At 39.7% G+C, this 53,712-nt stretch overlaps 4 protein-coding genes across 5 annotated transcripts; 1 reads left to right on the forward strand and 3 right to left on the reverse strand.

Moving 5' to 3' along the window:
* Positions 1-12,473: 12,473 nt before the first annotated feature.
* Positions 12,474-17,234, reverse strand: pdrg1 (p53 and DNA-damage regulated 1). The gene is made up of 5 exons (XM_046381819.1): positions 17,090-17,234; positions 15,845-15,920; positions 15,560-15,634; positions 15,328-15,408; positions 12,474-13,454 (listed from the first exon to the last, which is right to left on the reverse strand). Exons 1-5 carry the CDS (start codon positions 17,171-17,173, stop codon positions 13,372-13,374), a joined length of 399 nt encoding a protein of 132 aa, XP_046237775.1. The 5' UTR covers positions 17,174-17,234; the 3' UTR covers positions 12,474-13,371.
* A 561-nt stretch (positions 17,235-17,795) lies between these two features.
* Positions 17,796-20,820, reverse strand: LOC124055218. The gene is made up of 4 exons (XM_046381833.1): positions 20,465-20,820; positions 20,086-20,176; positions 19,642-19,709; positions 17,796-19,558 (listed from the first exon to the last, which is right to left on the reverse strand). Exons 1-4 carry the CDS (start codon positions 20,578-20,580, stop codon positions 18,238-18,240), a joined length of 1,596 nt encoding a protein of 531 aa, XP_046237789.1. The 5' UTR covers positions 20,581-20,820; the 3' UTR covers positions 17,796-18,237.
* An 892-nt stretch (positions 20,821-21,712) lies between these two features.
* Positions 21,713-46,993, reverse strand: aldh1l1 (aldehyde dehydrogenase 1 family, member L1). The gene is made up of 23 exons (XM_046381846.1): positions 46,844-46,993; positions 45,001-45,146; positions 43,657-43,891; positions 43,414-43,579; positions 42,363-42,464; positions 41,417-41,506; positions 39,747-39,884; positions 29,869-29,994; positions 29,676-29,767; positions 28,096-28,243; positions 27,862-27,981; positions 27,499-27,626; positions 26,777-26,927; positions 26,585-26,655; positions 26,267-26,372; positions 25,351-25,438; positions 25,143-25,236; positions 24,953-25,052; positions 24,741-24,839; positions 24,040-24,205; positions 23,845-23,950; positions 23,500-23,699; positions 21,713-22,202 (listed from the first exon to the last, which is right to left on the reverse strand). Exons 2-23 carry the CDS (start codon positions 45,125-45,127, stop codon positions 22,147-22,149), a joined length of 2,709 nt encoding a protein of 902 aa, XP_046237802.1. The 5' UTR covers positions 45,128-45,146; positions 46,844-46,993; the 3' UTR covers positions 21,713-22,146.
* LOC124055232 (oocyte zinc finger protein XlCOF19-like) lies at positions 30,656-37,577 on the forward strand. Of its 2 annotated transcripts, XM_046381865.1 has the most exons (3): positions 30,656-30,967; positions 33,866-34,613; positions 36,267-37,577. In XM_046381865.1, exons 2-3 carry the CDS (start codon positions 34,577-34,579, stop codon positions 37,049-37,051), a joined length of 822 nt encoding a protein of 273 aa, XP_046237821.1. In that variant the 5' UTR covers positions 30,656-30,967; positions 33,866-34,576; the 3' UTR covers positions 37,052-37,577. The 2 variants fall into 2 exon arrangements, with proteins under 2 accessions (XP_046237821.1, XP_046237813.1); XM_046381857.1 differs by lacking the exon at positions 33,866-34,613 and having other exon boundaries at positions 30,659-30,967.
* Positions 46,994-53,712: the final 6,719 nt, after the last annotated feature.

Here is a 53,712-nt window from a genome sequence, read left to right on the forward strand (position 1 = left end):
TTTGTGTGTTCCTTCTCCTTCTCTGCAATTCTTTTGTGAAAACCATTGAAGGACTGTGGAATGCCTTGTATCTTCACTACCAGAAAGGAGGACACAACTCTGAAAAGTAAAGTAGCTGTCACCAGAAAAGGCTGAATGCAGGCTGAATTACGTTTTGATCTTACCAATCAGCGGTGGTCATTCTACCGTTTAGTATCACCTCAGCTGGCTTGGAACCTGGACTGGAGTGAAGCCAAAAAACAATTGGTGTCTAGAAACCGATAGCAGGAATAGCATAGAAAAGGGTAAGCATAGGTAAGAATAGAAAAACAAAAATATTTTAAAGGAAATAAAAGACCGTTTAGATTTAGAATCAGAATCAGAATTCCTTTATTTATCCCAGAGGGCAAATTCTTTGTTTTTACAGACATTGCGATTTGCAATTTTGAATTGCTGAACGAGCTCCTGTAGCCGATCAGCACATTGTGGAGAGGGTGAGAGGGAAAGTCCAGTATAGTCCTTATTTTGGACAACATCCTCCTCTCAGACACCACTGTCAGAGAGTCCAGTTCCTCTCCCACAACATGGCTGGCCTTCTTGATGATGCTGTTGAGTCTGTTAGTGTCCCTCACCCTCAGGCAGCTGCCCCAGCAGGCAACAATGTATGTGATGACACTGGACACCACCGACTCGTAGAACATCCTCAGCATCGTCCTGCAGATGTTGAAGGATCTCAGCCTCTCAACCTCTGGCCCCTTCTGTACATCGTGTCCACGTTCTTGCACCAGTCCAGTTGGTGATCCAGGTACACCCCTAAGTACTTGCACTCTACCACCACCTCCACAGTGGACCTGTTGATGTTGATAGGGGTCACTGGAGCCTTAGTCCTCCTCAGGTCCACCACCAGTTCCTTGGTCTTTGTCACATTGAGCTGTAGGTGGTTTTTCCCGCTCCATGTGACAAAGTTGTCCACTACCGTCCTGTACTCTCTCTTATAGAGAGTGATGACTGTGACCACTGCAGAGTCATCAGAAAATTTCTGAAGATGGCAGGTCTCTGTCCAGTGCTTGAAGTCTGTGGTGTAAATGGTGAAGAGGAAGGGAGAGAGGACGGTCCCCTGTGGAGCCCCGGTGTTGTTGATCACTCTGTCTGACAAGCAGCACTTTAGGCGTACATACTGCGGTCTGCCAGTCAGATAGTCTGCGATCCAGGACACCAGTGGGGCATCTACCTGTAAGGAAATTAAATGTCAAGGTAAATCAGGAAATGTTTTACAACAAAAGTATGTTTTAATAATGGACTTAAAGAAGATCGCAGACTTAGCAGGCCTGATTTCTTTGGACAGATCATTCTAGAGCCTCTGGACCCTGAGTAATAGTCCACAGGATACCCAGAAGCACCACAATGACCTGGCTGTTCAGTAACGTGGCTGTTCATTTCCCTGAACTGGCCTGCTGTTCCCCTTCTCTTTTTCAATCACACATTTGAGCTGATCTTTGTAATAACATCATTCATTTATGATGCAGTACCAATGAAGTTAAAAGGACCATTGCTTTGTGTGGACAGTGAACAGGAGTTTCTGTCCTGCTTGCAGCCTGTGTCTGTGCTTGGACTCCACAGGAAGATTTATAATTAAAGACTTTCTGTCCTGAACCATAGCGGCAAGATAAATCCCCCATGAAGTCCAGACACTGGTGGGAGTAGTTTTTGATGGCTTTGATGAGGAGTGATTCACAAAGCTCATGAATGTGTGAAGGTTGAGAGATGGAGAGGTTGTGTTGTGTTTTTACATACTTAAGAAGCACATAGTAAATAGGATCACAAACAGCTGTCATACTATTTCTTATAGATTATCAGTGTCTGCCTAGATTCCAGTTCCACTTCTAAACCAAAGTAAAAGCTTTGGAATCTAGCTGTTGGGTACTAAGCAAACTGCAGTTTGATCTTTTCTTTTTTAACACGAGCCTATATTAGCTTCAGAGCATGTCTATCAAATAAATTTACATACAGCAGCAACACACATACACATACCGGCAAGGATCCCAGAGGAAAACAGGTTTCACTTAAAAGCAGCTAATGCAAACTGAGCTACACAGCAGTATAAATACAACATGAAAAAAACTGTTACCAGCATCGAATGCACTAAGAATTGAAGGTTGATATTCACCCAGTTTACCTGACTGTCTCTCAGTATTACAACATTAGTCCCAGTCCCAGACTGTGCCCCAGACATGCAGGGTCAGCAGGCTAACCTATGAAATAAACTGCAAAACAACATAAGCCATGGTAAAACGTACAGCTTCCATGTTTTCAGTGGAAGGGGACATCTCAGTCATATTTCCTTTAAAAAATTAAATCAATCAACAGAGTCTTGACATCCTCGGATGGGAGTAGATGAAGACTTTTGTGCTGGTTCTTGCAGTCAACAACAGAGAGTGTGCTTTGTACTCGACCTCAAAGCAGTCAGAACTAAAATGGTTTGGGGCACACGAGGTTTCCAATTATGGCGGGGACATTTCTATCAACATTAAAGTCTATCCACTGGATCTTGACATCCTCATATGGTGGGACAAGATTGAGACCTTTGTATTGGTTCTTGAAGACATGTGCTTGTAAGCAAAATGCCTTACAAACAAGGGCATTATTGTAGAGCAGATTCTTTGCTGGTAGTGCTAGAGGGACGCTCACAGGCTCAGGTCTGGACCTCACTACTACTATTACTATCAAAATTACTATTGCTAATACTGTTACTGTCATTGTCAATATTCCATCCATCCATCCATCCATCCATTTTCTATACCGCTTGTCCGTCAGGGTCGCGGGGGAGCTGGAGCCTATGTCATTATTTCAATACTTGCTGTTGTTATCGCTGTTACTATGCATCATCTATGCATGCATCTATGTAAGCCCCCTGTCCCACCCACGAACTCAAGCGAGGCAGATGGTTGTCCACATTGAGCCGGGGTCTCCTCTGAGGTTTCTGCCTCCTAAAAGGCAGTTTTTCCTCACCACTGTCACCAAGTGCTTGCACATGGAGGTTTTGTTGGGTTTCTCTAAAAATCAAATGAAAGAGTTTGGTCTAGACCTGCTCTAACTGGAAATTGTCATGAGACAACCGTTGTGTTGATTTGACGCTATATAAATAAATAGAACTGAATCGAATACGCGAGCAAAATGCTCACAATGTAGAGCCCTGCATTATGATCAAACATGCACAAATCTAGTGTTGTTTTTCTCCTGTGTTTTTAGTGCTGAAAACTCCCAAATCTGCAGTCAGAAATCATGATAATAATTTACTGTGACAGGTGTGGTGGATTATCTTCATTACATCATTATCATTCCGTGAGCAGAACACTATCCCAGAACAACCGCACTGGTATCACAACACCATCTATCATGAACACTTGAGGTTGTGGCTCCTTCGCCAAGTTCAAGAGTCAAGACAGAGTAAAAGAGGTGAGCAAAAGGGCCGTTATAAATCTCTGAGTTTGTAATAAATGTTATTATTGTTCTTTCAAAATACACAGATGTCAATCAGTTAGTATATTGTGTATTTTCAATCCACACATTGATCAAAACACCAAAAGCCTGTGCTTTAGGGCAAGTATTTGTTCTCACAATCACATTAAATGTGTGCCAGCACTGAGGTGAAAATAACATGTTTGTAACAGAAATGATGACTTCTGTCCTTCCTTCCCTACCTGTTTGTCATGCAATAAGGTTACAGAAAGGTAACTTTAGACAACTAAAATTGCGGTAATTATAGGGATTCTGAATCATTTTCTTTGGCTTTAGGGGCCTTCCACACCAACATCACTAACTATTAAAATTAGCAATGTTAGCATCCATGCTGTTTTGGCGTTGACTCGGCCATTTGAGTTAGAAGGATTTTTTTTTTTTTAAATGATGTATTGTAGTTTAACTTTTGTATAGCTTGTTGTGTGTATTGCTGCTGCACTGCAATTTCCCAGCCTGAGATCAATAAAGTATATCTGTCTATCTAGTTTAGGGTTGTCAAATGATATAAAAACAAAAATCAAATTAATTATGTGCTGTAATCAAATAATTGAAATTAATCGCATTTGCCTTAAGGTGATATGTCAGGCTTGAACTACTCCAAAGGTACAAAAATTCCTTACTGCAGAAACTGCAGAGAACGATGCTCTGCAGTTCCACCTGTGTGTTTTTTAAATGTAAATGTTTCATTCATGGGACCAAGCAGCATGTTCTTGTCTGCTTCCATCGTGTTACAAAGCCACTGTGGCCAAAACAGGTCAAAGGGCACCGGGATGCGATCAACAGTTAGTGTGTTTACCTGCACTTAAAGCTGTGTTAATCAATACTTTTATTAAGACTGTCAGTCATTTAAAAGTTTTAAAATCCCTAGTTTATTGCAAATTTATCCCAAAGTGATTGCAAAGTTTTTTACAAAGTGTGCCTTAAGGGGAATCTTTAGTGCTCTCATCAACATGGGAGTGGACAGATATGGCATCTTTATGCAAACGTGTTTAAATTTGGAATACCGAAATCCATTAACACAAAACAACGTATCTCAATCCACCAAACAACAGACATGTGCGTCGGTATCAAATTGGGAATGAAAAAAAGGATTATACAAAACAAAACAAACAATAAAGTGAGAATGAAACAGTGAAAAGGGAAAATAAGAAAGAAAATTGCAGAGGTAGGACTCTTAGATACAGCAGGATGGTTGTATTTCTTTGTTGCATGTAAAGCAGGCGAGCTTGCTGTGTACGACAGCTCCTGGGGAACGTCCCCCATGCCAAAAGTGGGCTCTGCATTGAAGCGCTCCATACATTTCTCAATAGTCCTCCTCTTCATGAATTTCAGAACTTTTCTCTTCTGACAAGTTCAGTTATGTGCCTGCAATAATAGAGGATAATTTCAGTACAGTGCAAACACCCCATAACAATGAATCAACCGGAGCAGATTGCACCAGTTCTAACCAAAACCAAACCACAAAGCTGTTGCACAAAGGAGCATGAGTGTGAGCATGTAGCTATATTTACAGAAATGGACAGAGTTTTAATGTGGAGGGACAGAATTTTGGGGAATAAAAAAAAAATGCCACTACAACCACAGCTCTCATGTTCTTTCACACACACACTTTGATACTAGTGTGATACCAATACCTTATACAAAAGTGTCTGTTTTGGACATGCTTTTGCCACAAAAGTGGTGAATCCTTATCTCATGGTATCAGTTTTTCCTCAGAGCAATGGTGCATTTCACTGTATACATTGTTGAGGGATGCAAGTCTTCTTGCTTTTCATTTCAGTGTCATGTGTGCTTCCCAAAACCGAAGCAGCAGACAGTAGGAGCCAGAAGCTTAATTGCTGGACAAAATCCAGCAGTTAAACTTGATGAAATAGCGAGGAAGAAAAGATGCCACTTTTACGTTAGCCATGACTGGAGGCATTACATCTCAGATTGTCCACCTTTTCCATCCTCGTGAATGTGATCTATCTGGAACATCTTGAGGAAATCTTCCCAAATTTAGCACAAATATCCATTTTGATGGATTGACAAAAAATTTTAGCCATAACTTAAATGCATATGCAGAGGGGCAGATTGTGTCCATATTTCACATTTGGTCTCATGCTGAATTGGTGACACTAATCTTGTCTCCACCTTGAAGCTGTGCTGATTGTTTAGATCTTCTGTCCTGCTGGCTGAAGATGTGTGTGAAGCAGCCACGTTTTAGAATCTGTAGCTTCTTTGCAGAAACATCCATATTTAAGCCATTGTGGTTCACCACAAGCTCATTGGCTTGGATGATACTGAGCTTCAGGTGACTGTTGTTTCACCATGTGATGAAGCTCTGCAAAAGTGGGGGTTGTGTGGTTTTAGCTAGCTATTGCTAGCAGTGTCTTGATAAGATAAGATAAACTTTAATTAGACCCACAGTTGGGAAATTCTTGTTTTTTTTATGATAAGATTAAATGTAGTATACCAGTTATTACAAGTGACATCCAACGAAAACTCAAACTGACATTATTTAAAGTAACCAGGTTACTACAGTGCATGTAAATGTATTCTTCCATTTCCCGTGGGGCCTGTTTTCTCCCAACAACTTGATTACTTTTGTGCTTGTAAAACTATTCGCAGAGGAAAAATGAACACTGCTAAAATAGGCTGGGACTGCAGCACCATGTTCAGAGGATCACTGAGACGTTTTAGATTACATTAAGTTTTTTTTTTGGTCATGGGTTAGATTGTTTTTAAATTTATAATTTACAGGAAAGTTTGAGTTTATTGCTACAGTTATTTGACATGGTTGTCAGCAAATTTCATTTAGTCTGTATCCTGTGAGACTAAAAGGGTCACTGGTGGGTCCACAGACCTTGAACTTGAAGACCTTGAAGTTTGCTCTGAGAAGAGCTGCTCTTTCCTACACAGACAGCTCCTGAGGGAAGGAAATGGTGAAATCAATAGACCTCACTCTGTCTTGTGTATTTCTCTCAAATTTGTTCTGGTTATTAGCTTGTTTTAACTGCAAGCGTCTCTGTTATGTTAATTGGTGCTGTTTGAACGACTGATGGTTAGATTTCACGAGCCATTGCTTGTTTTACATTTTCACAAAATCACCATGCAGTTTTTGGTGTACCAGAAGATATATAACCAAGTTATTATTCATTCCATCCAAAAAGTCAGCATTTCTGAGTTACGGTGGTGCAAATCATTGCTGCTGGCATGAGTTAAAACAATTTATGTTACAATAAAGATTTAAACCAAACTCTGTGACACACAGTGGTGCCACAGCCTGTGAGATGAAGTAATCACTGCAGCAGTCACATAACTCTGCACACAGCTCTCAAATTACGTTTGATTTTGGAAATCCAACCCAGCTGTGGTATTTTGAAAACAAGCTTCTGACTGTTGGAAAGGCAACAGCAGAGGGACAATGCTGCATTACACTGTACTGAGAACCCCGACCCCAGACACTGAAAGGTACCACGGAACTGTCACATAAGTCAAAACTCCAAATCGGAAACTCGGGCAACATCCTCCAAGCCTGATTTCACCAACATAACAACGCATACCACAGTGAACCGTTTCCTCTTCATTGGTGTCCTGGTGAAACCATGCGATAACATCTCTGTGACATTTTTATCCAGTTGATTTATGCTTGATAGACAAGTTGCTTGTGAAGTTCAGAGACATCTGTTTGCTGTGGGTGTCCATGTTTTCCAGAGGAGTCGCACTGGGACACGTTGCAGAACTATCGACTTCCAACTTGCAATGGATTGCAGGCTTAGGATCAGGCTAGCTGGGAGGTCTGAGGCAGGCTAGAGGTGCCCAAAATGAAACCTGATGCAAGATACAGTCATGTGTGCTCGTTGACTCCACTGAGACACGTTAATGCTGTCCTGCTACGCTTCAAAGCAAAGGTGTCTGTGGCTGTTCAGAACAAACAGCTATGACACCTGACAGTGCAAAGAGGGTCAAGATGCAGGAGTCATTCAAAAGGGAATAACAGCTCACTGATTTAATGGCGATGCCAAATCAGAGACGTTCTCAGTAGATCTGGTGACTTTTAAGACCCCTTTGGTGATGACTTTTTAAGTATGTGACGCATCTAGGAACTTATTGGTGGAATCTGACCTTGAAGAGAGTTGCCAGTATATTCCACTGAATTGTTCTCATGTGACTGTGGCTGTCCAAACTGTGTGCAGAGAAAACGCAGCAACACGCAGTACCTAACGTCCTTTGGTTTTCCTCAAGATAATTTAACTTGACCATTTTATTTATTTATTTATTTTTCTCAATATATTCAATTGTTTTGCTGCTTGTATAAAGTACATGATCCAATGACGCTGTTGGGCAACCATACTGGGTAAGAGCCCAGTATTGAAGATAGAGAAGATGACTAGTTTATAGGCAGGATCCTAACATAGTGTCAGTGAAACATTTGTCAATGGATTCAGCAATTCGGGCTGTAGGTGTGTGCAAGCAATGCGTGCTGTTGTGACACTGCACTACACAGGCACAGAGGAGCAGTGTGTAACTGTGCAGCCAACTTAGATCTGATCAGTTGTATTTCTTCCTGGAGGACATGTCATATTTGGCTGTGCTGTCAGTTCCATCAATTACTGTCACTGCCTTAAAGGAGCTTCTAGTAAATTTCTGTACAGTAGGACTCACACATCAGGTTTTTGATCTATAGATGAAGTTGTTAAGACTGTCCTGATATTCTGTTACAGGTTGACAGTGTTTACGTTACAGTGTGTGTCTACCTGCAGGACACATTCTGTTCTTCACAGGTAATACCTTCCACATGGAGTGAGGTCATATTCAGAACCCCAGTGTGCTATATTTTTGCCCTTATGTAGTTCACTGAGATACGACTGAAATTTTTGCCATATATCAGTTTCTGTTTTTCATATCAACTCAGTATTTTTGTTTAGGTGTAAAAAAAATTTCTTCAAACGATGCGTATGTTCTCAAAATTGTACAGAAATGACTCTGGATTTCACATGGTTATAATCAGGTTTATCTCTAATGGGACATTTTCTAAGTTGAAATATGAGAAAATTATGAATTCTGTGGATGACAGGCCTTGTTTGCCTTCATCTAAAATCATACAGGGATCCAAAGAAATTTCGGCTAAGTCTAAAGGAACCCCATCAGGCACAGAGGCAGTCCTACATTTGCTACGAATTGCTGTTTGTACAGGAAACATCTGAACATCTGGTCTGAAATGATGAAAAAAAAGAACAAAAAAAAAAAAACAAATAACAGTGGGATCTTCCTGGGATCTTATTTGTAGTTATAAGAAATAGAAAATGAAAATCAAACCAGTTTTTAAATTTCACTCATCTCTATGTCAGCATAAAAATTATTTTTTTTTATGGTTGTCATTTTTTTTTTCTAAAAAATGGATATCAACTTCATTTCTGTTTTTTAAATAAAAGTTTCTGAAAATAAACTATGTGTTGATTCTTTGTATGGTATTAATGATGCAATGGGTAAGATAAAATGAATGAATCATCTGCCATGAATGGGGCAGCCGTGTCCTAGAGGTTGGAGAAGCGGCTTGTGATCGGAGGGTCACCGGTTCGATTCCCCCACCGGACGGGCAGGAAAAATTTGGGTGTGGTGGATTACACATTAGCCAGCTGATGTGCCCTTGAGCAAGGCACTTAACCCCCCAGTATGCTCCTGCGTGTGTTTCACTGCATGTAATTTGCTGGGTGTTGCATGTGTGTGTTCAACTAAGGATGGGATAAATGCAATAGTCAAATTCAGTATGTGTGTATGTAAAAATATATATATATACTGCCAATAAAGTTGATTCTTCTTCTCTTTGTTTATTGAAGAAAATCATTGGAAATGACGAAATTAGATCAGATTACACAGTAAAACAAGTCAAATTTGATGCTTGATATGAAAAATAAACAGAATTAAAAAAATAAACAGAAGTTATATGAGGAGATGATGCACTTTGTGTAGGATTGTATTTGGGAAAACTATTCAGACGATTATTGGACTATATAATCACAGGAGGTGTATGAATTTAGAGAAATATATCTATACTTTATCATCAGCAGTGTGAGATTTTGCATGTTTAAATATGCCGTGTAAAAGTTTAGACAGACAGTACAAGTATCAGGTGTTCCCTAACTGTCTTGTTCGTGCAGGAAGTGTTGTAATACACAGCCTTCACTGTCCTGTAATTTAACTTGGTACAGGACATGTAGTTAGTCTAAATATGTTGGAAACTGCCAAAAAGGACAGAAGGTTTATCTGAAATGGAACCTAAAGGCAGCAAAGGGGATGACTAAGAATGTAGTAAACAGGGGGAGAGTTACATGTAACACCAGCAGTGTGGTTTTATCACAGCTGTCAGAGCACTGCTGGGTTGCCAGAGAATGAGAAGGATCTACAGGTAACACTGGCTGGCAGACAAGAAGCTCATCAGATAGACAAGTCATTTGATGTAAATCAGATTCTTGTTAGTTCCTATGTGAAACTCCAGTGTATCAGATAGGTGTCTAACAGTGCTGAGCACCACAAACAGAATTCACCTCCACCTGAGACTGTGGCAGAATAGGGATGTGTATTGTTTCAGTGCTTTTCTTCAACACCTCATGATGAAATCCTTTTTTTAAATCCATGTAACAAAACATGATAAAAAAAAGTTAACAAATGTTTGACCAGGCAGGCAGTATAAATACAGTCTCAAGTCGGTAGAACTGTGATTTAAAGCTGCACTAATATGGAGCCAAATCAGGGCCAAAAGTTTCATCAATTTGAAAGATTTGAACTTGAAAGTTAAAATTTAAATTTTGAACTTTGAAAACTATAACATTGTACTCAAACTAAAAATAAGTGTAGGAAAATTTTGTTCCCATTTAAAAATTTTAATAATTTTAATAATATTATCAAACATTTAACATAATAAAAATGAACTGGTGTATAATCACCTTATACTAAGAATAATTGTATTTCTGCCACCTTAGAACAAACCTATCTAAAGGGACCAGGTGCTCACCTCCTTGTTTAACCACCATGATTCCACAGCAGGCCAGGAAAGACAAACTGGTGAGGGCCTTTCATGTTTTTCACATTTTAGTGGCCACTGTACGGGAGGGTGAGACAAGCAGTGCTCAGTTGGTTGCAATCTGCAAACACACCATTAGATGTCACTATATCCTACACACTGGACCTTTAATTCTTTTTTTCTTTTTTTTGGGCCACCTAAGGGGCTTTGTTCCATAACAAGCTGAAAGTCACACTTCTTAATACATAGCTGATAAATGCTCCATTGTGTTTGCCAGCCAGTTGCTAACTTTGTCAGTTGTTTGGTGCCAGGCAGGCAGTATACTGTAGGTTTATAGAGCTCTTTTACTAAAAAAAAAAGACTGAACCCTAACTATCACTGCACCTAATAGTAATAAAAATCATTACTATCCCTTATCAGTGTGTAGTTATTTGGTTTTCGGAGAAAGAGCTCTGGACACATACACAATTAGTGACTATCTGGTGAACATAATGGACCATTTAGCTGCTAAAGAACCAGACGTTTCTCAGAAATTGGTAGAGATCAATAACAGAGCTAAAATCGATTCAGTATCAGACATTTATTCATCTCCAGCTGAATGATAATGTTACACTGTAACAGCTGGATGTGTTGAGCCTCTGTTTACTAATAACTAACCATATTAACTTAAAAGGTGATCTCGCTCGGTAATGCAGTTTTCAAAACTTGTTTGTGGCCAAAGAAATCAGTTATTACTGCACGTTTCAAGAGTAGAGCAGTGTGAATCAAGCAGATGTCAAACTTCCAAAACTTGACAGCTGGACACATATTTCTGTCAGTACCCAAAAAGTACGGAGGTTCAGTAATTGGCCCTATAGGCAGATGTCTCAGATAGCACTAAGTGTGAGTGGAAAATATGTGTTTGGCTTATATGTGTGGATCAGCCCTTTACCTGAAATGCTGAGACCGAGTAAAGAAAAAAAAAGAACACCTGAGAATAGAAGGTGGAACTAAACTTCTCACTTTATGCACCGCCCAAGTTAACTGACTTTCAGCTACTTCTGTCCTACTCATGGAACTGGACCTTTTACTCATTTCCTCACAGTATGAATTTGTGTTTAGCTCTGCAGCAGTGCATGTTCTAAGGTTTCTGCACTCATAAACAGCTAATGACATAGTGGAAATCATTACTCCAGCTCTGCAGATTGAGCTGACATGGCAATGACAGCTAAATTAGATCTTTTCTCCAGAAAGCTATTAAACAATTCAGTTTCCCAGCAGGAAGGAGACACAGCCACACTTGCACACACTGCTAACATGCCAAGAAAAACTCAGAACCTCTCAATGCGGGTACATTTTGTACTTATGTAATCTGTAGAACATAAATTTAAATTCTGACTCAAGGGCATCTGTTGGAAATGTTCATTATAGATCTTAATGATGCAGTTGTACCAGCATTATCACTGCTTTTTTGGCACACATCCTATTGCCTGGTCATCAAACTGTCAATACAGACAGAGGCATATTTGGCCTTTGCTACACAACCACTTCACACTGTCAAACCCACTATATTTTATGGATTTATTGTCATTCCTCTCGGACTTGAATAATGTAGCACTTGTAGTCTAGTCGAGTCACACAACATGGTTCTATAATCAATCATCGGTCCAGAATATCTTCACTTGTAGTTTCACAGGTGGAAGACAAATGCGTGTCACTGCGTTTTGTTTGGTATAATTACCGAAGATATGAATCTATCAGCAGGTTCCCATCCTTTGACTCACAGATTCATCACTCAAAGTAGATTCCACGGCTGACAGCAGTGGCACGCAACCCAAGTCTAAGAAGTGTGTGCCAATACTACTCCTCTACAGCCACTCACAATCATACCTTCTATGTGACTGTTGTCTCTCCTTTTCTCCCACTGCCTGAGGCTATTCATGTCTTCTCATGCTTCTATGGCATGTCAAGTAAAGAAATTACACCATAATACACCTATATTTACAGTTGTTTATCATTTACATTATGACTAAGGATGAAAGGTATGTCTTTTTCAAAGAAAAAAACAAAACCGGAAACAAAAACACATACCGAATGCATGGTGTAACTGTGTCTTCTCACAGAACAAAAAATACTAATAACATAAAATAATAAAAATATTAAATGAATTTATTCAGAGCAGAGATAATATGGTAAATAAAGTGAGAGGACAAAAATCTGATCAGACAAAAGTTACTATATGAAAACACAGTGGACATCTCCATAGTTAAGCATTTTGTTTAACTTTCAGAAACTTATCCGTGGTGAATATCACACATGTTGTTACAAAGCTGTGCTACATGCATACCAGGGGATTTGAAGACTGGCAGCAAGGCTGTAAAAGCAGACCGAAGCAAGACTTCTTTCCTTCTGCTGTGGAACTGAACTGCACTGCCACCTTGTGGTCAGACTACATATTCACCACAGTTCCCACTCCATTTGGGGAGGTCATGTCAAACTGTCCAAACCCACACAGCAATGGGCCTTTCTATTCCAATCAGACAGATCGTAAACAAGCCAAGGGGTCAGACAAACTTACTTGGAAGAAAAAAAGAAACCAAATGGTAAAATTATTTGGTCTTAAATGTGTTTCCTGTGAATTTACATATGTTTGACAGGAATACAATGTTTGACAAGAATTTAAGAAATGTTCTAAATACAGGTTATCAAGACATCAGTTACATCAATTTTATCGATCATCCAGTAGGCTTTAGAGTCATCAGCTCATCCAGTGGAGAACACTTCATAGTGCCGTCTGTACAGCTGACAGTCGTAGGTTGCAGCTGGGAAACATGTTGTCATTGTCCTTATACGCCCTCAGACATATTCAGCAGTTCACACATTTGATGTCATCTCTTTAGAAGGCTGTTAATGGCCTTGACTTCATCAGAGGACAGAGGAGAAAGATTGTAGCCTCTCAGCTCAGGTTTTCCTGCCAAAAATAAAAGATGCATCATATTCACCTCTCAGAAGACTGCTGGATATTCAGTGCGTTTGTACTCACAGACCTGTTCAGTCCTACTGCCTGAAGTTCTAAGGACACAGCATGGGATCACACAAAATGTTTCCACTTTCATTGGATTTTTTTCTTTTTCCAACAATAACATGAAGAATTTTCCCTTTTTTACCAAAGGAACAAGCAAGTTGCAACCCCTCCCTGTTTGTTTCTACATGTTCGCAGCTATCTTACTGAAGACTGGACTCAGTTCCCACTCCGTCTTCCAACAACTGAACCACTGGGAGACATTAAGAGTTTAACACAAGGTCTATCAGATGTTTATGAAAGTCTTTTTTCTGTACAAACATAAGTTACTGGAGATTAGATACACTTTAAGGGTAGACTGTAGACATATTTCAGACATGATGACAGTGAATAAGTTTAAAAGACAAAAGTTTTTAGTTTCAGAAATGTTAAACTTTTGGCAACATTTATTGACATATTAGTTGCTGTTAGGGATGAGCAATCTGATAATAAACATTGACTTCAGCTACGTGGACTGCCCAGGTATATTAACAACCATCAAAGTATATCCGGTGACCTATTTTATTTTTCATTAATTTTTTTTAACCTATCCAAGAGAACAAAACCATCTGCTATTGAGCGGAAAGTCTCCCCTCACTCTACCTCTCCCATTTACAGACCCACAGAAACATGTCCCTCATATTAACACATTGAATGTCGTGCAAACTCCCCTGTTTAATGTAGGCCAACTCAGGCTATAGTGGGAAAATTTGCAGCCGGATGTGGCCAGTGTCATTCATTACCACATTTGGTCTGATGATTTTGACACAGAGCAGACAGAGTGAGAGAAGCAAAGCAGCGTAGGTACACTCTGGTAAGAGACCACATGTGGAAAGAGAGTTGGATTAAAATGGTAAAATAAGAACTATTCTATAAAGAATAGGTAAATAAAAGTTTTTTCATAATGCCCTTTAAATGATGTTGAATAGCTTTCCTGGTGATTTCATTACTGTGTGTTGGACAGATGTACGAGATTTACTTTAATGATTAAGGAAGTTGCAGTCCGTATTCCAAACAATTCACTGCGCACAGTAATGTTACTACAGAGAGTATCTTGGGACATTTTGGTCGCAAAACTTAAAGGAAACAGAGTTTTTCCTTTAGTTTCTGAAATAAACATTTCTCTGATGGAGCTCAGGATTTGTCAGGGGGGCAGATACTTTAGTCCAAACAATTTCACTTTATGTACCTGGACCTTTGGTTGTGTAGAAAAACACACAATTAATTAACATTAGATCCTGACCGATTCAGAGTGTCAAGAGATTTAACTACTCAGTGAAATGAAGCTGTTGTGCCTCGTATGGAAACACACACAGTATCTCTTTTAAAGGGGAGACGCTCCCACCGTTTTTCGCTGTAGGTCATATCATTAAAATTTCTTTATTAAAGATGTAGTATTTCACCCACTTGCATCCAATTTAGCTTTAATCAGTTTGATCATTTAACGGACTTGATGGGACAGAGTTTTGGGAGACGGTTGAGGCAGAAAGTCCACTGACCAAGCAACAGGTATCTGTCCCAAAGTGAAGACATTTAAGCAGGAACGCGCCAGGTGCCTAAAACCATCAAGTGTTTGTGTGCAGGCTAACCACAGTATAATTGGTCTTAAGTCTTAATATTAAAATCATCATCTCTTTATTACCTGCTCTTCACATGGACATGAGAATATCAATCTTTCCAAGTAACTCTCAGCAAGAGAACGAATAAGCAAATTCCTCAAAATGTCAAACTATTCCTTTAAAGCGGCATGTGGCCAGCTGAAGTGTCAAAATACTTTTCATACCTTCCATCTCATTGAGACGATTGACTTTTGCTTTCAGTCCTTTACGAAGGTCATTTATCTCCTTGTCCAGTTGCTCCTGGTCTACAGATGAGAAATAAAGATCAAAAGAGTTCAAGATGGTCTCATATGTAGCAACAATTTGTATACAGTAAATGCATTTAAATTCACAATGGAAATATGCCCAATATACTGGGCAGGATTGGGAAGATCGTTTTAACTTGAAATTTTTTACCTTTCTGAATCATCTCTCTCGTCTTCAATTTGGGAAATTTGATGAACATGTTTCCAAAGCAAACCTTCACTTTCCCTGCAAATGACACTGATGTTTAGTATTATCTGAAGAACAGTGACATCAACAACCAGTACTACAACTATAAACAGACTCATAGAACACCGAGCTATTGTTTTTATTGTGAAATCAGGGGGACAGGGATGTGCCCACGGTATTACTGTTTGAACATTTTAGCAAAGCTGCAGCAACTGTGAGAGAAACGTCCTTTCATAAAGGGCCACTCACCTGAATCTGACATTTCATTTTTCAGTGCGTTTAATGCCTCTCTGTTCCTGTTTCTCTTTGAGTCCAGGTTCACTATCTGAAACATTGAAAGAAAATATTAGTTCTCAACATTTATACCAAGCAACACCCATTTGCTTTTTCATTATGGAAATATGAAAAAGTGAAAAAAAAACAACAACAACAAAAAACACTAATATCAATTTCGATTTCCTGTCAACTGATGAGTAAAACATAAGCACTAATTACAAAGTAGTAGCATCTGAAATGTTTCCATTGTATGGGGTGACAGCCGGTTTATTTTACAAAGACACTTTCAGTTTATTCTCTTTATTGTCGAATGAACAAAGCTGCTCTAATGAAATGGTTTGGTAGCTTGTTTCATATCTATTAAACAATAGCCACAGAAGTCCTGGATCTGTCCATCCCTTTCAACCTACAGGTTGTAGGTCATTTATTTAGACTATAAAAATACATTTTTATGGTACATACTGTATGGTATATCACTGCAGTACTGAAAACGACATAGTGTACGTCAACTTTGAGGCTGTAGCGCTTGAGCAAAGTGCAGTTCACTGTATGGTGTATTAGGGACGGACAAATTATTAGAATCTGTTTCTATACATCTCAATCCGTTTTCGGATTAGCTTCAAACACAATCAGCTAACTCACTAACTTAACCTAACTTTTAAGCTTCCCTGGTTGGCTTGTGTGAAACAAGCTCCCGCTGTTCAAAGCAGTGACACTTCTTACTCATGAAACAGATGTCTGTTTCAGTGGTGGCCTTATTATAAGCAAAATGCATCTAACGCTGTACTGCTACAGGAGTAGGAGTAGTAGTAGTAGTAAGAGTAGTAGTGGTAGTGCTAGCGGCCTCAAATAAACATAAAATATCGAACTATTACACAGTCTTAATTAAAAATAAACGTTTTCGTTTAAATAAGTATTACCTTCGTTTACAACTTTTTACTATTCTGATGAATTGTTTGCATTGTATTTTACAATACTTATTTTTTCATGGTCAGTGTATTTAGTAATTTAAATGTCTTATCAGTCTCAACTTGGCGCTACCAAACCGTTCACCATTAGCGAATATAACCCGGCTGTGAACCACGAGTCCACAATTTAGCTAGTTAGCTTAGCTGCTAATATTCTCAATACAGTTCCGTTAGCTGATACATGAGTCCTCCCAGTTCGACCTGCTGTGCACATTAACAGCTCATTGTTACCATGTAAGTCTTTCCTTACCTGTTGCTTAGTGGTGAGAACATCTTCAGCTGCTTCCTCAACTTCTGTCAAATACTCCAATATACGCTGGGATACAGCATCCATGGTGGTGGTGTCGCTATAAAAATATGTCCGGTCTGAAACAAAGACTTGAAACAGAAAGGACCGCCAAGGAGCGACACAACAATAATTCATCACAAACAGCTCATACAAATGTGTGTTTCATCTTTTAATGTCGAAGCATTTATCTGGATTCATTAGAGTAAATACACATGCCACATCTAGTTATGGTTTTGGCAATTACTATGCAGCCCAAGCATAACATTATCGAAGGATGATGCACCAGCGAATCTACTAGACGGTATGCTGTCAGCCTACTTCATTTGCATCAAGTTCGTCGAACTATTGTTGTAACTACCATCCCTCTGTAAAGTATTTTATTAGAAAAATAAAAATGAAACAAACCCATTCACTTCAATTGAAGTTGGAACTGTTTTGACCCTTGTGACATCCAAATATGCCTTATTCAAGACAGACTGGTGCAATTTGTTTTATATTGGCCTTATAGACTAACAAAATGTAACGAGATGTTGTATGACTTTAGTCATTGTTCACAAATTTCAATGATTAGTGAAGGAACCAATGAGCTACAGAGGACAAGGCCCTGCATCACAAAGTTTCTACATTTTTTCCAGTGACTTTGAAGAATGACACCTCTCAGTTGTAACTGTTTGGAAAAGTTTAATCATTTTTATTGTACAGTTATTTTTGTTGGCAAACCAAAACAGAATCACTACTAAAACTGGTAGTGTGTTGAAAAACTCTGCATACAAATATACACATAATGTCCTGTGCTTACAAAGGCTTACTGGGTTGATTTTAAAATAAGTCTTGAATATCCATATCTGTATTATTTATATATGATCAGTGAGTCAATGTGAACATCCACTGTAGCTTTAGCTTATTGAACTGCAATAACAGCATGGGTTTAAAAATAAAGCTGTAACTGGAATTATCTGAGAACAAAGATATCTGGCAAAGTATAATCTAGCAATAAAAAAAATACATTTCCAATCTGTCTAAACTTAATGTCAAATATTCAACTACAGGAAAAATGCAGCAGCTGTAGCTGCGGCTTACAGAGTACACTTATAATACTCAAGTTGCTGTTATGTAACAAATTCAACCTGTTTTACTCTGTTTGGTCTGTTTATAGGGGCATTTTTGGACACGGGTAAATTGTCCATTATTGCAGTGACTGCATCTGGTTTTATTTCCTGTTCCTTGAGCTCAGCTGTTCTCCCCCGCTCAGCTCCTCCTCTCCTGCACTCAGAACCACTTGGTCTTTTCTCTGATGCACCTTGTTGTTTTTGTGTTCCACGTCTTCTCTGCTCTGAGACACTCCTCTTCCTAAACCCCCCTGTCCTGGACTCAAACACATCCCCCCATGCTCCCAAACAGTCCCTTCCAGCCCCAACACTGGAGTCTCTGGCAGTGGAATGAGGCTTTGTGTTAGCACCTTGAACAGGGTTGCGGATGTTACCTGAGGCTTGCATTCTCCTCAGGTGGCTCTTGGTCCTTGCAGGGCTGCTGCACCTTTGAGCTTGGGATCCAGAGGTCCTGTCTGAGGAGTGCGCTCGGCTCTCGCTGTAGCTCCTTTTTGGGAGCGTTACGGGCCCCCTGCGCTCCAGCATGGGACTGAGTCTGGACTGACGGGCGTGGCAGTGGGTTGAGCGGCAGCACGACTTGCTGCAGGTGGAGTAGCGGATACGGCAGAGGGTGCAGGCACAGCCGGAGAGCAGGGCGGAGTGACTGGCCAGAGAGGAGAGGAAGGTGAGGGGGAAGGCACGCTGACACTGGAGGATGCACTTTGGAGAGCTGAGACGTGACGAAGCTGCAGCAGGTGACCTGTGGCAGCTGGATACAACATCTGACAGCACTGACTTTCCTCTCTCTTCTTGGGAGGTCTGAATCTGGCGCCACTCCAGCTGCAGCAGCCTCTCCAGGTACCTTTCCAAAGGGACCACAGGCCTCGGTCGAGGGGCCCCCCGGCCCTCCATGTTGTAGAAGACGGCCAGCTGACTCAGGCTCCAGGAGTTAAAAGGTGGAGGGAGGAAGTCTGGAAAATCGAAACCTGCACGACTGCGTCCTCTAGGCCTTTGGCTGTGAGAGGAGCAGTCTTCAAACTTGATGACCTCTGGCCTCAGATCAAGCTGTGGAGGAACCCGACCAGAGGGCGACACAGGAAGTCTCTCTGACGCAGACAAGTCAGAGTCACTGTCGCTTTCTCCAAGGCCACTCAGGCTCCCCATTTCTGGGTTTGGAGACAGACGGTAGCAGGGAAAGGTTGGTGTGTGTCTGCTCTCCCTGGAACTTGTGTGCTTGTGTTCTCTGTGGCTGCAGTGCTGAGCAGCCTGCTGCACCTCTGGCTCCATCCTGTCCTCTGCTCGAGACAGTGGATGGGACTTTGTCTCTGCGCTTCCCTGAGGACTTGGAGCAAAAAGTGAACAATATATGTTTTGGCACCCAGCTGGCACAGAATTTCATGAAATTAGCACAAACAGCATTCTTACCTGTGTTGAGAAGTATTGCATTTGACTGAGGGTGTCTTAGGCTTGTGCTTTCTTCTGTGCTGCAGCCTCTGCGATAAATAAAATCATGATTAAGCTGGCACACATTTACCAATTATCACTAATAAACATTTAATTTTTCACACACTTCACATCAGGGTTGCAACTTTTTAACAGAGAGAAGCAAATGTCTGTGGAGTTCTTCTCAGCAAATTGTGGCATTACTGCTTAAAAAGGTCAAATATTAAAACAGTCGCCAAGACCGACCAATCAGTTAATCAGTACCTTCTCTGTTTTTTTATTATTATTATTGGTGAAACAGAAATTGTACTGCAATATAAAGCAAATACACCAGTACTAGCCTCTTTAGAAACACAAGAACGATTAAAACTTATTAAAAGACAAAAATAAAATGGTCATGGGGGCTCCATACTCTCCCACACTTACTTTCTCATTACTGTTTTCTTGACTTGGGATCATGTACTGTGTACTGTGCTGCAGTGGCTTCCTTTGTGACTGCCGCCTTCCCATTTTATTGCTTTAAAGGAAAAAGAGATTAAATATGAAACATATTTAATAACTAATAATAACCAGTGATCCAAATAACAATGCACAATAAAAACACAAATGAAATGAAACAAGAATATATCCGGAAATGTTCGGTGCCGACCTGACGGCTCTGTTATGCACACAAATGAAGCACAAATAGATTTAGACATCAAAGTGCGGACACACGAACGGCGCGCATCTCGCGACACAGCAGGCGCAACAGACACACGAGATCAGCGTGTCTCCACCTTTTCTTACTGAAAATCATACACAATACCTGGTCACGTTAGGCCTGTTGTTGCTCCACGACGCCTTCTTCTTCCATTCCCTCTCCCTGATGGAAACCCTCTCTTGGCATTGTTGTGGCACTCGCTCCTGCAGAATTGTGCCCATCCCAGCTTTACGGAAGCCACCAATGAAAAGGGCGAGTGGGCTGCTCACGCGAAACGTGATGGTGGGAGCATAATGAGTGGGGGGCCGAAATGTTCAGAATGCGCCCGTCTTGTGTAAAAAATCTGTTCTGTGTGATGGACAGTTCGGCTGCCGCCCAGCAGAGGGCAGTGCAGATCCATACAGTAGCGTCAGGATGTTCTCTACCTGTTCATGTTAAAGGGACGGGAGGACGAGCCCCGAGGAGGGCTGGGAGCATACGGAGATCAAATAATACCCTATAAATTAATATATTTATAGACACATTCTGTATTGTGTGCATTTGTTTATGTGCTTGTGCTTACAAAACACAGCTTACAAAACAAGTTAAATAAGGAGCAGAGGGCAATTGCAACACACCCAGTTCCTCCAATCACAAACAAGCTAGAAAAAGAAATAATATAAATATACGGATATGAAATAAACCCAATAAATAAATATTATTAAATATATTATAAACATAAATGTATTTATTTATTGGGTATTGGGAGATGTTTTTCACAAGACTACATTTATTTATCTCACAGGACTTTTATTTCATAATATTGCACTTATTTATTTCATGACACTTTTATAATGCCATGTTTACTTCATGGCTCTATTTATTTCCGTTTCTAATCTGCAGTTAAGGGGGCGTGATTATCTTCAGGCCAAAGCAAATGCACCAGATTGCAGAAACCATTGTACAGAGAGGATGGAAGATGTTAGCGGTGTCAGAGATAGCATGATGACCTTAGCTGCTGAAAGCTGACTTGTCAGGGGACACCATTTTGGCGTGCTCTGAAGAGCTGCTAGCTGCTAGCATGACTTGAAATATTTAGATTAAATGGTCTCTAATTAGTAGGAAAAGTTTAGAAAATAGCAAATAGTTACTGTAACATTAGTCCCCACTAAGGTTTATGTTTCAGTTTGTATAACAGAATGATTCAAGTTGTGGGATCTAGAGGTATTTGTAGATTGTATGAAAAAAAAACCCAACATATATGACATGCATACATACTGCTCACATTACTGCATCACAGTATTGGGTTTAAACTGCATCATGAAGTAAATCAAAGGTGGACAAACACAACAGGAGTAGAGAGGTCCGCAGAAGTTAGGTGTTCAGCAGTTTTTTATTTATAACCAAAGGTGGTTAGAAATGTTACATTTCACAAGGCTTTTCTGACCTATTGTAAGCCATATTAGAAATTAGTGCTGTTTCAATAAAAAATATCTCTATTTTGTAACTTAATCACATTGATTATAAAACAGTCTCAGAAATCACTTGGGCTATCCAGAAATATACTTCATTTGCATAGCTTAGGAAAATAAGACAAATTCATGTGCAATTATTAATGTTATGGCAATAACAACATTGTAGTGAGCAGATGATAAGGAAAGAACAGCTTGTGACATGACTACAGCTCTGAATTGTTTTTTATTTTTGAGATGACATCATTCCAAAAATCCACATGACTGTGTGTATCCCTCCACATGTGTCTTCTGTCAGTGTCCACATACCAATCACTGCTTCTCCTGTGGTTTGACTTAATACTCGATGGTCACTGCCTTTGTCTTCAGGTATTCATTGAGAGCCTCTTGTCCTGTTGGAGTGACACAGACACAAACAGTAAGTATGGATTAATCACCACAGAAGTACAGAGTACTTTGTCAGGAGATTAGCTTTTTCCAGTGAACCTCCACAAGCCTGCCATCTTAGCAAGCACTTGAATGCTGCTAACAGTAAACAGAATTATGTCACACATGTAAGAACTCAACTACCAGCAAAGACAAAGATTGCAAGTGAGGTGTTTATGCACCTCAAGAAACATATGAGAGACCTGAGTCCAGTTAGCCTGATCACTTGATTTAGGTTTAATAGCTAACAGATTCATGCTAGTTCAAGCTTAGCTTTATTAGTCAAGATGACTTGAACACTCACAAAGGTGTTTTCACTTATTTTGGTCAATAAGACGTAAGTAGGACATGGGACGTGTCTCCTACTTTACTGTATAAAATGAAGTCAAAATATCTTGGATATGAGTGCTGCCATCTTGCACTGATGACATCATTCAGAGCCGGAGTATGTGCAGAAGTGACCAGGTGGCTGAACCCGTCTGAACCAATCGCGAGCAGCGCTGTCAATAATGGCATCTCACCCCATTTTTATAGCATCAAATAACCCATTAAAGCCCAAGTTATCAGAAAAGTGATCACTTGAACACACATCAGTGTGATAAGAACTATCTGAAATGACAGGAACCATCTTTAGGAAAAATTTTTTTTACATGTACTTGAGTTTGTGGTTTGGTGTACGTCCCAGCTGCTAACACGGAGCGGAAGGAGATTAAGACTTGCATTGCAGCCGACACCAGAGGGTAACTGAGATGTTTTAGCTTCACTTTCAAGAAGCTGTCATGTCATCCATCTCTATTTTACAGTCAGTGGTGCCCACACAGTTGTGAGACCAGGTCAAATCTGAATTGTAACATCTGTGTTCTGTGTGTATGTGGCCCAGAGCCTAACTTAAGTCTGCCTTAAACGGTCAAAATGATTTCACCTGTACAACATCAACCACAGTCATGAGATATCAAGCACTGACAAGAACCTGATTCAAATAATCAGCTCGTCATCAAGCTCTGCAGAAGCCTGATAATGACCCATTCACTTCAATCAGGTATGTTGGAGCAGGGGAACATAAAAAAACATGCAGAGCAGGAGGTCCCATGACCAGGACTAATCATGTTGGAATCGTTTTTCCCTAAATGGTAAACTATTCCAAGTGTGACTGCAACCTAGGCCTGAATTTATCTTTATTTCCTAAATTTTATAGCAATGCTAATACTATTAACATACATGAATAAAAGAAGAATGGCTGCACAGTGACAGCAGTTTTCTTACCCAGGTCTTTGCCAAAGCCAGACTGCTTGAAGCCTCCAAAAGGCGAGGCCACATCAGTTTTGTTGTAGGTGTTGACAAAAACTGTGCCGGCATTGAGCCTTTCGCTGACGTACAGAGCTTTGCTGATGTCCCGTGTGAAAACACCTGATGCCAGGCCGTACTCTGTAGCATTGGCCCTTCTCAGGACATCATCCACTTCACTGAGGGACGGAGGCAGTGCGTGACAGAGAAACAGCAGAAGGAGAAAAGACTGAGGATGAATCTTTTGTTGTGCAAATTTCTGTGAGCTGCAGTCAGTGTGGTAAAAAGGCCACTGGAGTCATTTCAAAGTACAATTAATCTTACCCGCTTTTGAATTTGGAAATGATCATGACAGGGCCAAACGACTCCTCTGTAGCAATGTACATATGGTCTTGCACATCAGTGAACACCGTGGGTTCGAAGAAAAAACCTGAAGGTAGACATAAACACACTGCATCATCCATAATATCTGAGGTGATATCTGAGACTCGATACACTGTCGAGCTAAGGCTGCCTCACCTGGTCGCTGCACCTGTTTGCCACCACAGATCAGAGTGGCTCCCTCCTTGATGCCAGTCTGACAATACTCCACCAGCTTGTCTAGGTGGGCTTTGTGGTTCTGAGGGCCGTGGTCTGTGGATCGGTCCAGAGGATCACCAATCTTCATCTTCCTGACCTCCTCAACCTGTGAGAAAAGACATCCAAATAAGAAGACCGCAAAGGTTCAAACTTCAGTTTCAGTCTTCATGCATAAGATTTTGTGATTAAAATTAACCACTTGACAATCTGACAAATGAGTCACAATATGACTTGATGTGTGTCTTGTAACTTTTATGGTAATATTACAGCTTAGCTGAGGAGGACACCATTAATGTTTATATTTCACCTTGTCACAAGCACAACCCCCTCACCAACAACATCAGAAGTGCAGTAGAGGTGCAGCGATCACCTAATAAATCAATCTGTGGGATTGTTGTGCCAGTCTAAAGTGTGGCTGCTCTGGCTCCAAACTCTTGAGAACCAGCTCTGAGGATCTACTTACAGTGTTGGCACTAGTGACAAATTCTGTATTGAAATGCAGGAGGACATGTGCACTGAGATCCAGATGAGAAATAAATAAAATGCCTCTGGGGGAGCTTTTGGCTGATGGATTCAGGTGGATGGATAAAATCAGAATGGAGAAACACCAGTAGAGTGACATGGAAAAAAACAAAACATACCACTCTTTGCACAAACTGGTCATGAATGCTGTCTTCCACAAACAGTCTGCCAGCTGCGATACAATTCTCTCCCTTGTTGAAAAACACTGAGCTCATGCCCTGAAATACACAAATAACACCAAGTGGTTGTTCCCCTGCATCTCTTTAAACATGTACAAAATGACAATATATATAACAGGCCTAAAAATATATGTTCCCATGAATAAACTTACCATGCGCACAGCCTTGTCCATGTCACAGTCGCTGAATATTATGAGAGGAGATTTCCCCCCAAGCTCCAGAGAAACTTTCTTCACATTGCTGACTGCACAGCTTTAAATTCCGATCACGGACACACAAAAATGAGTAGCGATGTAACATGTCGTTTAAAGAAGAGTTTTGTAAATGTATTTTACCTCTCACCTTTTCATGATATGTTTCCCAATTTCAGTGGAACCCGTGAAGCCCAGTTTACGGACGTCAGGATGGTCAGACAGACGCTGACCCACCAGAGCACCTAGATAAAGGGTAACAGTTTTATTAAGCTCATCATTTTAACTGTTAGAGTTCTTTACTCAGCCTCAGGCTCAAGTGATGAAGAATCCAGTGGGGAGAATCTCGGCGCTCCTACCTGATCCAGGTAGAATGTTAATCACTCCTTTGGGCAGTCCTGCCCTTGCTGCCAACTCAGCAAACTTCAGTGCTGTCAGAGGAGTCACCTGGAAACACATGACTTGTTTATAGCCATGCAAGCAGCAGGGCTGTTGGGATGGCTATGCCGGCCTGTCAGTTGGTCCACTGAGTTGGTTTAGACTGAAATATCTCAACAACTATGGGACTTAATGCCATGACATTTTGTCCAAATATTCATGTTCCCCTGAAGATGAATCCCAGTAATTCAGGTGATAATCTAACTTTGCCTCTAGCACCACCAGCATGTAAGAGAAGCTTTTTCTTATCCTCTTAAATATATCAAGATCTACTAATTAGACTGTCAGTTTGGGTCAGATTTTCATGGTTATGAGCTGATGAATCCCAATGACTTTGGCGATACCCCATCTTATACTGCCACCTTGAGATAACATTTATGGTTTGTAGCGAAATGACTTGACAACTATCCATTGGATTGCCATGACATTTGGCACTAAAGTTCATGACACCCTCAAGGTGAACTGTATCAATTGTACCTTTGTGATCCTCTGATTTCTTCTATAGCGGCATCATTTGGACATTCTGTCCAGAACTTTGGTTTATGACCAAACGCCTACAAAACTGCTGATAGTTCCATCAGCTTCAGCTGTATTACGTGTTTAGTACCAACTGGAAAATATTAAGATAATAAAATGCTACACTAAGATGTTGAACATCTTCAGCCAACATTAACACAGTGCTTTTATCAGCACGTTAGCCATGTCACTGTGAGCAATGACATGGTGAACAAAGCCGCTAACATGGCTGTAGACGTTTAGTCTTGTTTTCATCCATTCATCAGCATAACTACAGACAGCAGTTTCCACGAAGACTTGCATGGACAGAGCCTGACTGACCTGAGCAGGTTTGAGGACTACTGTGTTTCCAGCTGCCAGACAGGCTGCAGTCTTCCAGGCCAGCATCATCAGAGGGTAGTTCCAGGGAATCACAATGGCACACACTCTAAGATGAAAGGCATGCTAATGTTGTATTTGCAGATGGAATTTATTTACTTTTCTGGTTAACATTTATTTATTAACTCAACAATTACTGACATGAAACTTTTTAAGTGCTCTAATCACACACATAATCATTTTCTAGTTGCTTAACGTATTTATGTTTGTGCGTTTAATCAGAGAGACAAGTCCTTAAAAAATCTACTCATCGTCTCTTACCCTATTGGTTCCTTCTTGGTGAAGGTGAGGTTACGATTGGGCCTGGCCTGGTTGATGGGGATGGTGCTGCCCTGCGAAAACATGATATCAGTTACTTAACCATGTTCCATCACTGTTTAGCTTGACCTGTTGTATTTAACGTTTATTTAGTTTTATGAGATGGCTTCCAGGCTTTAAAAGTGGTGGTCTTACTTGGATCTTGTCACACCAGCCAGCAAAGTAGCGGAAGGTCTGGATGGACATGCCCACATGAGTCTTGAGGGCCAGAGTATAAACAGCTCCAGAGTCAATGGCTTCGATCGTAGCTAGCTCCTCCTGGTGCTCCTCCATCAGGTCAGCCAGCCTGTGGGAAGGGTAGCAGCAGAGACCAAATCACATAGCTGATTACACTGGGGCTAATAGCAAACATACCATGAAAAAAATAGCATGACAGTAGCATAAAAAGGGTAACTTTGCTTAAATAATACCACCAGGGCCTGCCATTTAAAGGTCAAAGACAATTACCTTTAGATAATAACACTGCATATATTACTGCAGAAAGTACTTGTTTCCAATTCCATTCTGATTATTTATCCAAAGGTTCCCTCTGGAATTTTCTTATAAGCAAAACTATGTTCACATTCATTGGTTCGCAAACACTCTGGGCGTTTCTCATCACTAACAAACAACATCAATGTTCAATGAAAAGTTCATTCACTGAATAAAAAATCAATGAAAAATCAATTTAAATCAATTTGGGATCTCATCTACATCAGTGGCACCAGCGTTGTGTTTATGTGCCAATGTGTGGGTTTACACAGACAATAATGTCGCTGTTTTGATGAGCGTCATATGCCATCAGTGTGAGTTACTCTGAGAACTTAAAGCTGAACTGGAATTACCAAAATTAAGTTTAGTAAGAACATTGCACTGACTTGTAGATGAGTCTGCCTCTGTCTCTGGGGTTCATCTTGCCCCACTCTCCCTCTTCAAATGCCTCTTTAGCAGCAGCTACTGCTTTGTCCACATCACTTATCTGGGCCAGAGACACATCACAGATGGCCTGCAGGACAGACAGATCAGTATAAATCATTACATAAAATCACAAAGCCAGCAGAGATTCATTCATATCTTATTTCCAACAAAAGAAAAAGAACTTTTATTTGACATCTGTTGGCCTTGGAAACATAAAGAAGTGCAGGTAGGATAATGTGCTCTGTATAGGACTCATACTTTAAAAGTAGTGTTGTGGTAGTGTTCCTCTTGTCTTCAGTCTCTGTGTGTCTTTTAGTCCTTACCGTGCCGTCAGTGGGGTTGATGGTCTTGTAGGTCTTTCCTGCTTCTGCGTCAACAAACTCTCCATTAATAAACAGCTGATGAGGCATCTTTATGGTCATGTTGTTGATATTTTTCTCCACCTGCAGTGGTGTGAAATGAAAAGTATACAACAGTCAGTGTGTTGTCTTCCCGAGGCCATTGAGTAACAAATACCAGCCAGGATCATGTGAATTTAAACAGCCAATAGCACTTGCATAGTCAACGACCAGCTCTTCTTCATCATCCTCCCCTCTGAGCTTCCTGACGCACATCTGGATGAAATCCTGGAAAGTTGTGTTCATGTAGACATCTTCATTCTGCAGCTGGCAGCTACTGGCCCGAAGCTTCACCTCCTCCACAAGCCTGAAAACAGAGACAGGAGGAAAGAGGAAGAAAGAAAATTCATGAATTTGGATGTATTGGAATAATGACTCTGAATACATTAAACTAGTTAATTGTCTCTATTGCATGTGAGTGGTTTATAGGATATCATTTTAATATTATTGTTGTTTTGTAGGGATATCAGCGCCTGTTTTTTTGTTTTTTGGGGTTTTTTAACCGATTAATAGTAGATTTGCATTAGATTACTAATCTGAATCTGCAAGGTAAAAGACGTCAGCAAATAAATGTAGTGGAGTAAAAAGTACAATATTCACAGAAGCAGCTGAAAAGTAAAGTACAAATACCTCAAAACTGTACTTAGGTATCATGCTTAAGTGTAAATTGTACTGACTGTGGTTACTGTAAATTCCATCACTGGTTAGTCATTTTTATTTTTAAAGTAAATGTTTAATAAATGTTTACCTCCAATAACAAGCATGCATACAGCCATTCCAGTGGGGGCTCTGTGAGGATGCATTACTGTAATGTTCACCATCTCAGTTTAGCCTGTTATGATGTTATGTTCTAATTAGAAATAAACACCAATTAGGTTGATGAAAGTGTTGTTACTTTTTCAGGTACTCGGTCTTCTATGGACCATAAATACCTGTAATAATTCTCATTGCAATCCATCATAACATTATTGTGGTATTTCAATAATGTCAACCTCACACTGGCACTGGGGGAAATGTCGGGAGGACTCCAAAGTCAGCAATGTCCTCTGGTGACCATGACTGTCTGTACAAAATGTTCCAAACCATCTTGTAAATGCTGAGATATTACACTTAGTAAGAGCTACAGGAAAACTGGGGGGGTCACCAAAACTGTAGGCAGTTTCATGGAAATCAGTCTCTGGGGACCTTGAACATCTGTAGAAATTTGTTGGGAGGTGAAACTGACAGACCACCACTTTGCCATGCCTAAAGCCATGCTGCTAGCATAGCCAAAATGGATACTAAGAAGTGTTTATGGATATTTACTACTCATTTTCTGCTGTGAAAACCAGGTGCCTTTGGTATGCTTTGTAACTGACCGGAATTCATGTTAACTACAGGGAAAACTACAGGGAAACTACAATGAGAACATCATCATACCTTTCAAGCCTGCTAGTTCAGGTTTGTCTTTGCAAACTAAGACTACTATTAAAAACAATACTTATTACTATACAGCGCACATAGAAATACTATATCACAGTGAACATACTTGTATACTAACAGTGCACATTTATGTGTGAATAGATTAATGTTTGAACTTTTGATTTTATCAGCATTCAGTCTTTGCCATCATTGTATTTGGATGCTTTGGATGATTACAGCAGTCTAGAAACTATTTTGCGCTTTGGGAAAGTAAGCTAAATAGCAATAGCTTAACAGTGAAATTCTATTGAAAGTACTTTTCCATCTTTTATCATTACCTGACTACATCCATGGAAGCAGCACCGGACTTGAAGAAATCAGTTGAGTCTTCAATATGACTGACATTAGTCAGAATACTCTGCCACACTGCCTGTGAGGAAGCATTACCAAGAGTCAGCATGGACAAATACACATCCTGCTGACAACCCCCCCCACACACACACAGAGCAATAGTAGGTGAAGAGTTCCTACCCTCATCTGTTCAGCAAAGGTTTTCTCCTCCTCAGTGAGCTCCACAGCAGCACTGCTCCCTGAGCTAAAATACTGTGCTGCAGAAATCATCTTCCCATCTTCAAACTGCAGGTTCTTCACCAACAGCTGTACAGAAAGACAGAATCAAGACTGAGTAAAATGTGAAACCAGTGTCACTTTAAGTTTAAAAAAACATGACTTTTGCAGTATTATAGTCTTAGATAGTGTCTACAGAGAAATGTGTCAAATGGAGCCATCAACAGAAAACATCTCATGTCATCTGACACTGTAGTGCTGACATTTGTTTAGGGTCATACATTTTAAGGACCTGCAGGAAATGTGCATGCACTTAGCCATCCATTTTGAATTGATCCTGTTCATGTAGACTATGTTTGAAAACCTAAATAAACTTAAGGCTGTTTTACCTGTGACAACATTGGATTACAGTATGACATCAAGTGAAATGAACTGATTGCACAGCAGACCTTTTGACATGACAAAACAGAACACTCAGTAGTAATGACTGCTGCATTCCAGTCACTGACATACTGTATACTGTATACTGTATACTGTATATGGCCAATGGTTCCATTGAGCGGAGGTCCTGCTAGTGTGTGCTGGTTCACTGATGCTGTTGCTGGGACACTTAATGGACCGAGACATCCTTACAGTTATTAATTCCACCTTTGTTTTTCTTGCTGTGACAAGTCAAACTGTCTGTTGAAATCAGTCCATTTAATGGGAAGTTTGCTTTAAAAATGTGTGAATGTGTTAATAACAGTGTCATACTCCGTCCACTACAGTAGGTGGTGGTATGAACCTTTTGTATCCTTAGTAAAGGCTGGTGCACTACAGACTACTTACAGCTTGCAAACGCTGAGCTGACGGTCAGGTTGCAAAATGGCAAACGCTACGCTTCAGTCGTTCAACGTCTTTCTGACGGAAAGATTAACCGCAGCTGCGGTAGACATTTATGGGTTCGTTGAAAAGGCAGTAATATATTATCAGGAGGAGGTGTACCGAACAAAACTGGAGAACCAGAGGTTACAGCGGCTGCTTGATTTGGTCTACAAACCAGAGATAAGACTACACAGGGCAGGTAGGTTCCTCAGTTAGCAGTGCATCTTACCCTCGGTCACTTCATTAACGTTGTCATTAGCAATTAACTGAATCGCATCAGATAACACCGTGTAAAGTTAACGGTGTTTATATTCGCTACATACAGCTACCTTAGCAAACCATGTCGGCTAACGTTACTGTTTCTTAGCTAATGATAGGGGTTGTTTATTTCTACATTATGAGTAGAACCATACCATATGTGGGGAAAAAGAATAATTACTATTTACTACGGTAAATATAAAGCAAATTAATGTTAATGTTAATTAAACTCAGCACATCTACCTTCTTAAAAAGACACATTTATATGCTATATTTAACTCTGGTAATTTAGGTGCACTTAACACTCTTTCTACGACGAATTCTACGACCCAATGTGTTCTTTTGTGTAGGGGGAAATGCCAAACCTGCTTATAAAAATATATTAATTAAAAGTGGCTTAATAATGAGTACTAACTTATTTGTAGAACATATATATTGATAATATTTATATTTGCGGGATGTTCTGGTAAATTCGGCAAACATTTGATCCACGTAACATCTTTTATTATATCAACTTGACTTTCCTCCTTTCCTAGCTTTCAGTTTGGTGGAGTGTGTATGCTTTCACTACTGAAAAACCACTACCTTTTGTACATTAAAAGAGTGGGGGGAAAAGTACGGGAGTAAACACAGACATCTCCCAACTTAAAAAGGGAGATGGTGGCTCAGTGTTTTTAACATTCAGCAACATGCCAGACATTCTAATAATAGACATTTGGTTTCAATTTTCAATTTTTTTGTAAGTGATGATATTTTATTACTAAGTGAGTGAAACACTGCCTACAAGCTGTAATTTATTCTCACCAACAGTACACCGTTAATGTCAACATAGAACCCAAGGTTGCATGCAAAGTAGATCAGCTGCTTAAAGTGCTTAAAAATAAGCTTTTGTGTGTATTTTTTTTGTTTGTTTGTTTGTTTTGAGCCTCATGTGTTAATGAAATTATTCAAAAGCGATGCTGATGTAATGGCACATACTGAAACTCTTTCCTAATTGATTACCTGTACTCCTAACCTGTGAACTTTATATACTTTTTTTCAAATATTCTTTTACTTTTTAAACTTTTGGGTGTTACTATGGTACAACCAGACTCAGTGTGTGACCCATTAACTCCCAGTCATTTTCTGTGAGGTGTAGCTCAGAGACAGCATGAAGGATTGTTGGAGAAAGCACAGTCATTGACCTGTAGAGGTGAAACAAAGCTGTAAGGCATCCAATTACACCTGAGATCCATTGTGTGTTAAATATTGTTTAAATTAGCCAACTTATCCACCTGTGAACCCGACCTACAAAAAGCATGACAGTTGCAGTAAACTGCATTGAGATTTAAAATTCTGAGCTTCTGACTTGTAAATAGTGTTTACTTCAAATTCAACGTCACTAGTTTGCTGTGGTATACAGTAAATAAAGGATAATGTCTGTTGTAAGTCGGTCAGTTCTTGCCCCCACATCATCCATTAAATCCTGACGCCTCACAGGGCATTATCCTGCTTATATCATGGTCACCTACTAAAGACAAAAATTAAGATAATTATATCTTATTTCTATTTTCATGCATTTTGACATCTAAATTTTAAGTTTTTCAAAAGCTGTAACTCTGTTACCCTGGCAATACATGAGGGTTTGACTAATACCCTGAACAATCATTCCCATCCCCCAAGGTTCCTATGCAATGGAAACGTTCACTACTCCAGTAAATAGGACCTTAGATAAGACTTGGTAACAGGTGATATTTCTAGATATTTCTAGCTCTGACTCAGCTATGAGCCAGGAATCTATCCTTATGCTACCAAGATTCAAAGTTGATCTAGATCACTGTCAAAATCATTCTTGAGATTTTCAACAACAAATAATAGTCTATGTACACTGTTGACCGCAACCTGAAGTAGTGAGATGAATAGTGAGATTATCTTATGTGATAGCCAGTAAAGTAAAGCTTGCAGCTTGCATGTGACAGTCAGCATCTCGTGGTGAGGTTGAAGCACTGAATAACTACACTCAGTTGTGATATTCTTTTTTTTTTCTTGCCATTTTTTTCTAATGTCAAGGTGTTCACAGCCAGCCTATTAATTTAGTATGGTTAACTGCAACTACTGTGTCCATTATAAGGAATTAATTGACCCCTAGCAGCCAATCAGAATTGAGACCATGGTATAAAAAGGCTAATCTGTTTAAACAGAGTAGCTAATAAAGGTTTATCACAGGCTAACCTCTGATCTTATCTTTAAACATATTATGCATGTGTGTGAAGTAATCGTACTTTTATTAAAGGCTGAATTGTTCTTCTGTGTCTAGGTACTGTGCTCTCTTGTGATCTGGGAAAGCCTTTTCCAGTACAAACTATGAGTATTATGGTCACAAAACTAATAGTATAATTTGGGTATGGAGTATAGTAAAGGCATGACCCATCAACACACTGAATCCTGCCCCGAACTGTAATTTTTCCCTATGGCATAATGTGCATCACCATGGAGGAGAAGCAGAATTCAGCCTTAAAACCAACAGGAAAAAAGAGATCAACATATTTTGACAGGCAAAAAAGTCTGACTGTAATATTATGAGTAGCTCATTAAACACATGTGCAGTAGTCATGTGAGCATGTGAATCACACTTGCATCCAGTGTCCATTGTGCTTTCTAACAGTATGTGTGCACTTTTATTAACGTCTCTACTCACTGTTTTCAAAAGATAAGTTTTGATTGCATTTGATTTCTCTGCTGCTGTTAGGACAAGCATCACCGCTGGGACTCAATCAAGTTTCATATGTAATCAAAGAAGTGATTTTTTTTTTTTTTTTCTAGCTGCAACCAAAAAACATTCTCCTATCCACTGTTACAGATTCAAGGCAGATCGATTTGCCTACACCGACACAGGAGGTTTGTGCTCAGGAGCAGCAGGTACAGAAGGAATGTTTTCCCAGTGAGGTCAACAAGGAGCAAGAGGAAGTGACTGAACCCTGGACCAGTTCGATGGAGACAGCTGTACATCTGTCATACAGTAGCATTACAGAAACACTATCTCAAATTGTTACAGCTAGAAAGTGTGAAGAAAATAAGATGCTGGACAACCTAACTCAAACTGTGACAGTTGGAGAGCGCAACGAATTCAAAGCATGAGACAGCCTGACTTAAGTCATAACAGGTGGAGGGCACATGCAATCCAAGATACTGTCACAAGATGACCAACTGTTACCATCCTTTGCAGTAACCCCACTGTATACAAGGATGGAAATGGGTTTTCTTGTAATATTTGCCATCAGCCTTTCCCAAAAAAAAGTCAAGTTAAAATTGCGCCTTGCAGCTCACGCAACATAAAGTTCGCCAGAGTCCACCAACAAAGCGTTCACCAGTTTTGTCTGTGGTAGAACAACAGACTCCAGGAGTCAGATGACCTGCCACGTGAGAACACACACAGGGGAGAAACCATTTTCCTGTTCTACTTCTATTTAAAGTCACATGAAAGAACACATGAGGACTCACACTGGGGAAAGACCTTCCACCTGATGCATCTGTGGGAGAAACTTCAACGCATCTTCAATAATGAGTAAACATGCCAGGATCAAACACAGGGAGAACATGCCGTTCAGGTGCAGCCAGTGCTTTCCTCTGCTCGTTGTGTTGAAATGGCGGCAGTCCACAACGTCCTCTTCTCTGTATGAGATATTGCTGATGTAGCAAGACTGACTACTGTCCAGACACTGACTCTTAATCAGCAGACCTCATCTGTTTACTCAGATATATTGGTGACTGCCAGGTTTATCTTATCTTATCTTTTATGAATGTATGTCTATTGACGCTGCAGTGAATCGACATCCTCCATTAGGATGATCCACTGCACTGTTCCAACTTCTCATACTGTTCTGATGCTCCTGATGAAGTCACTGTAATTGCACTCTGCTCTAACATGTCACATGCTCAATACAAATACAGAGAAACACATAATGTAGCACATGTATAAAGCTATATATGCAAATAAAACACGACAGTGGCTTTCATTATACAAAATCAGTATTTTGCACTATTTTACAACTTTGACAGTTGTTTCCGTAAATTTTGCCTTTGATTCATATGTGACTTTGCACATACTGGCTTGTAATATACTTTATTGATTGTTACGTATTGCGTGCGATGCCAATAAAGTTACGGTACATGTTACTGGACACCGGATTTCTGAGGCAGATACTGATCCTCGTGAATTTGAAACCTCTTCTTGGCAGATGTGCAGTTTTTGGTGTAATCCTAACCGATAATCATACATTTGCTGACTTGTAGTTAACTTCTCATTTTTCTGCAGTGAGGTAATAGTGTACAGCAGTGTGTGTTAGTCTGCTGTGACATCCTAGTTGGGTGTAGTTACGGGTATGACAGAGCACACACAGATAATACCAGTAAGGGATGCTGACTGCTGGCAGATATAGGTGTGGGACAAAATACAATGAATAAATACTTTTTGGCTTTTTACCTGTATTTTTTATCGTGATGTACCACAGATGACTGTGTTGCACTATGTCAAGGATCACAGAATCACTATATTATGATAACATCATTTTTGTGGACAATGTATCATATTGTAGGTGAATTGCATGTAATTTCAGATCAGTCTTTTTATGTGGCTCTAAAGGGAAAAATATCAAAGTCCCTTTCCTGTTCAGAGAGAATAAACACATTCTTGATGTTCATTCCTGCAACTCCTTAAATACTATTTGATTATCATTGCTATGTTTTGGTGTGCCCGGGGAGGGCCTTTCTGTGTTGAGCCTGCATATTCTCCTTGTGCTGGTGTGAGCTCCCTCTGGGTATTTCAGCTTCCTCCCACAGTCCAAACACATGCAGATTATTTGGTCATTCTAAATTACCCATAAGTGTAAATGTGAGCACAAATGATTCTTTCTATATGGCAGCCCTGTGATGAACCGGCGACCTGTCCAGGGTGTTTGCTGGGATAGGCTCCAGGGTCCCCACTACCCTGGAAAGGATAACCAGTGATAGATAATGGATTTTTTGCTGTAACTCACATTCACAAGAAAATGGCTCTTTGTGGCTCTTTTGAGTTACATAGACAAAAAGCTTTCTGCTCTTGACTGTAGTTTATCAAGTTTATGTGGGGCTCTAAGGCGGGTGATCAAAACAATCTCAAAAGTAAAATTCCTGATGGGTGTGGATTGGTTAGAACACTATTTTGTTGCTGGCAACTTTGTGTGTACTACAAGTGTAATGTATTTCCATTTCCATCCTTGCAGATGCCAAACAGCCAAGTGCACTCACACCTACGGAGGAGGTTCCCACTAAAGAGCAGGCCTGGAGCCATATTGTGTGCCAGGATGAACCAGGACCCTCCCAGATTAAAGAGGAGCAGGAAGAGCAGAAGGACGAAGTGTGGATCAACGGGAGTGAGGAGCCACCATCAGCAGAAGATAGCGATGATGGGGACGCCTTGACAAAAGAACTCATTAAAACAGTGCAGCAGTTAGAAGACTGTAGAGCTGCAGAGGAGAGCAACGAGCCAAATCACACCCCTGTGGATGATCCAAAGCACTCTGAAGAGAAGACTAGCACCACCTTATACCGCTGCCACATATGCAACTTCATATTCACTAAAAAAACTGTGCTCACGTGGCACCTCAAGACGCACGAAAGCAAGTCACATGAAACCAAGGGGAACTTTGACTGTCACATATGTGGTAAACACATCCCTTGTCAGAGCAATCTCCAGAACCACATGAGAGTACACACAGGAGAGAGACCCTACACCTGCCACTTCTGTGGAAAGTGTTTTAAACTGAAAGGGCACATGACAGAACACATAAGAACCCACACAGGAGAGAAGCCTTTCAGCTGTCATATCTGTGATAAATCTTTCAACAGAGGTTCCACTCTGAGGAAACATGTTTTAGCCAAACATAAAGAGGAGAGACCATACAAATGTGAGGATTGTGATGAGCTGTTTACTGAAAGGCTGCTGATGAAGAGACACATGCGAAAAGTTCACGGCATCAAATTGTCTACGAGTCAAAGTCTTGCCTAGAACTGAAGAGCAGACGTCACTGATGATGCATGTTGCATATGGTCGCAGATCGGATTTAAAAAGATAGGGCAACATATCTTTTAAAATGTTTCAGTACAAGCGCCAGTGAGGAACGAGATGAATAGCAGAATGATAATTTATTCAAACATTATGCAGCAGTATCCTCATTTTTCACATGAAGCCGGACTTCAAATGTCAAGTGTTGTCTTACATAAACAGCTACACAAGAACCTGAAATTATTAATTAAAGGGAACAGAGTGAGGGAAATGTGCTTGTTTGCATTTTTGGTTGGACTTGGTTTCATAAAACAAGGAACTTGAAGGTGTCACTTTGGGCTCTGGGTAATCGGCAACAATTTTTAATCTTTTTTTTTATTTGTTGTTTTAACTTTTATAGACTAAATGATTTATAAATTGTGAAAATAATTGTCACATTAATCCAGGTAAATTGACCTACTGGAGGATAAAGCTGTTGTTTGTCAAGATATATAACAGATTTACAAAGAAACATGAATCATACATTAAATAGTTGGCTTTCTACATTCTACAGAGTACTGTAGGAGCAGCTGCATGCTGGTGAAATTGTGGACCACTTACTAAAGCATAGATGTGCTGGATATATGGGCTGTAGAACTGCCATTTCCTCTATGGCTACAACCTGCAGTGAACATCTTCATGAAACACATTAATCTGCAGTGTAAAAACTACTTGTTAAAAAACATGTTCATTCAGTTGCTGTCAACCCTTTAAGTTCACACAAATAACATATATAGCTGTGGTACATCATCTATCAACTGGTGATGCCACAGTTTGTTTTATATATATTGTACATATCAGTTGTAATAATATTATCATTTATTTATTTATTTTACCAAACCGTTGTAAACCGGCCATGTAAACACGGAAATATAAAGCTTCAAAAAGATGCGAAAATGGCAAAAATACATAAGCCATCTTTTGTTCTTTCTGCATCACCTATGTGTGTCATGTAGCAGTGCAGGTATGGATTACATTTAGACTTAGATCTGACACTGATGTGGAACATTAGTTTCACACTTACTGAAGTGTCTGTCATCTTGTGATTTTCTCTATCGACACCTTCTTAAAATAATCGCATAATTCATTTTTTCAGGTTTTTCAGGAAACACAAAAAACTCCCCCCAAAATCAGCCTAAGTCACACTCTGGACATAGGCAGTAATCATATTAGGGTATTACCACATGATCAACTCAACTGAGGATTCTGGGAATTCCACCATAGGTGGCCAGCAGGGAGAGGACATGAGTGATGCAAAAAAGTGAACTTGGGCAAAAAGTGACTTAGGCGATTATTTTAGGAAGGTGACGCTATGCAACAAGAGAGGAACAAGATGGAGAAAGACCAAGAGCTGTGGGTTACGTTCCATTATGACGAGCAGACCATGTCTTCCTTGTGACTGCTGGAGTGAAGGTGACGAAGAGGTTCTGCTCACATCATTATTAAATCCGCACTCTGAGGTCACATTTTAATTTGTCACTCTCTCTCTCTGCTCTCATGTGAGCAAGCAGCTCTTTTAAAGGTCCTGTCATGTCTTAGTGAAGAAGTCAGGGACATTAACGTAAAAGACACCAAAATGCTATCACATTAACATACAGACAAAGCCAACTATATTACATATCCAATGTCTTAAAAGGGCTTTAGTGTGTAAAGGAAACTTTAACAGCAGTGATATAACTGACACCAGAGTGACAGCCCTCCATCTGTGTGCTCTTCTCTTGTATAGTCATATGTGTCATTTCAGCTGATACCAAGCCTGTGTGTTTGTTTCAAAATTTTAGCACAACTTTATAGAGTGGCAACTGCATGTGCTATTATGCTGTAAAGGTTTGTAGAAACATGGCTCTATGTACCAGCCACACAGGCTGGAAATCAATCATCAATGAAGTTACAGAAATGTCATCATTCTCGCAGGAGATAAACCATCATCTGACACAGATAAGCTTTCATATCAAGGCAGAACAGCTAGTAAAGGCAACATAAAAACCAAGTGTAAACCCAATGACGTCACCCACTGGTTTGTGGACTGCCATAATGAAGCCACAAGTTTGGCAGTTGCTATCTTGGCTTTTTTGGACCTAGAAGTGACCATATTTGGACAAGAGGGTGGAGTTGGGGAGGATATCCTCACTGGCTCTAACTGAGACCCCGAAGACTCGCTGTGGTAGCAACCTGCCACTCACAAGTTAGCTATCATCTATTTTACCCTAAATGGAATCCTAATTTACCTCATTTTCCTAATTTGGCAAAAGTCCATTACAAAACTGTTATCTAAGGTAATAAATCAAGTGAGAAGTATGGTGATTTTCTCATAAGCTTACATATAATTGGATTTCTTTTTGAAATGAGTGTATTCGTCCCCTGCTGGCCAATAGAAACAAAGCAGGTTTAAAGCATTGTATTAGCTTCATTTTTTAGATCAAGAAGCTCTGTCCATATTTTATACAATGACAAAAACCCATTTTCATCATGGAGCTAAAACTGATGAAAATGGGAGCTAAAACTAATTTTAGCTCCAGCTAAAACTCCAGTATCTAAAAAGAACAATAAATAACAATAAATATCTGAATAAAAAATTCAGATATATATCCCATCATCAATTTTTAGTTTTGACTTCTGGTGGATTTAGATAAAAAAAAAGTCTTGTAAGTTGACTTACTGCCTTTCCATCATTGCCAAACAGCACCAGGCCTGCCTTGGTGACAATGCCAGGTCGGCTGGCTCCGGGAATCTCCAGGGGCTGACCTTTAGCTGCGGTGCCATTATCCACCAGACTGGAGCCATAAAAAGTCACTTTCTACAGAGAGAGAGAGAGAGACACACACACATAAAACAGCACTCGTGAAGGCAATATCAAGTAGAACCTAACAGTTCTTACTGTCACTGGAAATCCTCACTTAACTGTTTTAGTCTAAACTGTAATACTGAAATATCACTCGCAGCTACAGGAATTGGAAGTGAATTTCCCCACTAAATATTCCCCACTGGATCAATAAAGTTCATCTTATCTTAACTTAAATACATGCTTATTCTGAAATTGTTGTCAGCAACACATTTCAAACAAGATGGTACAGGTTAACAAAAGGCTGGGAAAGTTGTGTACTGCTCAGAAAACACCTGTTTGCAACATTCCACAGGTAAACAGGCTCATTGGTTACAGGTGACGACTGGGTATGAAAGGAGCATCCTCAAAAGGCTCAGTCGTTTACAAGCAAGGATGGAGTGAGGTTCACCACCCAAACGCATGATTAGATATTACTACATGGGCTGGGGAACACTTTATAAAACTACTGTCACTGAACACAGTTCATTTGTAAATAGTTCCATTCTGGTTTTAAGCCAAGACTGTCTTTCCATGATATGGAGAGAGTAGTTCTTGCCTTCATTACATCACAATTAGGTACTCGCAGTACATTTAGGCCTTCCTCAGTCTTTATTACCTGGCCTACAGTTGGTCCAAAAGGCAGATACAGAGATGTTGACTGGTAACAAAAAGCATAAGCACATCATCCCAGCTGTAGCCTCTCTTCATTGCCTTCCTGTTCAGTTTTAGAGTTCAGTTTAAGACCTTGTTGGTTACTTTCTGAGTTCTTAATGTCCCATCCAACATCACAGACCTTTATTCAGTGGGAGTCTGCTCCTTGGTCTCTTACATCAAACACCAAATTTATCTTGAACGTCCCATGGTCACGACTAAAGCTATAAGGTGACCACTCATTTGTTGTCTTCTGCTCCACGTTTCTGGAACCAGTTGCCATTAGATATTATCATAATATCTGCCCCCTCCATCACTCTTTTTAGATCCTTTCTTTTGATGTTCTTCTATGACATTGGATATTGTTCCTTGTTGTTTACTCTTGTCTTTGCCATGTTTAATGTCATGTTTTTTACTTTTTTTTTTACAGCCGTCAGTTTAAGCTGTATTTAAGTGTGTTCAAGAAATAAATTTGACTGTTTACCTTTTCCAGTGTCCCAAATTTTCTGGAATGGGGTTGCACATGTAATTGTGATACATTCATGACTGTCTGAGAATCTGAATCATACCTGAGTTCTTTTTTTTTTTTTTTTTTGCATTCTGTTTAATTTAATATTTCCAGGGCAGCTATGTTACATTACCATACAATGTTATTTACATTACTAACACGGGATAATATTGTCATTCCTCTAGTGTAAAATTCATAGCTGTGAAAATGTTAATATTCTTGTTTTTAAAATTTACTTAAGGATATCAAGTAAATCTAAATTCTGCTACAACTGAGCATTCAAACATACTGTCCAGCAGCAGAACAAAGGAGAAGGATTTAGATGAGTGATCTGCTGCTCTGTTACCTGTCCATCCACCTCTGCCCAGGCACCAGGAACTTTGTCATTTCCTCTGATCCAGTTGTGGAGGGCCTCAGCAGACTGGCTCCAATCAATCTGTAGACAGATTGACAGATCTTCAAAAGCTATATACAAAATTGTTAAGCACTGACATACTTTACTTTGAACTTTTAATAAGTTTTGCAAGTTCACACAGTCAGATTGAAAATTCAGGTGTCCAGTGTGAATAAGACAGCAGTTCCTAAGTAGCATCAATTCAATTTGTATTTTTCATCTTGAATTTTGAAGATTGGACACATTTTCACACACACACACACACACACACACACACACACACACATCATTTGATGAACCTGAAGAAAAAAAAAACTCTCCTGTTAGCAGAGGAAAATGTCCAACCACTAATGATTCTTTAGTAAAACAATTATTATTACATTTTTTGCAGATTAATTTAGTAATAGAAATTTGGTTCCATTGGGACCATTCTTGCACTCCATCTGCCATCTCTCATCTGTATTTCCTGTCGGCTTTTTATTGTATACCCTCTAAAAGAGACAAAACACCCCCAGACCAACCCAGTTGTGGTGTGTTTGGGAAACATTTTATTTTCTATCTTGATAACACTGTTTTCCATATCCAAGCAGTTTCAACATAACCATAAAGCAATAAAGAAAAGTTTTAAGGAAATGCAGTTTCTTGTAAATTGTCTGTTCTTGTATGTAACAGACAATCCAAAAACACACAGCGGTAAACATGAGTTTTCTGTCACACTTAACATTGTTGTTCCCCTTTTGTTGTGTCATGTCCACTCAGAAAACATCCTCATCAAAACTTATGTCTTGTTGAGAGAGGTCCACAGATGCTTCACCACTGAGACATGACCGACTGTGTTCTACAGAATTAGATTATGAAGTATAGAGAACTGACTGGTCTGGGTGTCCTTGTACATTACCTTAGCGTTATCTTTCTTCTGAATGCACTCATATGTGGCTCCCTCCTGTGGCTGGGTGATCCTCGGGGCCTTGCCTTCTGCAATCAGCCTCACTGCTTCCACCTGGAAACGGGACAATGTACTTATCTTTATGAACTTTGCCACTATAGTGTTAGTTATACTGGGAAACTGGGGAAGGCAGCCAAGTGCAGGCGGCTGAAAGGAGACAAGCATGAGGATCCATAACATGCTACACTACTTATTTTTACTTGTAATAATAATTTACTTGTTATCTTTACCTGCATGTTGTGACTGGTAATGATTTTAGAAAGGAAGTAGTAAAGTATTCCAGAAAATTGGCCTGTATGTGTTGTAGAAAGCTAATATTTTTGAAAAGTGGTGCTACATGACCAGTGAAAACAGGTAGAAAACATACAACAAGCCAAACAACCATAAACACGACTCCACATGAATGTTAATGTTGCTCCATGTCTACAGCATGTGTTAATAGGGAATAGCTGGCCAACATGTTACCTGTGCCACCACCGTAAGGCCATAATAATATCAAACATATGTGATTTTGAGCAAGTTGATAAGTTGTGCACCCAGTGGCAAGAAACAAAGTGATTAATGCAGCTTTAAATCTACATTGTCACACACTCACACAGTACTTCTACATCAAAAAACACCTTTCTGTGGCTGAATGCAGACTTCACTCGACATTACTGTACATGAACCAACAGCATTTTCCTTTTTCTGGTATAAAATAATAAAAATACACCAAACCACAGTATATGCCTGATGAACCGCCTTAACATCTGAGGCAAAACAACAGCGAGGTTAAAGTGTAACTATGGCAGATAAAAGCAAAGAGAGTTAGTTATAAAATCTTTCCCATGAGAGCTTGGAACACTTTTCCATTCATCTAAATGTGTATATTGTGGTTACATCACACACTCCTGCATGGCATACTTTTTCCACTTTATTTTAGCAACTAAGTCAGCCTACACCATCTCAACACAGCCTGTGTTTTTCTCCACCCCCGCAGTGCCTTTCCCATCACAACACTCACTGTGCCTTTGACTCCCTCTGGGAAGAGAAATCTCTTATAGATTGTGTTGACGGTGTCATTGGGTTCAACATCACACTCCCTCTGCAGCAGGATTGGTCCGGTGTCCAGTCCGTCATCAGCCCAGAACACTGTGAACCCGCCCTTTTTGTCACCGTGGATCAGGGTCCTGTGTGTCATAGACAGCGTGTAAAAAGCTGGACTCTCCATGGTTCCACCGACCTGATGAACATGTTCATCACTCACCAGTTGATAGCAGAGGCTCCCCTGTGGCGAGGCAGCAGGGAGGGGTGGTAGATGATAGAGCCATGTTTCGGGTGGTCAATGACCTCCATGGGGATGAACTGAGAGCAGAACGGCAGGACGTTGAGCTCAGCACCTGTGGCCTTGTACTGAGCCACCACCTCCGGAATAGCCTGGCCCTTCACACGCCAGCGGGGGAACTTGAAAACAGCAACGCCATCCTTCTCCGCTTCAGTTGCTGAGGGACAAAACAATGATCACTCCTAAACTGTGTCACACCAAAATGGTTTTAGTTCAAATATATATATACAGAGAACAGGAAATGAATGATTAATCAGTCATCAATTATGGTAGCCTTAAACTGTGAGGTTATCATTCATGGCTGTGCATATATTCCTCAAGAGATACCAGTATGAGATACCAGTGTGCATTTTGTTCAACAACTGAAGAAAACTACATCAGCTGTTCAAGCTTCAAATTAAATTTACTGTCATGTTGCCAAGGATATAAGAACTACTATCATGGAGTGCCAGACCCTTTACTGCATTACTAAAATTTCAAAAACTGTTTTTTTTTGTTTTTCAGTTTCTGATCCACAGCATTCACTCTCGGCATCTTCAGAGCCTGTAAAGCAGATTCAAAAGTCATCATAAAAGTTTGGAAACCACTGATCTAAGACTAGATGGAAATGCCGTTGTAGGAAGAACCTTTTATCAACTTGGTACATGTTGCCTTCATTCTTAATGATCTCCATCTCCATCAGAACCTTGATGGAAAAAACACAATCGGCTGACCAATTATAGTTCAGCATTTAGAAATTTAAACAAAGCATACTTTTTACATCCAGGAGAATTTATAGTTCTCTAACTCAGTCAAACTGCACTCAATTCTAGCCCTTCCTTACAGTGCTGTAAATCCAAGTACAGGCGTTTTCATGCGTGTTATTGTCCTGACATAAAGATGATTATCTGATATTGTTCTGATATAAAGATAGCATGCAGGCAGCGACACACTGCACTTGGACAACATTCGTGATGACTATGCAACTTTGTTTTTATTTTAGTTTCAAGGACCAAAGTCATGAAGCTGCTAGTGTGACGAGTCCAAATTTCATCTGGCACCATCCTGAAGCTGGTAGTGTGACAAGTCCAAATTTTATCTGGCACCATCCTGAGTCTATTCGTGGCAGGCATGCCCAAGCATATGACTTACTTTGCTTGATAACAAGTACTCAAAAAGGCTTAAGTGACAGCATTTTGGTTTTTTATTTCAGTTTACCTGGTTCTACAGCCATGTACATGTGACAAAGCTAAAGTCTGGAGTTCCCAGCCCGCATCAAGTTCTCACCCAGTGGGTCAGCCTTGCCATCCTTATCAGGGATGGTGAAGACTCCAACAATGGTGTGGCCATCCTTCCTCAGCTCCTTGTAAACCTCCTGGCCAAAAAGGCTCTGACCAATCACTGCAATCTTCATCCTCCCACCTCACTGTATTCTGGAGAGGCAGCAAGCCACGCCAGGTCAAGCAGAAAATATGTTTGTAGTTAGAATAAGCAATCAAAGTATTTGGATTACGTCAAATATGAGAAACAAAAAAAATATTAATCAAGTGAGGATTTTTTAGGCTAAGCTTTTCATCTCCCACATATACTTGCAAGTAAACTTTGCAACCGTAAAGCAACTGAAATTTATAATTTTTTGCCCATCATCATTTGGTCTGTTGAGTTATGTGCTTATTATTCCAAATATTTAAAACAATATTCAAACCCAAACACATCTGTATTTTTTTTTTCCACTGCAATTTTCAGAGAGAAGAAGTTGGCGGATGTGACTAAATGTAAAGTTTAATTTTTGGATTGAACTGAGTCGCAGCGGCAGAAATTATATTAAGATTAAGATTAAAGTGACATATTTTGTCATTGGAGGGAACTCACTCCAACGAAATTTGTTCTCTGCATTTAACCCACCCAAGTGACGTGCACACACACACAGCAAACCCGGGGCAGTGGGCGACCGCGTGCAGCGCCCGGGGAGCAGTGGGGGTTAGGTACCTTGCTCAAGGGTACCTCAGCCATGGACACCGGGACGGGGAATCGAACCAGCCGGATCCACCGGTTACGGGTCCGACACCCTAACCACTGATCCACGACGTATGTGTGTTTAATGTTCAAGATAAAGACCATGAGCACACTCTGCAAAGCCCAAACATGCATGTGCTTCTGTTCTGCTTTGTGTGTGCAGAAATTTCATGATAAAACTCTGCGCTGTCTTCCGAAAGTAAGTTTGTTTTCAAAAAAGCCTAAAAGGTCACAAGTCACTCACAATCTGTGCAAACGTTTCAGTCTTGACTGTATCACCAGGTCCAAAGAGCAAACTCTGTGGTGGTTTCAACATGGTATGACATTAGCATGAAACAGTCTGAAGTATAGGACTGCGTACAGATATCTGCACGAGCAGACTATACTTATGTGTACATATAGATGACTGGCATTCCAACTCTATTTTCAAAAAAGGTGACAATTTGTATTTCAGATGAGGTTGGGGAGGCTGCATCAAAATCACACAAAAAAAATGTATTTATATGTCCCATACAGACATAGATTTAGATATTTTTGGAATATAATACTAAGTTAATATATATGTCATTCTTCAGTTTTGTCTGTAATGTTCATGAATTCATATAGCACACTACAATTTCATAAAACACTATAAAAACACTTAAGTTTTCTCTACCTCACAGGCAGTTTTTAGATGAATGAAAAAGTGCTCAGTAATAATGACTGTGACAGTTCACTGACCCTGAACAGACAAGGCGGGACCTGCTGTCCTGACAACCAATAAAACCCCCTAGTGTAGCTCATGCCTATGGTGCAAACCTAACCCAAAAACTCAAAAGCATGGAGGAAGTGAGGGATTTTGGCAGGCGACTGAATCGACAACTTTGTGACAGTTTAACGTTCAGGCACAAACTAACCTTCACAACAGCAATCGCATATTATCCGCGCCACACTCTGTGAGCTCATAGTGTGGAGGTGTAATATTAATATCCCCAACAGGTGCTGCAAACACCAACCCTATCTTATTGCAAATTCAAACAATTTGTGTGTGAGAAACCAATCAACAGTCTGCACCCTCATCTAAAAGCAGGAAAAACATTATGAAACAGAGAGGGAAGAAAGTGTGGGTCCTTACCCCCGCTAACAGAGTCTGGACTCCTCTGCTCGCCTGGAAAGAGCGATCGGACAAAGATCGTTGCTTTTAATTTCCTCCCCTGCAGCCACACATGCAGGCCGTCCAATTACATAACATACAAATAAAGCAGCGTGATTGGACAGGACGGACCATGAGGCTGCAGGGGGCGGCCTATCAGCTGCCAACAAACGAACATGCCCCCGTGGAAACCGAGAAATGTCAACCATGGTAAACTACTATAACACTGGGCAATTTAATTTTACTTTTTTAGTTAGCAGTATGTATTTCTTTAGACAGAGATATGTGTCAGTGAATCTGGGATTTAATTTTTTTTATATATATAATATGTTCACCTTTTTTATATCACACAGGAATGTATTAAAATAATAAAGTGAAAGTTCCACCACTTAAATGATTTGAAGACACCTACTGTTCCCCAAAAGGACCTTTTAATGGCCATGAGAACGTGGAAACACTGAATAGTATAGAGGTATTTCTGTGGCCCCACAGTACCAACAACAACTTCTATTTTTATTTATTTATTTATTTATTTATTTATTTTACAAAAATGTAATCAATTGGGCAGCTGTTTGAACTGTTAAGAAATACTGTGTGTCTTAAATGAAAAATTGAATGGAGTAAAACAAATAAGAATATATCAAAAGACAGGAAGCAAGGGGTTATTGATTTCAAGATGGATTTCCTTGAAAGAAGCACTCAATTTAAAGCAAGATTATGTGCCTTTTAAAAGAAGAAGAGTTAAAAGTTGGATTTATAAGCAATAAAATGCACCATTCACTTCAATACACTCAGATCAATAGTTTATGGTGGCTAATATTAGCTAATACTGCACCTCAGTTCGCTGACTTTAGCACTCTGTTTTTACTTGTACTGTTGTTAAACTGCATTATGGCACCTGCCATTATCCTGTGGCATCACTGTATTCTTCATTTAAAATTTTATGCTGCTTGTAGACAAATTGAACATTTTCACATGCTAATTGACCTGCTGAGGGTATGTTAGCTTTAGCTAAAGTGTATCAATTCAACACTTTCAAATTGCATTGTTCTTTCTGGGAAACTTTTATTATATCTCTGGGAAAATTATTATGGATTTAGGGGTCTGTAAAATGGGTCTTGTTACCAAATAAAATGAATTAAAGGTCAGTTCTGGAGAAAACAAAGGATTAATATTGTTAGCAAGTCCCCCCTCCTGAATCTTATGTAGCTTTACAACAGCAGAGCTCTGATAGTATATATACAATAATATACAGTCATGTGTGTCCATGCTGGTCTAAATTTGTAATGGATTTGTTTCTCAACAACATATAAAAGGTTATTTTACAAAGAAGCAGAAATAAGGAAATAAGGCAGCAGTAGGCAGTCACAGTAGGTAACCCAATAGCTTTAAACTTTAAGCAGGTTTAATACTCTTAGACTCATCTCCACAGCAATATCTATTGAAAAATAGCAATTCTCACACATATAAGGTTGTACAGAAAAAAATACACATAAATATGACTAGTGTGGCCCATAATTATTGAGGATAAGACAAAAACAGCCTGCAACAATCAGACATTCAGTGCAACACAGGAAATAATATTTTGGTCAGCAGAAAGTCAGCTGTTTATCATTCAGTTCAATGCAATTTATTTATATAGCACCTTATATGATCAAAATTGTCTCTAGAAGCTTTACAGAGACCCAGAGCCTGAACCCCCGAGCAAGCAGACAGTGGCAAAGAAAAACTCCCTTTTAACAGGAAGAAACCTTGAGCAGGACCCGGCTCACAAGGGAGAACCATCCTGCTGATAGTTGGATAGAAGAATGACATCATCATCATCTGTGTATTGCACCATCTCTATTTTGCTGAAAGTCAGCAAAATTTTCAATTTGTGTATTTTCTGTATGTATTTATGTATTTTCTCCTCAGCTCATAACCCACATCTTGTCTCATTTTAAAGTATTTTCCAAGCAGAGATGCATTGAAGTAAATCAAATGTTCCTTTATAGCTTTCAGTCTCAGAGCACTGGCTCCTCTAGACTTCTCTCAAACAGTTATACAGTTATACACACCCCATGCATGATATAATGGCACACAGTGTTAACACAATTTTAAACATTTTGGGCACACTGACTAGGTTCAGAGAGCACAGTCGCTTTTTGTTTTATGTCTTCTGTTAGTGGATCATTTTTCAGCTCATCGCTGAGACCCGTCCAGCTTGCTTTTGACAATGTAATTTTTGTCCTTTCAGCAAAGATTTTGTGCACAATTTTAGACGTTTTGTGGCATGAAGAGTCAGAGGTCAGTAGTATCTACGAGTAAACTCAGTACTGATTGATAAACTGAGGCACTGTATTCCTTTATGGGGACTGAGAAAATGCCTTTCTAAAAGGGTCAAACCTAACAAACAAGGTGACAGTGAGTTGGCCTGCGTTAATTTATCTTCTTCTCTGCATTACCAGCAATTCGAAGAGTTTTTCCTCTCAGCAGTCAGCACTGGTCCTAATATCTGTAGTTTTAGGCTGAGTTGTGACTGAGTGTAAAACATCATCCATTATTAACACAAACGTGCAACTGCTCTAGACTTTCTTGTACAGTGCTGTTGTAAATACTGTAACTGCTATTTTCTCAGTGCTCAAGTCTCTTTTGTATCTCTTTTGTGTGTATGTGTGTATTCTTCAGTTTAATTTGAACTGGTTGGTTCCGGTTTTCAGTTATCACTCTTGTTAATGATCCACTCAACATACAGTAACCTGATCATCAGTCCAACATTGCAGACACTGTGCTTGGATAACGGTTTCAACTGAGTGTGTGTGCGCACAAACATTTGTTTTGTCTTATGCACAATGTTTATATGAGAAAAAAGAGTTACTACAGTAAATATATGGATATTTTAATCTATTATATATGCTTTGTTGTTTGTTCTTAATATTTTTGAGTATAGTATTTTAATCTCATGTTATCTTGTTATTTACTGTATATATACCAGTGACAACTATCTGACTCTGGTCAAACTTGTGAGTTCAAAGACAGAAGGCAGAAGTTATTCGAGTTCCACCATTGTAATGTATTACCTTTGTTTACACACAAGGGGGCAGCACATTACTGTAAAACAGCTGTTGCTCAATGTTAACTCATAATTGGATCTGTCTCTACTTGACTTGTCTACATATCTCTTCCAAACTAATTAATTTTATACCTGCACATCAAACTTTTTTGGCTTCATGCTTTACTGACCAGGGAAGGGATGAACAGGGCCCTGTCTCCAAGGCTGTATCCAGTTCCCATTGTACGTGCATGCTCGAGACAAGTTTATTTCAGAAAGCCTGCATTGCAAAATGAAGGTGCTGAGTTTAAAGGATTTGGGTGTTTATGAGCCTATAACAAAAAGTTGGTGGCATTATGGGAAATTTAGGATCCAGTGTTGTGGAAACTTTAACCATACTAGTTCCTAAATGTGAGTCTATCTTTATCTTTACAGCTTGTATTTTAACCAAATTTGAATCCAACTTTACTATAAATGGAAAATCACTGGCAGACTTCCTTTAAATGTGAAGATTTCTGAGAACTTCTGAGAAGTGAAATGAAAGGATTGGGGCTCAGTTAAGCCATAATGTGTGTTTCACAGTAAACATTTAACTATAAAAAGAGATCTACAAACATTCACCCAGGTGAAATGAGTAATTTTTTTTTTAAGTTTTTTCAACTTAAACAAATGTTGAACTGTAAAAAGATATGTTGTTGCCAAGACCTGTGCCCCCCTCCCGTCTCTTTATAGTTGAGTACATATACTTAAATGTGTTTGTTGTGTATACAGCATGTAGGCAGTGAGGAAGATGTTCTGTAGTCTGCAGTGTGGCTGGGATCTCCACATATCCATCATACAGATTATAATTATAACTTGTGTGTGTGTGTGTGTATCTCCTGATTGGCTGAGAGCTCTCCCCTGGGGTCGCTGTTGTGTATCAAGGCATCTGAGTGTATTTTCACACCAAACTCAGGCTCCATGCTGCTGGAGATTCACTGGCTATAAATACACACTGTGCACACCATGTCCTCCACCAGCTTTCCTGGAATAAATTGAAACACCTGCCCCCTTTTCAACACATACACACACACAGATACCTACACATGCACGCATACATGCACATACACACACACACACACACAGTCTAACTGTCTACAGCTTTATAGGAAAGTAAAATACAAGCATTATTTATTCTGTGCTTCCCTTTAGTTTAGTCAACAATCTGTTTCCTTTGGAATCGACCTGAAAGGAAATTCTCTCTAATAACTCATTTTCATCTTCCTCCACAGCAGTGAACAAACTCTTGCCAGCTTGTCAACTACAGCATTTGGACAGGTCTCACACAGCTGAACTGCAAAAGTGACGATGGGAACACACACTTAAGTGAGTTTACATACATGAATGAAAGACGGCATTATGTATGTGTGCTCCAAGTGTTTATATGTTGGCATCCTGTGACTTTCTGCCTGAAGTTTCATCCAGGTTGGCCACATTGACCTTGGCACTGGACACTGGGATGGCAGTGTTGGCAGCACCACGAGGTGTAAAAATAATAATAAACAGCCCAGTTAATGAAATTACCAGGACGCTGCCAGGGGTTCAAACCAAAGACTTACATAATCCCATTCACTTGCAGAGCCAAAGGGAATGGAGACAGGTTTTGGGGGGTGAGGGGGAAACAGGGACTTTAAAAGAACAAGGCCTGGGAATTCAGCTTTTACTAAAATGAGATGGGGCAGTGAAAAGTGAAAGTGCTGAGCAATACTCTTTGTAACTTGAATCTTAAAGGTGTACTCCACCAAATGTATGCATTAAGGTCAGTTTACCAGATATAAGGGGTCCTACTCATACTCTGGAGGAACTTTGTCAAGTCTGAGAAAATAACCCTGATGATGTCATCAGGATACAACAATAGACAAATTCATTACAGAAAACCAGAGTTCAAAAATGTTGTCCTTTTCAGACAGCATGGTTATAATGAAAGAGCTGTTCAAGATACATTGTGGGAGTTGTAGGATTCAAATTTTATTTTTGCTTAAGTGGCTAGAATTCGGTATATCTTTGACCATTTCTTTATTTTGATAAATCTGACTCAAGTCCTCTAAAAATTACATAAGTTTGTCCTTTTAAAAGAAAGACACACATTAAAATTATTGCTTGTATTAAAAGCTACATGTGATCCACTTGTGAAAGCAAAACTATGCTTACAAGTTACAACTGAGAAAAGTTTCCAATAATTAAAGACAACCTAGGAGCAACTTTTAGTCACTTTTTCAAGCCAGACGTAAAGTAGGTCATAACTACATGTTAAAAATTTGCCACCCTTCGCTGCATCATATAATGTGATGCTGTTTTGTTGTAGTTTGTTTTGATTATTTTTGGTTAGATTATAAAACAGGCTTGTTACTTTTTGCCTATGTTATTTTGTATTGACTGGAAGTATTCATTTCTCTCTTTGTTGATGGGTTATGGTCAATTACCTACCGTTAGTTTATTTGGAGACTGTTTGCTTTGTTGGTTTGCTTTCCCCCCTTGGAGCTGAGGATATCTCCTCTTTGTGTACTGTGTACCCCTTGTGGTCTTGTCGTGTTGTGTGAGGGTGGCTCTTTTGAGGTATCTTTCTCAAAAGCCTATAAGCCTCAGCCTGAGTAGGGTATTGTTTTTCTGTATGTCTGTTTGGTGGGGTTGACTATTAGTACTTCTTGCTTATTTGTCAATAAAGTGTTAATTGATGAAAATATGTCCCCATCTCCTTTAGTATAACAAACCTGAATGCCTTTTTGGATTATCATTGATACTGATTTGGGGAAGTGTATTTTCCCCGGGTAAGAATTCCCAGGGTAGCATTGATGGATTTCTTTTAAAATATTAATTAGTGCTTTGTATGCTGTGTTAGTCAGTTTCAAAGATGGAGCTTTCTCCTACTTCCAGTCTTTTTGCTAACTTAACCTATGCTGACCCTAGCTTTATAATTAATGTATGCACTACTGATCTGCTCATAAAGCAACACTTGGCAACAGTTGATGCATTTCTAAAAATGTCTGACTACTCCTTTAAAGCAGGATTATGTAACTTTTGAAATGGGACTATAGGTCACCCATGTCAGGTTGTTGTTTACATTTTACATTTGTTTTCAAACTTTCAAATATTTTTGCTCCTGGAAATTATGTCTCTGACAGGAAGTGAGAAATGAAAATGATATTGAAAATGGAAAAGAGTACTTCAAGGGCCAGAGTTGAGATTTACTGCAGTTTTTGGATGTTAAAATGACAATATGGACTCATTCCTAAGACCATGAAAATGTGTCATAAAGGGGTCTATGTACAGTATCCATGCATTTATCACACTTTTCCAGTTCCTTCCATCTTGTTGTCTAGATTAAATTGAGCTAGATATGAGGTTTATATTGTCCATTTAATTATCCATACTGTACTGAGCAATGAAAACTGAAAACATCACTCACAGTAAATTTAGTGTTTAATTAGCATGTACACTGAGATATTGAAGCGTCTTTAGGGTACTTTCTTTCTGCAAATAAGTGAATGTACAATCATTTGAGAAATAATCAACTCCTGAGGTTTTCATTGTTATATTATCTCCACATTACTTACCATGTTATTACAGCATCATGATACATTTAATATAAGGTGTCTTGCTCTCTAGAGCGCCTGTTGGAACTTTCTGCTGAGGCATTGAGGCAGAACAGTGCAGATCCAGTTCTGGCGATGTCTCACTGTATTCACGTTAAAGAGATAGTGCAGTCCTCAGACTGGCCGCACCCCGTTTGGATGCAGATGAATTACACGTGCTCTTCAGACTGTTGGTCAATGTATGAATA

The sequence above is a fragment of the Scatophagus argus genome, chromosome 3 (assembly GCF_020382885.2).
Source record: "Scatophagus argus isolate fScaArg1 chromosome 3, fScaArg1.pri, whole genome shotgun sequence".
Lineage (NCBI taxonomy): Eukaryota > Metazoa > Chordata > Actinopteri > Scatophagidae > Scatophagus > Scatophagus argus.

Excerpts from the sequence above, each read along its gene's own strand:
- LOC124055218 (XM_046381833.1), bottom strand. The coding sequence starts at position 20,580 with ATGGGCACAATTCTGCAGGAGCGAGTGCCACAACAATGCCAAGAGAGG. Across the intron at positions 20,177-20,464 it reads AACAGGCCTAACGTGACCAG|CAATAAAATGGGAAGGCGGC; the intron begins GTATTGTGTATG and ends TTTCCTTTAAAG. Across the intron at positions 19,559-19,641 it reads TGCAATACTTCTCAACACAG|TCCTCAGGGAAGCGCAGAGA; the intron begins GTAAGAATGCTG and ends TTTTGCTCCAAG.
- aldh1l1 (XM_046381846.1), bottom strand. The coding sequence starts at position 45,127 with ATGAAGATTGCAGTGATTGGTCAGAGCCTTTTTGGCCAGGAGGTTTAC. Across the intron at positions 41,507-42,362 it reads AGAAGAAAGATAACGCTAAG|ATTGATTGGAGCCAGTCTGC; the intron begins GTAATGTACAAG and ends ATCTGTCTACAG. Across the intron at positions 26,656-26,776 it reads GCTGGTGTGACAAGATCCAA|GGCAGCACCATCCCCATCAA; the intron begins GTAAGACCACCA and ends ATGTTTTCGCAG.
- LOC124055232 (XM_046381857.1), top strand. The coding sequence starts at position 30,769 with ATGGCAAACGCTACGCTTCAGTCGTTCAACGTCTTTCTGACGGAAAGA. Across the intron at positions 30,968-36,266 it reads GATAAGACTACACAGGGCAG|ATGCCAAACAGCCAAGTGCA; the intron begins GTAGGTTCCTCA and ends CCATCCTTGCAG.
- pdrg1 (XM_046381819.1), bottom strand. The coding sequence starts at position 17,173 with ATGGATGCTGTATCCCAGCGTATATTGGAGTATTTGACAGAAGTTGAG. Across the intron at positions 15,921-17,089 it reads TTCTCACCACTAAGCAACAG|ATAGTGAACCTGGACTCAAA; the intron begins GTAAGGAAAGAC and ends TCAATGTTTCAG. Across the intron at positions 13,455-15,327 it reads TCGTCTCAATGAGATGGAAG|GAAAACCTGAGCTGAGAGGC; the intron begins GTATGAAAAGTA and ends TATTTTTGGCAG.